The following is a 72,089-nucleotide window of genomic DNA, read 5'->3' as shown; positions in this document are numbered from 1 at the left end:
GCAAAGAAGTAATGTGAAGAGACGAAGCTCGAAGGGAAGATGTAGGATGCCGACACTGCCATGTAGACTGGGCCATTCGTTGTACAAATGACCAAAGCAGAATTTATGCGTGAGTTAGAACAGATGCCACATTGTAGTAGCTGTATATATGATATATAATAGAAAAACTCTAGACTTACATAAGTAGCCATGAAGACGACAGAGAGAGGGAGGATTCACCCATTTGAAAAGAAGGATCATGTGGCTTCAAGCTAAGGTCTCTGTTGTGAAAAGCGGATTGAAGTAAAATTATATCTAAAGAAATATATCATGGACAGAAAAAGGTCAGGATGGTCAGGATTAACTCTGCCACAAACAATGTTTACCGGGGGAAGTGGCCACGACGCACAAAAATATAAAAAAAAATTGAAATAAGGTCAAACATCCTCACGGCGATTCGGGCCTATGCCTCAATGAACAGAGTCCCCGTAACCAGTCATAGCTATGTATTTGCTTAAAGGTGTACACACAGACCCATGTAATATAATCGTAGTACTATATAAATGTCCCCAGTTCAGATAGCATTGGAACTCCGTCAGTAAATTAAATAGTACAATAGCGGGTCATATGGAGTTAACCAATGAAAGCTGTGATCTGAGTGTTGGTTACATCAATAATTATTCTGAAGTAATGTGAGGGAGTCCAGAATAAACGTGTGTCCTAAAACGTACAATCTAGAGAGCCAACTTCTTTCTGTACAGAAGTGTAAGATATAGTCGATTATGGTTACTAAGTATCTAGTAGTAAAGGCTGTACTCGGTTGAGGGTTGACATATTATTAAATTGAAACGGTGCTTTTTTTTTAAAAAAAAGCCGCTTTTTCTAATTTTTTATTTATTTCTGATATACCGTTTGAAATGCTCTTTCTGCTCCATCAGTGCGCTGTAATGGTATTGTGTTTTAAGTGCAGTTTTCAGTTTTTAAAGGAACTCTTTAAAGATGGACCTTCCATTTTTGACACCTTCTGCATTAGGCGTTTTATCGAGGTCCAAACGCTGTCCTCTGTATTGTATCGACGTTAAGCATAGGATTCGAAACCTGGAGGATGTCCTTGCTGCAGCCGATCATCTGAGGTTGTGGAAAGCCGTCTGAAGGCACTTTTAAAGAAAGACGGCCAGCAAAGACAAGACCTTGTCGTGTTGTGTGGCTGCAGCCATATGACTGAAGTTAGCACTTCAGGTCCCTTGACTTTACACAGAAATTTGAAACATGGAAGCCTCACGAATTTTCTGAGTTAACCATGCGATTAAAATTCAGCGTTGCATTGTAACATCTCTTTGGGTATCGAACGGCATGCCACAATATCGATTTGTGCATAAAATCGTCACCGGTGAGGAAAAATGGTGTTTGTACACCAACCTGAACTGAAAATGAATGTGAGCAGTTTTAAGATCCCTGAGTTAAGGCTTAAGGATCACCAGATCTTCATCTAAAAACAGTTCTGCTTTGAGTTCAGCGAAACTATGAGGGCTGAACTCATTGGAAATTGCCTTTTAAGAATTACACAGTTGATTGCCCCTTCTATTTGTCGTAGTTGCATCAAGTCAATCAGTCTATTCAGAAGAAAACCTCCGACCAACAAAGCCAGATCATCCTTCTCCATGACAACATGAGGCTGCACGCGGTGAGTATCGCCAGAACTACCCCCATGATTTTGAGTAGGTTTTCTTGGGATTTGAATATTCTTTAAAGTTTACACCAATGGATTTTCACCGTTTTCATTTACTGAGCAATCACTTTCTTAGTCTTCCCTTGACACAAGTCAACAACTCTTAGAAAACTTAGAAAATTAAATGAAACTCGGCACCTTCTGGTGAGACGATTTACATCATTTCACATCACATCGTCAACATGACGGAAGATGCATAACATAATAATATTATGACGGGAATGGAAAACGTGGTGTTTTCTATGCAGCAAAAGAAGCGCGGTATTTTTTTTCCTTAATCTAACACTGATGCCAGTTTTATTCTTACGCGAATCATATGTTCCTCTCACCTGACAAATTTCCATTCGGTGTAATCAATTTTGCAATTAATCGCATCTTATTCCGGAACCTAATACGCCATATACATATATAACTTTGTATAGTTGGCGCGTTTAGGTTTAAAGCTGTCAAATGCATCATGCAATTTTTAAAGGTTTAGAGAATCTTTGAATTTCATGAAATCTTTGAAATGGTCTATGAAATAATTTGATTAACCAGCTTGGCGGGAAATACGATTGGTATGCAAGTGTTGTCGAAATCTCTATGATATGTTCATTTATCTGGAAATCAAATCGATAATTAATCATTAAATATAACAATGATAATAATAATAATAATACATCAATCTCAAAAACGCCTTTTCATTGTTCATTGTATTCGAGATATCTTTTAGAAAATCTGGATGTGTTATCGTAGTTAATAAAATCCTCCTCAAGTAGCAAGATACACATATAAATATTTGATTTTATTCGTGCAAGACAAATATTGCCGAATTTCATTATTGAGTAACACCTTGACAATAGATGGTGACGGGTGGTAACAGCTAGGGACGTTTCATTTAGGAACTTTTTGTGTTAAGGTTCAGAATGTAAAATATTGGCAATAATAAAAAGCTTAGTGGCTCTAGATTTTGCCGTATCTGACCGTCCACTTCCAGGCCCCTATCTGTGTGTTGAATCTATCAAACCTCTATCCCAATGAAACTGCCACAAGGAAACGCTGCTTAAGCCAATTAAACCAAGAGCTGTGGTCGTGTGCCTCTATAAAATCTTTGCAGAAAAGATATTGCCAATAATCTTGTTGTGAGGTACCAATGAACTTCGCCGACACTCATATAGAAAAATGATCTTATGTAGGGCGCCACGCTACCACGATAACAGTCAGATAGATCAATCCGTTATGGGAACGGACAACGGAACAGATGAGGAAGGCAATGACAGAGCGAATAAATCATAGACGCAGAATTCGTACGTCAGATGCAAATCAAATCGCGGAAACTTCAACATTCCTGCTTGGTTATTTATTAGGCTTTTAGTACATTGCTTGTCCCTAGATGATAACGGGTGTTTTAGCGGTGAGCGAACTGTTAAATAGAGCGAAGATTAATTGCTAACGTTGTGTGTATTACGTGTACAAATTTAACGCTTGATAATATTGTATAAATAAATTTCCATATTAGATGTTATATGACGGTAGTCATTAAGTTCAATTGTCTTTAACTGAACCACATCAATTTTTGTTGTCTTCGGTGTAATAACAATAATAATAATAATATGGATAAAGAGTCGGAAATATTTCCGTACAAATACAAATAACAATATGAAAGTTAAAAAACCTTTTTAATTTCAATATATTATGCGCAACGTGTTGCGTAAATACGTTCAGGAATTTTCTGTATTCCGTATCGATCCTTCTTCGGTTTGACAAACTTGGACGCTTTTCTACGCAATGGTAGAATAACGCATCTGCCTACTAAACTTAGGAAGACATGATAAGGTAGTGTAGGACATAGTAATTTAGGGCGCAAGCACACGGTTCGTTCTGTGTTGGAACGGGCGGCTATCAGCGCTGGCGCATTTTTGTCAAGATGTACTTCACTGTGCAGACCGTTAAAGCGCTGTACTTACCCCACATAACTACAACGGGCACTATTAATCTGATAAAATTCTGTTCTATTGGTAATCAGTTTTTCCTTTCAATTTATAATAATACCTATTGTGGGAAGGGCCCCATTTATTGGAGTTTACCCAAAGACCCACAGGTCGGATCTAATCTGTTGTTTCGGTGCCGGCTTTATTGTTCAGCCCGACCCGACTTTTTCGCTGGCAATTTCCAGTGACCGGGTCGGTGCCACGTCACTCTGATAAATGAGAGTCTAATCTAAATTACACAGAAAAAGGAGAACTGTTACATTATGTACATCATATACAGTCGTGTATAATAATGTTTATCGGATTCAGGGGAGCGGACGAGTGAAAGGAATCGACCAAATTAGCATGGATGGAACGAAGCAAAAAAGACGACGCTAAAAAATGAAATACTTGATTGCAACTAAATAGCACAAAAATGCTACCACAAGATAAATACAACCATAATAAAGAATGAAATAAACAGAAAGACACTATTAAAACAAAACACATCATTAATTATTTTTGCCACTGGTGCGCCCGGATTTTCCCGGGCTACCGATGTTAACGATGAAAGTTATAATTATTGTGTTTTAAATGTGAGGCTGCGATGAGTACTCGATCGACCAATTTACCAGCCACGTGAAGGTTCTTGGGGTAAAAAGTGATTAGGGTTTGGCCTTGTGCTGTCACAGCTTAAGTTCTGTTTACTCTAGTAACTCACGTGTATATACACATATATACGAAAATAAGAACGCTTAGTTCTCATAGTCCATACGGAAGCCATGCATTCTCGTTCGTTCAACTTTCTAATAATGTAACAACGAAGTCAAAGACGTTCCCATACACACAAATATGTTGCTCAAAATAGATAACTTGAAATATAACCCACTCAATAACTATGTTTCGATATCGCCAACTCAGATAAATATTTCAAGTTTGTCAATGTAAATAAGCCATTAATAAATTACGAACACACGTAAAAAATGTTTAATTCATTATAATCTGATAACATAATTGAATTCAATAGTGAGCGATGCTCTACGTAGGAACATTGCTACATTTGCTTCATATACTAAATGTCACGCCTCAGCTAAGCTTATTTGCCCAAAATGATTGCCGGTACCGGCAGGTGCAAGCCCCAACGCAACTTAAATCCGCATCATCGCTAAAGCTCTTTATGCTTGTAATTCAAAAATACCCTTGACACTTTTGAAATGTAGCAACTACCGTGACGTAGACATTTTATGAAATAGGGCAGGTGTCAGTTGGCGTTATTATGGCAGGTAGCCTTTGTACACCTGACCACGGTCGCATGTAGTAACGAAAGGGCTGTGGCGTTTTGCCGTGGGCAAAAGTACAAGATGGCTTACAGCTGAATGAATGCATGGTTACAGGACACATGAACAGGTTCCACGAAATTTAACTCTGCGAAAGAAACTTACAAAAAGTAAGGTGATACCTATAATGGGTATCCGTAAAAACTTCGTAGAACAATACTCCACTTTGTAACCCCTTAAAGATGAAAACTCAAGTCGCCAAATTCAAGCATGTATTTATTACACCCTTGAAAACGGTTTTTTTTTTTGTATTTGCGAACACATCCGTCAAATAGAAAAACCTTCTTCGCAATAATTAAAACAATTGCAGTGCGTGCAGTTATATATTCGGGTTTGCTAGACGATACCAAGGGGTCTCCGTGATAGCTTCGTTTATTAATCTTAGGAACATGAGGCGGTATACGCTCGAAGGCTGACACATTTTGTTTCGTGCTGGCAGCCAGGCAACTGATGGAACTTATGACGGTGGTGCCGTATGCAAAACTTGAAACATTTAGACAGTATCATACAGGCATGCGCCATAAATACTGTTTGTTGGTTTATTATCATAAAGTTTACGACATAAATATGTTTATTCTGCACCAGATGAAAGCGTTTCAAACTAGACCATTTGTGGTTTGCTGATTTTTTACTTTATTCTATGCTTACAACTTTATGGTTTTGTTCAATGTAAAACTGTTGAGCTTTCGCATGATATATCTTTTTTTTGTTTTCGAACTGCCTCTTCACGAACTGCCCCAGTTTTGACGCATCCCTAGCATTGTTCCAGGACTGGGTTGCTCGACTTTCAGCTTCTTTACCAGCTCTTTCAAAACACTACTCTAGAAAAACGCGGTCGGAAAGTGTTCTATATAGCAAATAGTATAAGCCAGCCATCACCAGCTACCTTCCGCTCTATTGCGGCAAACAAAGCTTTCTTCGGCCATTGTTGATTTGAGGAAATCATGGTTGACAGATACAACAAAGCAGGCCGCCAACTACGCATGTTTCAGAATATCTAATTCAAATGTGTCGTCGTAGAAGTTTCCAAAACAGCTTTAAATTTCGTGTGACCTAACAGTTATTCGGATTTGATGATAGTTGTAGCTAGACGGGCCCCTCTCAACTGCGAAAAAAACAGTCTCGATTACTTTTCTAATACAAGCCCGACGAAAATTATTGTCACTGTTCAAAAAAGCGTGATATCAAGCATCATATTTGGGATATATAGATCGTTTTGTTTGCAGTCGTATTAGCACCAAGTCTTAAGTCGTAAGCATTACGTCTATTACCTATACCATACCGTCATGCGTTAGAAGTTATGTTACACTTCATACGTTGCTACCCTGCATGATCGTATGTCTTATTTTTTAACAGTATAACGTAAAGTGTGTATAAATTAAAAAGTTAACGCTTTTCTCAAGTCATTTTTTAGAGAGCGGTGCAGAACAGTTCGTTTGGACAAGCTCCAGTCAATCAATACTAGTACTGATTTTGTTTTCGAGAAGCGCGCCGCCCGCTCTTTGCCTAGTAGATCCTACCCCATACTCTAGTGGATGTTTTAATTCTTTATGGATTATTTCGGTTCTACACTGCTAGATCATTTGTCTCGTCCGCATCTTTTGTGTGTTCAGGCAACCATATGCTTCTATGAATTGATACTGTAAAACAGCTATTTGTAGTATCCTTTGGAACAAGGCAATAGTTTCGTCGACTTTTACAGAAAAGACGTTGTAGAGCCATGACGACAAAAAGAAAACGTAATTTAAGAAACTGCTTGACCCGCCGGTTCAAACTATTTGAAGCTCATTTAATGTAACGGCTTATCCAGTGATCGTTAACCTATTTGTTACGTGCCGCCAAATATGATGTAAGCAAATGTCATAAGGAATTATGTTTTCTCTTGAGGTGAACATTTTGTCCAAATACCCACATAACCACCTCATGATTACACAAGGGGAATATCTCTTGGCAGTTACCTGTCTCGTAACAAAGATAATCAATTATTCTCGTTTGTGTTACAAAACAAAATTATTAGCTACCTTGTTGCTAAAAGAAAAAAAAAGCTGCCGTTCTGTTACTTTCGCATCGAATTCTATATTTCGTTACGTATGAGTAACGCATAATGAATTCGATTCAAAAATTATCCGTAGGACTAATGTAATGTACCGATCGATGATAAGAGGACGTCTTTCTTTTAAATATGTCTGCTATCAAAATATGATGTAGCATAACTATAGTATAACTGGTTCGCGACGCTAATTCAACGATTGTTACTTCATATAATAACAATAGTAAGGATTATAAGGCAAAGTACTTAACTGCGAATACCTATAAAGGCCCATAGATACGCACAAAAACGTACACACAAGTAAACGAGACAAACGACTGCCTTAATTATCTCTGTATCAATAATTGCCGATTAAATCGGTGAGCAATTAATTCCGTCGATGCTGCAACTGCTTGTTAAAGCGCTTCGCTCATTGCCACCACTAAAACTGTCGGTGGAACACGCACGCCAAAAACTGCTCATAATGCATTCTTGAAGCGGCTCTACTTCTGCCCGAGGCAGGGAGAACCCCCTACCAGATATTAAATTCTCTTTTTTTTTTTCACTTTTAATTCCTAATAAAAATCCCGCTCATGCTTACGTCACATTTTGAAATTCTGCACGTGTTTACTCGTGAAATACAATACCCCTTGTTTTTTTGCAGACACCTCACATTAACTGCGCAAGCTTATTCATAAGATTCGAAGGACGAATCGTATGTTAGATCCATCGAACAATGGCAAGAACAACAGCATTAGAAATAATACGTAATTACACCACTGTCAGTCAACGCCAGATAATCTTTTCGGTCTCAATGCTCAGACCAGCGATGGCGCGAAAATTCAAATCTCATAGGTCTATTAGCAGAATAGTGCTAACAGCGATTTCCCCGGTTTACCTCTTCTCGATTTTATCGTAGTAATCATTTGTCATTGTCGATTGATACTGCCAATGTCATCTTCATCACGTCTAGGGCGACTGACTTATCCGTGTGATTGATATGAACAGAATTCACAGATTGGAAAGAATCGAAAATACGGAAAGCAAAATTGGGCCCGACTGAAAAAGTGCCTCTTCATGATGTTCGGCAGACTGGTTGGCTACAGATAATAGGACGCGCTAGATACTTTACAATTGCTGTCGTTTTGTGAAAGTGAGTTGGTCGCATTGCGGAACCATATGGTTGACGATGATTGCGCCAACTGTGGCTGCAGTTAAAGAATGGAATTTTTTGGAAAACTATAGTAATACTGAGACATCAAATAGCGTATTTTTTAACATGGTATTTTTTTCACTTAAAGCGAATATATTGTTGTAGGTGTGCATACGATATGTGAGCTATACTGGCCAATGACGTTAAAAGGGCCACCTACAATTGTAAGCAGGTTGAAGCTAAGGCATTCTCCAGCAAGTAGTCGCAGAAAAAACCCTGCCACTTGTCGAAGTTGTCACTTATTGGTCGAGCTTACCACTGCGTGACGAAAGGGACCACTTATTTGTCAATCCCCAAGCAACTGTCCTGGGTAAACAGATCAGGCTTATGGATAGGGTTACGATTAGCATTTGGGGTACAAACCTGACTGGATGAACGTGAATCGAATTCAAATTCTACACTAATTCGAACGTGTCTTAAAATTTGATTAGGCATCATTGTTAGCTTTGCAATCGTACCGTACCACTTGAACAGTATAAGCGCTTGTTGATGGTTACTAGTCACGGTCGGGACACCGAATAATCAAGCCGATATAAGTAAGGCTAGAAATGACCTCCAAAAAAGAATCCCTCGAGAAGAACAAAATTCCAAGAAGTATGGACATCGGAACACTACACAGTGGTTCATCGAACACGGAATACACTTAATCTAGCGTAGCACGTATTTGATAAAAACCGTACCTAGTTGAGTCTGCTAACCGACCGCAAATTCTAGCGAAACCAGATGTGCAATCATCCCGACATATCTCTACGGCTTATTCCTGCGATCAGCTAATAAAGTGAAGGATCAGACAGGTACATTTGAAAAAATAGTAAAAAAAAAACAAGTAACGTAGTGGTTATACCTGGGCAAATCTAAATTCCTACGAGGACAAAACTGTTATTTGAGAGGTATCAGACAGTTTACCCTCACTGTTCTTCCAAAAATCCACCCCACTGTAACGGACAGACAATTCTAGACCAGTGCGACCCATAGTTATCACCGAGATAGAAGAAGATATAACTTTCTAAATACCAGCCACTATATAATAGGAAAGGTTGAGGGTAATCAATCTCACAAGACGTAACAGATGCTCGTCTCTGTGACTGTAACGCTGCTCCAGCATACATCGCCTTCCAGAACACTGAACTCTTTACTTCTTGACACCGAACTGATGTGTAATAAACAACAATAAACGTATCACGAAATTGGCTGAGGAGTGATGAGGCTCAGAAGCGCCGGTAAAGGCAATTGTTCGGGATGGAGGGCTAAGATACAGTGAGAAGCTAATTTTCTTTCTTTGTGGGCAGTCAATAACAGAAAGGTGTAAAGTGGAATTGAATCGAATTTTATCCTTCTTCGTCTTGTGTAGCTTGATATACAACAGCTCATTCGCTCTAGCCACTCTTCTGATCCCCATGGGCTAACCAAAGCCGAATTTTCCGATGGTTTGAGGAACGAAACGTTGATTAGACAGTATTTTAGTAGTGCGGCTTACGTGAGAGCGATTCTGAGAGTAGGCGGATAAAAACAGACAACGCTTCGGTGGATGCTGCCTATCTGTTCATGAGATGTTAGGCTAAAACACCCGCAGCAGACGTAAATATATTAGGTTAGAATATAAAAACAAACAAGATAGCCACTGTGCTTAATTAGACAACGGTGTTAATATGCAATATGAGAAATTATTTGTAAAGCAATATACCTGTATCTAGCTCTTTATGGGTGCGAGCAGGACGCTTTTTACGCAGATAATAAATAGGTTGTGTTTTAATTAAATACTTTACGTGTTTTGATTAAATGATAATAATAATACAATCAATTTGTATCTACACCTTTGTGAGTTTCTCCAGAACTAGATACGGTCTGGTGATATTGTATTATTCGGCTTCACTGCATGCACGAATAAAGAAAGTTATTTTCCATGGAAATGAAATTCCTCGAACTAAACATCTAATAGTGAATGGTATCACGTATAGGGTATGAACACACGACGGCACATATAAAAAAAAGGCCGCGTCTAACGCACTTTAATACAATTTCTCATTAATTCGTAACAAATTTCTATTTATCAAATATTTCCATAAGGATGACTTTTGAACTGTAACAAAATAAAAACAAATGTCCTTTTTTTCATTCGCCATAGAACCGAAGATGCATGAATAATAACACAAACTGCGTCATACGTAGGACAAAGAGCACTCCCGGCACCGTTCTGTGGACGATTTACAGCTCTGGTTGGATCAGCGTGTTTGACCAGAAGCTGTGCAGATACATGATTTTAAGAAGTATATAGATAACAATGCTATTATGGTCGTGCGTAACGGGTATGCCTGTGATAACGCGGCCAAAGGAAGTGTAGGTTATATCTTCAGTCTTCAATGAAGGTCAGCACTAAACAATGATGAGTAATTTTTTTTTTATAATGCCTTACAAATGTAATAGGGTTCATATCCATTTTATATAAAACTGATAATAACGATCTAACGATCTATGTGAAGCGCTTTATCTAAAGCATGTTTCTCGGAGCACATGCGAGTCAAGGCTATAACCAATAAACAATATAAGACAATAGACGATTTGTGCGAGTAGCCCATGGGGTTTACGACCACTCATTGCGGAATTAGTGACTAAAGTCGACCTGCATAATTGTTAAAAATGTCTCCAGTTTTTTGCATGGCATTGCTGGCTGGGTTGGGCATTGCTTACGACGGCTCTACCCAACAACCACGAGGTGAAGGGTGTGTGTCTTGAATCTGAACTACTTAACCTGCCTTTCAGTTCAGTAACTAAACATGCTACCACTGAAGTATCATAAGGACGCTAAACAATTGTTTCTTGCAAACAAAGCATCTCCGCAACGAAGTTGATTCGGTGCTTAAATTGCCCATGTCATATATGTGTGGTCCGTTTCAATGGATGATGCAAAAAACAGCAGAACATGTAAATCAGTCAACATATCTATTCTATACATGTCATATAAGGCCAGATTTGGCCTTATAGGTTATAGTTCTTTGAATTTGTTTCGTGTGCAGCTGTTCTCGAGTTTGTTTTATTGTAATTTACGTACAGGTATAGTGTTATTGCGCTCAACAATTACGGGTATGCCTAGTCTAGAGGACCAAAACGCCTATTGGAGAAATCAATCAAAGAAAATCATGAGTCACCACTTAAGACAGCCTCCGTCCATTTTTCGCCCAAGTAAGATATTATGTTAATGTTTAACAAGCAGATTGTTATCTATAATGTGCTAGGAATATTAGTCGAAACATTAAATTGCTCAAACGATGGTGTGTGTCACTATTGTAGAGACGACGATCAGGATTGCACCGACTGCGCTGTACATAACCCTAGTCACTCGTTTTCAGCTCATCCGTAATAACGCCATTGCATACTAGATTACGCATTTGTCAGAGATACATTGAACAGAATTCTCTTTAGCCGTTGCAGCAGCAGATAAACAAGGCCAATTTCGTCGGCTATGAACGGTTCATCGTTGAGCAATCAACAACTACCATAACCGGTACTGCTATGGCGACTATCATAACGTCACTATCGTTAACTGTCTCTATCAGCAATCGCCAAGCAGCGCTTTGATGCTGCTGTCGTTCCGTCATGTCGACAAGCACCATAATCGCATTGCAGTTGCAGTCATCACCACTATACTGAACATACACTACTTCTATATGGGCTCACGACCTGGAATAGGAAGAGTTTCGTGTGCGTGCGATGACGAGCGAGATGACGTTGAAGAATGGAGCCAGCATTGCAATGAAGCTAAAAAAAGGCCGAAGACGGCCCGGGGTACCGACCACAGCATAACTCCTCGGCGACCGCAGCGAATCCAAACCCCGACAGAGCCCAAACAGGGCTTGTCCATTTCGTTGCCAGCGTCGTTGTGCTACATCTGCTGTAATTCGGTCTTTTTATTGACTGTTTAGTTCATTGACTCGTTCGTTGTTTAATGCTTCGTTGGCTATAGACATATAAAATGTCTCCGCCCGCTTACGCAACTACTATATACACACGTAGTTATTAGTTGACCGATTGGTTTTGTTCATCGGCTAACGTCGCCGGAGTAGGATAATCGCAGCACTTTTAGCTGATGTCTACCGGCTGTCGTCTGCTAATGGCGTCGAATCTACGCGCTCTATTCAACTGTTTTATCACCGTTAGTAGAATAATAGAATATGGCAATGGCCAATCGGCCGATAACATGCTTTGTTTTCCGAAGAGATCATTTGACATTTTTTTGCTTCTCATTAAAATGTCAGACGTGGGATGCAGTGGCATATAGAGAAGACTAACTGCGCCGTCTCTGGACGGATGCAGCAAAGTTTGGTTTAGGGGCGATTGTTTAGAATTTGCCAGTATTATATAATAAATTTGAGTCCGACATGGCGCTTAACGTAAACCAAGAGCTTCAATAATCCACGATTTTAGATTGCGCAATCGAAATTTGATGACCGATATGACGGCGAAGTCGTACATGTGTTTGATAATGAACGATTGTTGATTCAAAAGCTTACTTTACTTACCACATGTGATGAGCGGTAAGCAAATATTCGCTTGACGTATGAGGTACTATAAAAAGACACTGATTTCGTCCATACATCGAATTTAAGCAGCTTCTTTGGACATGTACCATAATGTAATTGGTTATATACATCGCTGGATGCATTGCGAATAATAGGGGTGATCTAAGGTAGAGTTACGCACAAGTTCTATGGACGCTGAACGTTTATTCGGTTCTGTTAATGAATCCAATTTTACAGCATATCAACCATCGTAGTCTCTCTTCTTCAGGTGAAGTGTTCCCACGTAAGAAACTGCGACATATCATTCGATGCTAAGTTGTTATTTGCCTTACGTACTGTCCCCATGGATTGGTCTGCCGTATCGGATTTGTTTTGAAATCCTCCAATCAACATTGAAACATTTTTAGCCGATATCTGCCGTTCCCGAGAGAACTTTCTGTTTACATACACTGTTTTGGTTCTTTGTTCATAGATACACTTTCTGGTTTATGTGTACACAATATATATATATATATACATATATGCTAAAAAGCATACATTTAACAAGAATGCATAGATAATTACTACAGAAAGCGTTGAACTTTGCCTTGAAAGTAGTTATCGTAGCCGGAACTTAGGTCTATTCCTACAAAGAGACAAATATTGTTTCACCAATTTGGCAAGGTTCTTAAAAGGTTCTCAGCCTTCGTCTTGCAAACAATATGCATGGTCCTTTATAGTGTCTTATTGTAACGTCGCCTAAAACGTGTGCCAGCGATGGATAACAGGTATATAGCAACGTGGCTATATTCGTTCGTCAAAAAGTATGACGGATAATAGGTTAATACACATGAAAGAACTTAATTTCCTGCAGCTCGTAAAGATGTCATCCCTTTATGTTTCAAACGGATAAAAAAATAGATGTGCTAAAGTAAAAGGTGGACGTCTATCAGTCCTCAAATATAGTCACTGCTTTAACTGGAGAAAAGAAAAGCTAGCTAGACTACAAATGTGCCTACTTGAACCATTCTTATCATCAAAAAAAGGATAGAGAAGGGTCAACGCCATTTGACTACATGGTTATATTTGATGAACAGTCTCGCCATCTTACTATTCAGCTAAACGCTTTTATTTTATATTATATATTGAGTTTTACTATTGTTTCCTGTTACTGTTGATTTGTTTAATCTAAGATTATCTTCATGTGTTCAATAACATGGCACCGTCGCGCTTGCTGGTTGTCTGCATCGTTTAGCTTACATAGAGATGACTCATTTTGTTTAAAGGATTTGAGTTCCGATTCAATTTCGAATTATTCGCATTTGTGCGGTTTCCTTCGTCCTTGTCGGATACTTTTTGTAGATGTGGAGTGTAATCGTTTTAAATGCATAGTCATATATTTGCAAAAGGCATCGTAGAGATGCATTGCAGGTCATAATAGGTCCATTGCACTTGTGGTTTATGGAACTGTCCGATATTACGCGCAATTACTGAGTTACTGACAAATTGCTGAAAAAGAAGCTGTAATAAAGGACAAGCGTTTTACTTATTTTTACAAAGCTTCAATCAATGTTCACGTGCCTTGTCAGTATCATCAGGACAACGTCACACGTGCATTTGTCTGACATACGATTGAATGTTGAACTTGAAAAAAAAGGTCTAAGGACTTCGAAGTGGTCTTTATAGGATAATAGGCCTGTACGAATGATAAAGAAGAATCGAGTGTATAATTTACCATATTGATCATTCCCGATCCTTAGCTTTTTCACTTGAAGCCTTTTTTCCCCATAAGCCAACAAAAACGATAGTTTATAAGACACTTCTCCACACATCCAAGTCCAAGCAAAGTACCCTGCGGCATGAAACGGCTATTGATATTCTTTATGCAATCGTTACGACGCTGGCTGTTTTCTGGTGTGTGCCAATATCGATAAGTATCTGGAAACACCTCTTTGTCTCTTCAAACGCAATTGATGTTTCTATCATAGCATTGTTTAAAAATGTACGTACCAGCTAGAATTATATAAACAAGTATTTGATCCATATAGGGATCGTAATGTTGAGCCTATTTTCTGTTACCTATATGCACATTGCAGGTGCATATACTGGTCAATCGGAACAATGGGACAAATACGTCGCCGACATGACCGCGGACAGAATCTCAGACTATTATAGCGTAGTCAATATGATGTTTATATTACATGTGTACCTGCAATCTAATGTCACGTGTCCAATTTTTTGCAAGGAGCTTTGGTTGATACGATCGTACCCTTACCCGCTAAAACCTGGATTTTTCTGCCCTTCTGAACTGATTCAAACCTTAGTTCACGCCAGCTACTTCGGTCTGGATACGATCGATCGATCGACGGTGCAGTAGATTCAGTACGAGCGGAAACGATTGAATTCCTACAAGCTGATGTTTAACGTTGATCATGTATTTTGTTCAAACCTCCCGAAAAACATCGGTTTGTCATCATACTGACACAGATTTTATAGTTTCTTGTTAATGCTGATGTTGCTTCTGAACCACACTGTCCCTTCACCATCAGTCCAACGCGATTCCGATCGTAATCACATGAGTTTCACTTGTTCTACTACCGCATTCCCGTGAACATAATCCAACACAAATAATTTTTCCTGTTATCAATCCCGTTTTCTTGTTCTTTCTCCCGTCAGCTTTCGAAAAAAACTATCTGTAGTTGGTATCTGGTGGCAAAACATTTTCGTCCTTCTGAGAGCGTTCGCATGATGACGCTGCATATGCACAACAGCTTGATGACGAAATGGATATCGTCGTAGTTCTTCGTCCATCTTTGTACACACATATAGATAAAGAACGTCGCGTTCCTTTAGCAAACAACTAACGATTGATGATAACGGCCACGGTGAAGAGTGTGATGTTTGCACGGATGATAGCCATACCAACAGGAAAGTGACAGAGCTTCTGTCATTATCGTTGACTTGAGCCGTTGCCAAAGCCATTATCGTGTCACGGCGTCGAAAGCAACAATACTGCTTAGTTGGGTCATCTGCTTCGGTCTGGGTATCCCTGTCTCGTACGGTCAATCCGCACATTGTGCATATGATTCCGCGTCGTCAATTGGTCCGTTTTGATGCTGGCCAGTTGGCCCGAACGCCTGCTTCCTGCATCTTCCTCAGATGGTGATGCCCGTTACTACGGTGATACCGCTACAGACCTGTCCACCAGTGACTGTTGTTCTGTTCCTATTTAGCCCGTTGTCAACTTCGCAGCGACGGCGGCGGCGTTGAAATGGCTGCCGTTTCGGCAGGTGGAGATGGCGGACGGAACGGCGTACACTGTCTTTGGCGTTTGGAACGATTGCGCAAATACGGCTGTGATCGGCACACATACGTCAAAATAAACGCTCGTTAGCATTCCTTTAATATTTCTTATGTAACTTCTACATTATATCATCTCCGAGTTGCTCGGCGTGGCCAACAGACGCAGAGTCGCTGGCAATAGATATCGGCGGTAGTGCCGTTGTTCCATTGAACGCATCGAAAGGAAGAATCGAAAGAATTAAGAGAAACGTTTTGTTAGCGAGGTCGCCGTTGACTTACAGTAAGCACCGTTGCTGCCACTGCTGAAACTGCTGCGAATGTCCACAGCCGATGAGCTGATGGAGGAAACCTAAAGGCCGGGATAGTCAGCTGCCAGAGCTGCTTCTGCGACGGTCCCGTCAAACTACAAATATCATTGTCACCTGCTAAACGTTAGTTAGCAGAAGGGTAATGTATGAGGTGATTCGAAGTGTTAAAGGAGTTGAAGGGTTGGAATAGCGGAGAGAGGCCAAACGGTCGAACAAAGAAAATTGTGAATGAAGTTTTAACTAAAGCAAAACTCGAAGCCGGTGCGAAGAACTTATCGGATTAAGTTTGAATTCATAAAGTTAATGGCGGTATTTGTTTGACGCACCCCGTTGACGTCAACAACAGAGGCGCCTTCAGAGACGGATCTGTACGGTAAAATTCGACCAGCGCGAACAGTTTGCTTTTACTACCGTTGCGGAGTTAACGTTTTGTATCTATTGTGTTGTCACTTCAACTGCTCGTAGACGGTAAAGGGCAGAGAACGATCTTCCGAGTGAAACAGAATAAGCTACAGGTGCCATACTTTACAGAAATAACCGCTGCATATATCTGGGGCAAACGTGGTCAGTAATCATGGTATTCTTCCAGTTAGATCTAATGGGGTAGAACAACTTGAATGGTGACTAGTACGCTGGAGCGAAGGACCAATGGTATTATATAAATGTATCAAAATACCTATATTGTGTAAAGTATCTATATGAATTGTGAGTGTCAACATACATGTCTTGGCCGTCAGTACGATTTTGACCCCTTCTGTCCCCCTATTCACCGTTAGATTCTACGACAAAACGGACCAGTTCAATGACCATATCAAATAAGTGCAAGACGTTCCGTAGATGTCGATGTAAGGAATATGTTTATTATTGCTAAACATTTTCATTGCTTACTTCTGGTATAAGTAGACGGGCACAGCCTGCACAGTCACCCCCTATAGCTGCAAACACTTACGTAACTGCATATATAGATAGCACGTAGGGGAATTTAAAGCTGTGCCAGCGGTACGGTGCCATGTTGAGAAGAAGAATAGGAAGTTTATAGCACTATCTCATATAACCGGCCTATCTGGTTATACAATATTGGAAAAAAAAACATATGAACAATATACACGTCTTGACGTCGTTACGACGAACTAAGTACTATGTTATGGAAACAAAAGAAAAGTTTCGATACTTTACGATTACAATGATATAATTCTAATTATGTAGGCGGATCGGTAAAATGAAACTACAGAGTTCATAGACCGTTTCGAGGTACCTCCATGTCGCACTGCAAAACCTGTCCCAAAAACCCCTGGCCTATATATATATATATATGTTCTAAGGTATTCATCCACAATACCTCTTTCTTCCGCATTGTACAAAGTCTTTCTTCAGCAACCAAACTGTAAGGTTTATCTGGGCCATTTAGAAAAATTGTTTTCAACCCATACACAGAAATCGTCCATGCGTAACCTACGAAAAAACTGGCATATGCAACCGGCCTCATTACCTGTTATATTTTAGTCCAAGCTGGTTCTGAAGAAGTTTAACACCAGCCTTTTACCCCTCATTTATGAGGGTATATGTTTATGTTTGCGGCCTTTATTGTACATATCTACTGCCATTGCAGCTCATTAAACAGACTTAAGAACGTGCCCACTTGTCTCACGAACGGCGAGAAGTAACTTCGATCGAATGCAATGCGTGCACTGCTTTCCCTATGAATTAATTATGCAGAGCTAAACCGAAGTTATTCAATATAATAGCTACGGCTGTATGGCGTGGTTACTAAAATATTTTATGAATCTGATAAAAAGTCATCAAAACATTTGATTGAGTACACGATGGGATGTTTGCACTGCAACTGATCAAATGGGCTCAACTTTATTTTTAGCTGAGCTGTACACATCCGTATTATAAAGGCAATAACAGCTTACTATCGACATTCATTTCGAACTTTGGGCATTTTCATCCATATTAAAACATTACCTTTATGCATACCCTCATTACCCTGTACATCAATGGCCGATATTTTTGATTATCAAAAATAAGCACACTTTCATATTTAATGGTAAGATTATTTCACCACGTGGCTCACTAAGCACAAAAGGGTAGCAACAAAGTAGAAACGCCCACGAATGCAGCTTATTCACAGAAGCTCGCGCAGCGCAACGATAACGGTACGTCATGTTGCAACCGACTTCGACGTTGAAGGCTCTGTTTAGGTCAAAAACAAGGCTAATTGCTATAGCTGCGTGTGTATATATATATATATATATATATATATAAAGTTCGTTAAATTATCCTTTTTTTACTTTTCTTCAACCGGGCTGAACCCGCGCATTGCTGGGATTCGCAAAAAAGCGGCGCTTCACAAGGCACTATGTATAAATCCTAAAGACGTGCGCGCATCTGCTTAAGGTGTATGCGCGTCTTACGCAACCTCTTGTTGAATACGAGTAGAATTCTGTTACAGTTTCCGTATGGAACAATTTCAAACGATAGTGGAGCGTTGCCCGAACAGAGCAAAGCTTGCGGGTGCGTGTGTTTGAATAGCACCTTTTTTCTCTCATGCTATTTTGTGTTTTCCTCCGTCGCGTCTACTTCTCGGAAAAAAATCGCCCAAGATAGTGCCTACTCGTCTTTGTCCATATTGTGGGCTCGGCGTACACTACTATACAGCAGATGACGGTGTCGAATGTACCGAAACCATGCTTCATCTATAGCTATTTAACAAGGGATAATAATAATAAAATTCAGAGGTGAATTGCCACAAATTGTGAAAGCGACGATCTGATCCGGTTCTATTGCTCGTACCTTGCATCCACGAGCGATAATAGCGAAAGTTTTGTCGATGAAGAGCTACATTGGTACGACCGAATTGTACGAGGTCTGTCTAAACCTCAACGCAGGCATTTCGAAATGTGGCGCCAAACGAACTGACTTTTGGTCAGCTTCCAACATTTCTTGTCGAATGATCTGGCTCGTCTAGTTGTGGTATCATCGTATTCAATGTACGTAAAGTTAATAGAACGGGTATTAACATTAACACCGTGTCGTTAGCGCTATGTGTGATCGTTTTTGAAAAATACAACTAGCTCGAATCATACAACAGTTTGACAGAACAACTACGCACAATCGAAAGGGTTCTCGGAAACGGTATGCGTATGTAAAGCGCAATGAAGTCAAGTTCAACGGAAAGACAAAGATACAAGTTGCGTGTTCGCCCAGTGACTGTTGAGAACGGAGAACGGAGGTAACTGAATATATTCGCTAGTTAAATTAGCGTTTTTTTGTAGACCCACACATCGTATCGTCATTCCACAACTAAATCGTTTCACGTAATCCGCCGGACATCATACATATACACACGTAAAGGCAATCCCTGAGCTTCGACGAGGATGTTTTTTATTTCCATTAAGAAGATTATTAAAGCTTGAAGGTAAAATAAGCAGAGATATGTCACTAGATGAATAGACTATTTATAACACCTTGATGGCGTTCAGCCATGGGGAAAACCAGGGAATGGGCACTTATAGACAAAACGCAAGTGAACACGTAAAGGTCAGGTAGGCTTCTACCTATCTACTGGCCTTAGATACTACAAAACTAGATCAAAAATCAATCAGCTACTGTTTTTTCAGACAGGATCCAGAGATGTGGACGAATCTAAAATCACCTCAGAATGTTATCTAGAGTTCCATGTTTTTCATCTGTTGGTTTATTTTGGGTCTATTTAAAGGCCGATGCGGCTAACGTAGACTAAATTATATGTTCTAGGTAGCCATTTAAATATACAGTTAATGTTTTTGTAAATATATGCAATACGTTCCCTTCATCTTTAGGCGAGCAGATTTGGCATTCGGCGGCCTCCGGCCATGACGTCGCTTCTTGTACGCTTTGTGTTCTTAAGGCGGTGCGGTGATTTAAGGCAAGAGCTCTCACCGCACTACCTGAAACTAGAACTCTTCTCTTTCATTCTTCGAACAGACGAAATACTTAGGCTTTGATTGGTGAAAATTGGCAGGCGACTGGCCGTGGCGTATTGTACCGGTACGAGTACGCATACAATTATGTGCTGTTGTCTCGCAGCAAAGACACAAAGTCTATTGAATATTAAAGGCAGTGTAAATATCAGACGTCCTTCTCGCTAGTCTAGAAGCTGCATATACAGACGCCCTGTTCCAAATGAGGCTTACGCGGATATGTGCGAACTTACAGTTGAACGTGTACGCAACGTAGAACCCTCTGTTGTAGATATACGACGGTGAACTTTTTCATTAACAGTTCAGTGAACGTTACAGGTTATTTTGTGGTAAATAGGACATAATACAAATAAACACGACTTGTATCACAGAATAGATCGTTGTTTCTGTCGAGGATTTGACCCCCTTAGAAAACGAGCGGCCGTCACATGATTGAGAGTTTGTGAACGCAATGGAGGAAATAGAAGTTCTTCGGAATTCGAGTAAAGAAACTGTGTGCATTGAAAGGGGACCAGAATGTGTCGTAGGTCAGTATACTATACGTCATTAGCTCGTCCTTTATAAGTGCATGTTTGTTTCGGTTAATTAGATTATCCTGCCTCGTCAATCAGATCGTCAGTCGAAATCCCTACTACTCGACAATATATACACGATCGCGAGGTGACGCTTTCGCATCGATTTGAATTTAACTATCTATGTTAACTGATTGTGCTGGCCACATTAAGACCAATAGTAGCAATTATTTATAATAACAACTTGATGGATAAGTTTGTAAGTTTAGACTATCCTGTACATATGAGCAGGGAAATCCCATGGTTCTCGATCCCACACACTGCTCTTACGATATCACGCCTAACAGTGTATATATAAAAGCCAAAACGTCAGCATTCGCTTGATATAACCGACAAAATACGACGATTGAAGGATTTTCATGGTAATCATAGATGCCGTTATAAGTATTATTGTTGATATTTTACGAGTGTTATGAGTTACCAAGGTCCTTACAATCAATCTGCATTGATAAACGTCATCTAAAGCTGAATAGATGCCCTTGATAATCGGTCCCACTTAGATTAAAAGAGAGAGAGAGAGAGAGAGAGCCGGCAAACACAACTGTTCTTTGATGTATTTTTTATTATTCAATAACAAATTTTTATCACGTACACAAGCTGTGAGCAGCCTGTGCCAGATTTCCACAAATTTCATTGCCTCCTGGATTACCTCCTCTTCCTCCTGGATTTACACTTGGCTTGTTAGGGTAATCTAAATTTAAGTCATTGGTATTCCAGGTTCCATTTGATTATAATAAGTATACTTATAAATTTAGGGCATTTATCAGACATATAAGCCATTACATAATACTATAGGCTACTTCTATTCACAACAGACTACTTCTGCAGTCTAATCTTACATTAGGTGATTGAAAGTCGTAGCAGCTTTTCAATGCAAGCACCTTTTTGAGAGATATTACTGCAGTAAGAAAGCTCCGCCAATTCCCGAAGTTCTCAAGATTATCTTGCGAGAAGAGCCTGAACGCGATTATAGACAATCTTTATAGCCACAACAGCCATTGCAATCTATATACCGATATAAGCCTTATACAGGGTGCACAGGGTTCTTATTAGGGTAGGCATCGTACACAAGTCGTACGCAAGCGTATTGAACAGAATTCGTACCCTTAACAGAGTTTAAAGCCAGTTAGCTGAAATCAGAAAACATTTTTTTGTCGTCTGGAAGAATTATTAACATCTGTGTTAATTCGGCACTCTAGTTCTATGCTTAGTAAAATAGTACCAACATCCTGCCGCTACTAAAATGAAAATACCGCAATGGTGGGGCACTTCCAAATATCTAAGGTGTTTTGTGAGCTTGATTAGACAAATGCGTTTCTCAATGATTAACTCTGAGCCGTTGGCAAAACTACGCCGTACGCTGTGAAAATAATAATAAAAATAATGTTGTTTAGTTCACGGCCGACTCTTGGATGTACCGAGTGTTTCATAGTTTCTGGCTTTAAAGTTTCTTTGCGCTTTACTACTACAGAGGCCGTAAAGTGATCACGTACGGCCTTGTAGCCTCAGATGTCTCTCCATCTTACGGTATACTGGTTAGCCATAATCATCACAAACATAGTAACTAAAGAGAATAGTAAAATTTCCATGGGAACAACTGAGGTGTGCCTCATTACGTCTATTCAGGAAGCCAAATTGTTTATTTACAAATGCTATAATTCGTATTTTAGTCAAAAACACAAAAGACTGGCCCGGGCAGCGAGTCCTTAAAGGACTGAAAATAACTAAATCGGAATAGGGCCGAAGTGGATGTCAAGCAAAATACCCTTGTACAGTACTGATAAGGTACGTAAGTAAAGAAACGTTATCCAAGAAAAAAGCCCTATTTTTATCACTTATCACAACTAGCCAAAACAACCACAGATATTTTCGGGTGGTATTCTTGCCAAGGAAGTGACACGAATGTCGTGCAACGAGATCTTTTCATCCCTCATTGAGTAGCAGTTCATCTATATATACACCTAGTTTTTACACACCCTAAATAGTTGGTCCTGTATCCTTAGGAAAAGCGTGTTTTAAATGTGGTTTAACACACTGTTTTCGCCAGCCTGGTTCATCACGCCAGCTTTTGTACTGTTCCTCTAGTCGCCTATACTTACGTAGCAATAGGCCCTCGTCAGATTTCTATTCAACGAGCCAAAATAAAGTACCAGGCAGAAATAAAATTTCGACAATCCTATATTAATTGTCACTTTTCAATTAACTTTCAACAATGTAAGCTCAACTTACAGTATTTTACTTGCGACTTTAAAATTAATTAGTCAACAAATGCAGATACCCAAAGTGCCAACTTCAGTAGCTGATAAACCATGTCAGAAGAGAGCTATATATAATCGTATATTATATTCTGATTTAAAGTATAAGAACTAGGAGTCGTCTATGTATTATCGTAAGCCTATGTGAACTTTAGTCCAAAAAAGATGAACTTTTTCGTGGTAATTTCGTTTATCGGCTATGACAAGCCTCTGAGGTTCTTCTATTGTGCAGGTTTCACTTGATTCTGACTTAATGTTTTGATGAAACTTTTCAAAAATGAATAAAACCCACATTGTGGCGATATATATATATATATATATATATATATATATATATATATATATATATATCGTTGATGCAAATATATCGTAAATATATGTAGATGTCACTATCGCGTATTAAAGAACTGTGTGCGTATTGATAACCCAAAGCGACGGGGCACGTGACGATTACTTTAGGTATCATTTTGGGCCGTGATTTGTGGGCTGGTATTTAGTTGAAGTCAGATACTTACCATGTAATACTCGTACGGCAATATGCAGGTACACATGCGATTTGAAAACTTTTAATAGTTTAAACATTTCCGTCCGTCCGTCCGCTTTCTGTCAGCTTCCTCTAATTGACGTTGAGCTCAGACCATCTGCATGGGCTACCAACTATGAACAAATTCTTAACGGATCTTGACATGATGATAAGCCTTGATTACATCCCGGTTTAGTTACTGTCCCATGTCGTCATATTAAAAATTGCTCTGTACGAAAACTTTTCAACAATTGACTTTCTTATACAAAAACCATCAATGTCCACTTAACAGACCTCTACGTCGTTGATAACGAGGTAACATAAGGTGAGCACATATCTGAATACTGTCTTCTTAATCCGGCTCCTATTCAGAATAGAGGGCGTAACGTAAATGATAGTATATATTAGCGAAAATATCTGTCTATATATATGTACGCTGTACATGATCGCTATGGTATAGACATTTTCAGAGCAGGTTAGGGTATACAACTTAGCCCTTTTCCGCTTAGTAAATTAGATGTACATACTCCTGATTGCAACAGCTATTTTTCGCACAATTTGGCCCATATCCGATTTCGGTGATCGTTTTTTTTTTGCTGCATAAAAAAATGTAAACGAGTCAATGCTATAGTATTGAGGTTTTTGTGCAAATTTTCCCATTGGTAAATTATAAATAGGTGGAGCTGGTAGCTAGCCACGAGCTCTATTCCATCAATACGGATGCCTACTATCAAAGCCAAGGATGATATTTTTATCAGCATCCAATAAGCATCTGGGAAAGAATAGACCATGTTTTTTTTTCTGTTTTAGTAAAATTCAATTTTAGATGGTAAACATCAGTGACATAGATGGTTATATGCACTGTTAGTATTCAAATAAGAGTATCGTTATCTGACATTTAGTATTATTTGTAGGATATAATGTTTAATGAGCAACTACACAATTTTATGTTTGACTTGTTTGAAACGAGTAAATTGTTGCGAGATGTTATGGCGAAACTCAGATTACTTAAGTAGTTAGGCGACAGGCGAAAATGTACGTCATGAACGTTCAGCAAAAAGCGTAAATCAGGATTACGCTAACCGAGAACAGATGGTACAACGTCGTAGGCTTGACTTTGCATCAATAGCAGTAGTAATGAATTAGGTTGCCTCAATAGGCCCCGTCACAGCTCAGTAACTACTTGCTAAACTTAGAGACACGTGCTGGTTTCGAGTCCGGGCGTAGACTCGGGACTAGAAGGCGCTGGGAGCCAGCCCTCTAATGGGAGCCCTAAAGGCAGCAAAAACTCGAAACATTTGTCTAGGTATTTTCGACAAACTGTTCCGTGAAGGAGGCCCTGCAAGAACTGGCCTTGACAGTCTATTAATGAAGACTGTGTCTGCAGGGAGCGAATGTACTTGAACTGGTAACCGCAGACAGCCCACGTCATGGTCAGTGAATGGAAAAGCAAGATCTGGGAGCCCGGTTTACCACTGATGGAAACGACATTGTCTTTATAATTGTGTCCATTCAGTATATGGAGCGGGAGTAACGGTTTTGCTCGAGTAGAATAGACGAACCGCAATAATGTAATCGGTGCTTCTACGTATAAAACAAAGGTTTCATTAATTTAACACAGACAGCATTTGGTGCTTTTCATTTATCAGAGGTTGTCCAATAATCTGATGGTTTAACGATCGCTAGTCGAGTCACAGCAGGAAACGTTAAGGAACTTTGTCCACATCCTTAAGGCCAATTATATGCGAACGCTTTTTTTCCTAGAAGTGATGTAGCCGAATCATTATTGGAGTGTTGCGTAGGCCCTAGATAAACGTAATGTTTTCTCGCGAATCGGTTATCGCATCGCTTTCCGCCACGGCCCGCTTGGATAAGCCGGTGATTCGAGCGTCGGCATTGGACATATGCGTCAGTTGCTTCAGTTGTATACGATTCGTATATACTAACAACTATACAACACAATGAGGTGTTCGGCTATAATTAGAGTACTGGAAACGAGCTCGCATCGCACCTACTGAGTCTACTAGCGTTACAAGTCCTATATAAGATTAGCTAACCCAAGTGGTAATTTTGGACCGAGGCTGGTCTGTTCGAAGTAGTGAGTACGATTTCTTCTTTCTGTACGCATTTGTGAACCTTTCACATTTGTATTCTATGTCTTTAAGGCCTGCTCTGCACGCTGAACGTTTCTTATCAGACATTGCATCCAACCGCGTCCGATGCCTTTACTGCGCCACATTAATAATTTGACACTGATTATCGTAAACCATTACTCAAGGGCGACACGGCTTGCCATAATGCAAATCGCATTGGTTCTAGACTAATCGGGAAACTGATCTCATGCAGCGTGGTCAGCGCCTGTATAAAAGTTGCCTGGACGGAGAGCGTTGTTACAAGTAACGTGATTGTAGTACTGTTGCAGCTGAAAAGTTATAGCTGATCCCGCTGTGATAATGGACACGTGGACTTAGGTGTCACTTTGTCGGAAGCGGTCGGCGATGCAGAAAACTTCATCAAGACACTGAACTTCGTCCGGCGATGCGTTGTTCGTTGTACAGATGCAACGTCACGCAAAATTTCGAGACAGACCGCGTGCCTCTCGGCCTGACAGAATGAGCCTGCGGATGACTGGGCTGAATTCAATGTAAACAGAATGCTTGTAGTACATCTAGATTTCTACGAAAAACATTTGAATACTTGTTTGCTGTTTTTCCACCTGTATCATTGTAGCTTCACAATGCGCTCTTATATTATACAAGGTCCAATTTCGTTTAGGAGTAGCCCTGAGACGCGCGTGGCAAAGGCATTTTCTGATTATAGCCACACACAGACGAGGTGCGTGCGAAGGCAGCGGATGCAGGAGTTGTTTGTTGACAACTTTGCTAAGCCCTAAACTACCTGTTTCCCCTGCTAAATGTTCAATGTCTTCCTAGGTTATATTGGAACGGATGATATATATGTGGTTCTGTTAAAAGCGCCAACTGTTACAAACAGGGAGGTCATATAGATAGATAGATGCCTTTTGACTCTAATAATTTTCCTTAAAGCGAATCGTGAATGGAATATTCAGCATAAACCAGAATTCTTCCAAGGAAGCCAGTAACATTGTGCTGGTTCTGTTTATGGCGCCGAAGCGAAGCTTAGCATTATTGATTTGTCAAAAAGAGATGTGAGTTTGGTGCCGTGATATCACTTAATATTTTCATTTTAAGTCAAGGGGTGCGCAAGATGTTTTGTTGATTTTCATCCTGTTATGTTTCAGATGCCCTTGACAGCCATCGTGTCTCAGTAATAGCGATCTTTATCGTATTCGGGATTACTGCTATTATCATCATCCCGTATGCGCTTTTTGCTTCCGATGAGAACGACGTGGTGATTAGGTAAGAAGTTTAACAAGAAAATTTCAAATGGTTCTGTATATGTGTGCATGTATCCTAAGTTGCCTCTTGTTATCAGTGTGCATATTCCCACTTGGCAAGCTAGACTTTACTAAATAACCTGCAAATAAAATAGGCAGGTACGCGTACACGAGAAACTAATTTGCACAATATTTTTTATACGGCTCAATTTGCCTTCTTTAGCGGCAAGACTAACATGAAACTGCTATTACAACAAAACGGTGACATTTACACATAAACAACTTAAAGGCCATACCAATGCCCCGCTCGCTGGGATATTTAAACTTTACTAAAAATAACGACCTGCGTGGCCTTCCCAGACGTACATATATCGCTAGCTGGTACATATTTTATTGTCGGTTTGACGTTTGTTATAAGCCTTTAGAAATTACTTGATTAGGCGTTTGTTTGGTAGAAATAGGCAGAGCTTATGCACAGAGAAAACTCGACGTGCCAAAGAAATCAACAAATATAGACATTTTTTTTTATAATAAATACACAGTAATGATTCTATCGTCAAGGGCCGTCATCTTGTACAGCTCCCCTGAGTAGCGACCAGAAAATACCTCGTCCCGCTACGTATGTTCCGCCCAATTGGGATTACGCCGTAGCGGTAGCCACGGTCACCTCCGACGCAACGTGTTACAAACAAAATATGGTCAAACTGTATGGAAAATTCGTCGTCATATGAATTTCTGTCATTCTTCGTCGTTGCTTTTTGCGCGAAGAAGCGCCATCTTTTTTCACCATTTAGAGCTGAATTCACATAATCAGGCACACGTAGACTAATTCCTCCAAAATCCCCCACCGACATAGCTGCGTGCCCCGTCAGCTGCACACCATAAGTGATTAGAAAGTACTTTGCCGTTAGGCAGGCGATCTACTATTTCAGTTGTTTGTATGTACCTCAGCGCGAACACGAAGTAAGATGTTGAGTGTAATCCCCGAACTGGCTGAGAAGGGAGAATTTCGGAGCTTGGTGAGAGAATGAACCTCGCTTTAAGGCACTCAGGCTCATGTAGTACACCTTACGTATGTTATAACAGAACCTAACCACTATCACGAATAGTAATATTAAGTAAAAGTTTACATAGAATAAGAAAAATTAGAGGTGGTAAATTAGAGATTTTGAAGGGAAAATGAATATTTTACAAAAAGGGCAGAAGCTCGTGCGGTATGCCTTACGTAACTTGTGTCATAACTGCAACTAAGCTGTTTTGCTGGATCTTTATCACGCTGCTTCAGAAATTGTTCTGTCAACGAAAATAGCCCTAAACAACCTGACAATGATTTCGAGGTAAAAAGCGCCTGAGACAGGCGCAACAATCATGTATAGCGGGCAAGTCGAACGAAGTGTGATATGATCTAAACCCATTATTTTTTACAGCCATTTTTTAAACACGTTACTACGTTTGCGTGTTAAGTTATATGAGTAGAAATTGATACAATTTTCACTGTGCTTTATAGTTGACCTATTGATACAGCTGAAGTTATTTTAAAATTCACTTAGAGTTCAAATACTGTTTATTTGGAAGAACTATTTAGAAGTGTTGCTATTGCTTAGACATCTCATATCAATGCCACATCAAAGATTTGTCATTGATGATGCTGTTATTTTTGTTGGATTACACCTATAGTGTGATGTATACGAATAGTGAAGCTTGAATCAGCGACCCGTGGCCAGTGGTTTGAATTAATGACAATGATATATATCCGTGTTGGTTAAACGTGGGCTGCTGACATTAAGAATTCAAATAACTTGATAAATCACTGAACTTTAACTAGATCTAGATCTAGTCCCGGTCGCGGTCTAGTTTGTTGCCTGCCAAAGCTGGTTTTATTGAAATTGTTGACTTGTATTATTTTCTGTTTAATCGCCCTTGACGTTTCGTTGTTTAGGCGCAAAGAGACGTCTCATAGCAGCGGTTCGTTGGACCTCGACTTGGAGGGGGGACCCCACAACACGAGCGTATCGGGCTTCACTCACGCATCGCCCATTTCAGGTTTAACGCACCATTTCCACATGAAAAACTTGGTGCATCTCGACAGTTTCAAGCAGTACGCACGCAGGCTCTCACAGTTTGCTCTGGGGGGTAGCCGTCCATCGAGTCGGCGCGGCTCGGTTTTTAGAGGGCCTTCCCCTGCGAGGCCCCCGACGCTGGTGACAATCTACGACGAAGGCACGAACGAAGTTCACCTAAGTAAGTTAAGTTTCTGCGGACTTTGATTCGAAATGGCAGTCACCGCTTAGCGGGACATAGAACGCCTTAGGCGAGAAATATAATCATGAAAACTGCGAAAAAGGAAATCGAAGGATTTACTGAGAAGTCATAATAAAACTGGAAAACCCCTTATTTAATTGACTATAATCTTTTTATATTGAAGGTAAGCGATATCCTTGCAATCGATCCAATTGCCGCTTCAGGCTCCACGCCGAAAATCATTTAGAAGGTACCGCAGGTATAATTATTTACGGTGAAATTCGCAGGCTACAACCAGGCCATCAGAGCTGAACCAAGCATCAGCAAAATGACTTTCGCCACTACGGTTGACGTGCAATTACGTTTATTCGTTTTCAATATCACTTCTTGTTTTTTTTCTTTGACATGACGCATCGGATATTACATTTAAAAATGCTTGCGATATTTTGATAGAAAAGTAGTAATTCTAATTGTAGAAGTAGGTGGCTTTAATTTAAGACCGTAGCCACTGAATGACCCATAGTGAGCTGCATTAAAAATATTGACATGAAACAGGTGTATATGTGCTTTTCCCCGAGAAACTTAACCGTATGGCTTAAGTCTTATAAGAGATCCATTTTCATACCTACAGTGGCGGGGTTTTATGGTGTAATAGTAATGTTAGTTCAACTGTAATGGAACATACAATATGACAGGGGTAGTTGAAACGTTAGGGCACAGGGGTAGCGAAGCCAGCATTTCCATTTTCTAATGAAGATTGGTTGTTACCACCTATAGGTGGTGATCAAAGCTTTAGGTTTAATGTTTAGAAGAGATCCTTGGAGCTAAACGTATACCAGTTAATGGCACTGCAAAGAAAACTTATCCAGATTGAATAGCGGGTCTTAGCGGGTTGCTTAGGGAAATCTGTTTCGATTGAATGCAATAGTTAACCGCATTACCAGATCTATAATTTTTTTTCTTTTTATTGTTTTTCAGGCGTTCCTAGCACTAGCTATGCCTGAGATTTTTTGCTGTCACTGATCTGCGAAAACCTTTGGTACGTCCGTTGAGTACGTGTCCAGGCAATCATAAGCCGCGTATCAGGCAATACTTGAAGAAGCTTTTCTTTTTTCTGCGGTGTTGTACTGAAGAACGATTCCGCTAAGAAACCGTCTACGATATATAGCACATACCGTATGACTAAAACTCAAAAAGACACGGACTTGACTTGCGATGGCAGGATGGCAGAGGTAGCCATTGCAATTATGGCAAAACGTGACAACAACCTTGGATCTATACAAGTGGGAGGTACGCATATTGAAACTGAGTTGTAAAAAATGATATGAGTATATACGATATCATGAAATATGTCAAATCAATGTCAAATCTAAATGAACTCTTTATTTTACATAGATCATTCATGTAGTGAAGTTATTCTACACAGCCAGTACTAACGCTTAGGAATAGCGAAATCAAAACATGTTTATGGTGTTTGGTAGACATCAAGTTATAGAGTATCTTGCGAAGTTCGGCGCTTTTTCTCAACTTGGGATACAACTTCCTGCTACTACTAACTTGTTACAGAAAGTTCCTATCCAATAGCACTAAACTGTATCGATTGTAAAGTTACTTGAGATCGTATTCTACTTCAATTTGTAACTAGTAGACGTTGTAGGAGATAAAACGATGATGGTATAGCTCCTTAGCTAGTATCATGTCTAGGTAGATAGGTCGCACCGATAGACTTTCACTTCACGACCTAGAACTTATATTTGAGCAATTAAATTGTTCTATCATCAGATACTAAAAAAATCAATCGATCTTATAAAATAATTCATCAGCTGTAGTAGTTCACTGATATAGCATTAGTTGCCTACTACATGAGCTATTTAGCTATCTATACATAGCACCACTGAAGAAGAAAACAACATCTTGAAATGGTAAAGCGCCGTTTACAGAAAAACAACGCGACACACTGGAAGGATCAAGCCGGTATTGGCTTGACGGACATTTCCCTCTAAAAACATGTTACATATTCAAGTGACCAGCCGTTCATTAAGTTCGAAAATCTTATTAGACACAGTGTTAGTTTATAGTTTTTAAACGTAATTTAATAAACATTTCACTTGGTATTTATTGCATTCAACGTTTGGGGGATTTACGAGAGCGGAGCGTCCTGTTGTCAAGCGAGACGTCTGTACGCTGTTTCAGTACACTTTTCCCTAGTAGAACAGAACAATCGACTCTGGTGATGGTGAAATCGTAAGAGCTACCCATGACAACATTCAGTAACCGTCGATATTATGCATGCTTTTTTCATGTCGACGGGTCGCGGCCGCCTATCTTCCTTCGTTATCCAGTCTGTGGTACGTGTATACGCTGGCGTCCGTTAGCCAGCAACACATATGCAAACAGATATGTATATATATATATCACTGTACAGTTTATATATAATCGTATTGGCTGTTCTACGGCCGACGTACCAGCATTGTCATTCTATGTGTACCTTTCCTACTATGTTGTTCAAGGTCTTCAACACCGTTCGCAAACTGGAACGGTATGGGTCGATACGCGCGTCACTTAGACGAAACGAACCTTCAAATGCTTAAACAAACAAAAAACAAAACGACGAAACAGAACTATCGTTGCCTTCAAGATTGAACTCGATTTTATAGTACTAACTATGATTGTTACGGCTAGTATGCTCGATACGGAGTTCCGCTTACTATGAGAATCACTATTAACGACATCAACGTTGCCGGGTCATAGCTGGAGTTATGTACAGATACCTCATAAAATTATGTGCAGTTTAACTAAAAATTTTGTCGCCTTTGCGATGTCATTGCATCGTAAATTAGGGCTCAATTACAAATGGAAACAGTCTTTTCACTCCGTATAGACAGCGCGTGGTGTTTACAATGATTGCGTGGGACAGGGCGCGTGCTGACATCTGACGATCACTCGGGCCACTCATTGTTAGCTGAGCTATGGAGTTCGTACATGTTGAAAAACGGTAATCACAGCTAAAAAAAAACAAATATTCCTATGTCCAGGGCTTTTTGCTGCTCGTCCCGTAGCAGCTATGACGGCATAAGACGCTATTTGGCGCGGCAGTTCCATCAGCGGTAGCATATGAATAAGAAGAAAAGGAACAACGAAAGGTAAGGCACGAACGAGCACACCTTTAGGTGTTAACACCAGATAGATATATAATAGGTAATATCTAGCAGTCGCGTCTAGATAACGGTGATGCACTATAATGTGTGTTGTGGTTTACGCTAATCAAAACAACCTGGCCATGGTATGCTGAATTCGTCACGCTGCTCAAGATGGACGTATTGCAAATTCTGGACGCGAAACGCCGAAAGCCGAACAAACACAGGCCATTCGTGCGAATTTTCTCGTTCACGCTTCTGGAACTATTCTGAAATTTGTCTGCACACGAAATCATTGTTCTAGATAGTTGGCCTCCAAGCGAGAACCGACTTGTGTCAATCGCTAGCTTCAAGTTGACATTTCAACATTCAAGTAGTTGAAGAAGCAGATCGTTCGCTGTTTGCCGTATTCGCTATAGCAAGAACCCAATAAAAACTACCATCTGTTGCAACGGTCATGGTCAAACAAACGTTCTAACTTATCGGGTCTAGAGCAGCTGCTAAGATGTGAAAGGTGACTGAAATGACGAGAATACTTCCTACAAAGGTGTGTCATATGTGTGATATGCCGATGGATTTCACCCTTAACTGACAAGGAGATTTTCCCTTTAAAGGAGTTGAGAGCAGGGCACGTCATGCGACGCAGAGGTGAGCACTTGACGATATCAATCGGAGTTTGGGTCGATTTCCTGTTTTAGGCGTTTCAATTGCAATAGAGAAACAGCGTTGCAGTCTAAAAAGGGCTTATAAGGTGCGTTAGCGCTTCCGGCACGTCAGACTGCGTGTGCTTCATGGAAGCCGCTACCTTTGAAGTTCAAACTAGATTGAAAGAGATACGTGGCTATGTCCATCTACGTGTAAATCGTACTTTGTGACGGCATTATTAGAACATTACCAAAAAAATACTTTCTGAACAAGCAAGTATTTTTTTGGTTATGATAAGTAAGTAGATGCAGTTATTATTCTGCAAAAGATGTAATATTATATACATACGATAGAGGACAGGCACTAAGATCTATTGCGGGAGACTGTGTTAGAAAATTAGCCCATATATATAGATCGTATGAGTTGTCGAAAACATTCTAGTTGGCTTTAAGTCAGCCAACTTAAGTAGTATAAGTCGCGGGTCGGCATTTGTGTTATTTGAAAGTTGATGTTTAACAATGGTAACTATGCTAAATGTTTTTATTCAAACTTAATGTAGGCAGTCTTGAAGATGAGTGAAATTTCTGTAAAAAAATTGATATATTACACAGTTTAATTACGACGAAGAAAAAAAAAACTATCTTTAGGCCTACAAAAAATGTTTACTGTTTATGGTCAAAATGCGCTATCAAGAAAAACGATCTAAGGATGGGTCTGTCTAAAAATTTCGATGCGAATGATGCACCTCGTCAAAACCGACCAATTACAAACGAAGTTGACCGCAAAAGTTATCATCAAGGAGTTACACATTTATTATTGAGCAGTTTTAAGAAAATCGGCTACAAAAAAAAGTTCGATGCTTAGGTGCTGCACGCATTAACGCCAAAAATTCATTTTCATCTCCGAAATTCTACAGAAACGCAACGAAATTGGGTCATTTGTAAAGCGGCTGATCACAGATGATGAGAAGTGGTATAATAATGCACAAATAAAATGAAAGTTGAAAAACATCCCTTAGAACTTGTGACGAAGCCTGAAGCGATGTCCAAGGAAGTGATAGTGTGTTTTTGGTATGATCGGGAAGGAATCGTGCATTATGAGGTTCTGTCGCTTGATAGAACGATTGATTCGGATCTCTACTGTTAACGATTAATTTATTGCATTACGTTTAATGACTGAAAAGATTGGACGGAACTTTTGAATAGAAAAACCGTTGTTTTTCGATAGTACAGTATCAGACCGTTTACACGTTTAGCTATTGAGCAAAACTGAAATCAGAAATTTTAACGGATTCGCCGTATAGCACGTATCTTACACTACCAGTCTATCATCAATTTCTATCTCCGCAGAACTATCTTAATAGAGATCACTTGTCATAATGTTTTGTCCGAAAACCACAAAAATTGTACGGTGATGCGATTATAGGATTACCGAAAAAATTTCGGTTCTTCGATCAAAATGGCTCTTAATTATTTCAGTGATATTATTTTCAAAACGTTTTTGTTTCAATTTTGGTTAAACGGTCAATTGTTTTCGGCGATCCAAAATCGAAAATCCGAATCCCACTCTTTGCCCCTGTTAATATTTAATAACTAAAATATCCATATTTTTCTGCTCCCTATATATAATATACATAGTTGCTAATTTAAATAATGCGGAACTGGTTATGATATTGATTAAATTCATCACCTCATTTTGGAAAATGCGGGTGGAAATGGCTCCAGGTAATAAAAATAATAATTTTATTAGTCGAAGTCACCTTGCGAAGTATCGTCGAAACTCACTGCTAGAGATACTTCACTTACGAATTGGTGATGATGATGATGCCGGTGCCAAGGACAACTCTCAAAATGTACTGGGGTCATACGGAAACAAATTTCGATAATCCTTCAATGAGACGAAAAAAAAAAACATTATCGCGACATTCAAGATCTGCGTAGTGTGTTCTACCGAAGCCACTCAGTAGCTATAGACCTCGATAAACTTGTAGTTGCCAACAAAAAGGAGCAAAGAGAAGCTCGTATATTTTATTTAACGACACTTCATTATGTCTAATGTCGTAAGCTGCATGAGAGAATGCCAGGGCGTTTTTGTGCATTTTGGTAAATGGCTGAAACGATAGTTGTTAGCTATAAGGTTAGAATTACTGAAGTGGCTTTCGTACTTAGCTTTTAGAGTAAATACTTACTTATGTCTAACAAACAAATGTATTAAGATAAATATGCTTTGAATTGGTAAATATGTGTAGACTCTGGGACATGGAACGAAGGCATAGTACTTGATGTATTTAAAAATATGTAGGACCACGTTAGGACGTACTGTACGATATTTTTTATAGCTACACTTAACGACTATTGGGGTTATCTTTTTGGCATTATTACTTTTTTAACAGATTTTTATCGAGAAGTAACTAATTTAGCCTGCAAAACTTTCTTATTAAACTTCCTGTACCACTATATCCTTAGCTTTTACCATTTTGCCGTCAGTAACGAGCCCGCCACCAAAAATTTTGAAAATTAAAAAACCTACTTCTGACAATTTAGAATTTTTGAAATATTGGTTAAAAATGAGGATCACGAGCTCGTATGTTATGACTATAATAACATGAATATTTCGAGAACAGGTGGCAATGCTGTTCCTGGTATTATCAGCTGTCGAAAAAATTCTGTGCCAAATTAAAACTCCTAAATTCGAGTAGCCTAATTTTGCTAATTTTCTATACGTACTACCTGTAATTTACAACGAAAAATTGCGAAAGAAACAAGCGTTTATTGTTTAATTTAATTTAATAGGCTTACACTCAGGAAAACTAATCGTACGGAAAAAAAGTAAACGAACTGAGAAGAGAAACACATTTTACATTATCTCCCTATTCAGTGTCTATAAATTGAATACTTTACAATAGAATAAAAACACAATTACGTTTTTAGGTGAAACAATGTAATATTTGTTGTTATTACTGTCATTTTATTTTACTATTAATACTATTTTTTTAGCATTTCATTTACATTGAGATGATCTGAATCACAGTTGCATCCACTATAACAATCTTTTAGGTTTACTGTGCCACTTGCCTTTCTATGGTTTCGCATCATATTATTAGACCCAATATGCAATCTATAATATGTACGGTTGCTTCTATGGTGTTTTACATGCTTTTGTCGCCAACGTTTGGGTCGCTGTCACCCCTCGACGGAACTAAAAACCCATAACGCTAATAATGATGATCTACACAATACGATATAGAAACACTAATGAAAGTATTCAGATTCAGAAAGAACACAAAAAGTCAAATCATTGGGGGAATGCGCAAGACATAACATATGCGTACGTCTAGCGATCGTGCAGTTATCATGGGGTCGAGGGGGCTATATAAGGAATCGTTAGTTCATCTTGAATGGGGAACCCACTGAGTTATCAATTTTATCTCATCATATCATAGTAACATTCCGGCAGAAATAACAGTGATTAGAATCAACTACGCGTTTGCGTTTAGGGAAGATGCCAACCTTACATCACCGCGATTCTGTAGTGAGATTATTTGTATATATTTATCAGTAGATAAATACACATTTTATTATATATTACACTTTCTCGCTTTTTTTTTCCATGCTTTTCCTAGACAGGCGGAACCACTGACATTTTAGAGTTTTGTAGCGTACTACAACAGCGTATAAAAAAACGAACGCGGCTAAGCTTGTTACTAGTACAACGATAGCAGAAGCATAAACAACAACAACAAAAAAAAAACTAAACAACACCTGAAAGCTGTTGAGTTACACAAATATCGGCTTATATATTTTTATCATTCATGTTTTGTGTATAATACTATTGATAATGGTAGTTGATGCATGATTTCATAGTATGCACCACTTGGCTAAGCCCCTACTATTATAACATCCTAATTGCACTAAGCATTGGGCGCACACGCTATAAACAAGAAGATGTTATATTTTTATCATAGTTATGGTCATCGTCACAATGATCATCACCACCACCGCCGCCGCCGCCGCCGCCGCCGCCGTCGTAATCTTCATGATCTATATCTAAACTAATATTCGTTTAGTGACAAAAATCACGCTTCACAAGCATGTAAGTCTGTTTCGTACGCTTTCATTGAAGACTGGGGTAGAACACGGCCGAAAAGTGTTCAAAGCGTTACGTTCATTCACACATCTTCGTACAGGCTCGCCGTCGTCCCATACCCTTCCAGACGGTTCCGCACATGAAGGAATGAAGCGAGATTACTCAAATATAGAACGTTTTACTCAAGTAGAAATCATCATCATTATCTACAGTAGTACCGAATTGGAGTCGTCACATCAATTTGAATCGTAGAAATTTTACATTACGGTAGACGCTTGGTTTCCGATGAATCGTCAACGTCCCCATCCATCATTGGATACGAACTGTGATCAAACTAGATTGGAAATGGCGGTGGATTTCATTGTTCATATATAACTGTATCCGTTTGTGCTCTTCTTTGACTCGGTAGAAAAATGTGCTTTGGAAGGGACAAACCTTTATTCTCGTTCGGTACGCAACAACTAAATAGAGTCGTACCATTATAGAGATAATATGATGAGATAGTGGAGTACCTACTGAAATATTGTTACACACTGTAACAGCTTTTTTACGTTAGATGACCTTCTACTATGTGAATCTTTTAGAATACAAAGATGAACCCTGCACCGCGACATCTTTGCAGTTAAAAGGGAGAAATCTCGTTCTGTGCACTGTGTACTGGATGGCAATGTGGTATTGATCGCATCGAGTCTTCGGCTAGAAAGCGACAAGGTCTGTGAAACAAGTCGGAATGAAATAGAAAACGGGTCTAACGGTGATATCGTGTAATCATCCGAAAACGCTAATATCGAGTTCGCTAATCTTCATTTTTCTTCATATTGATTCTTCTTCACTCGCAGCGATTCGTAGTGTCTTTCCTATCGCCATTGTGTATGAAGCTAGTTATTCCGTTTCGTGAGTTCTCTGCGGTCTTATCACTTCCAGCACGAGCTTTGTCCGTTCCATTACACTAGTCTACAACTTGGCTTATGTGGTAATTTTTATCATTAATTAGCTTTACATATCTGTACTGTATGTGTATATAATGTATATTTGACGAAAGAACCATTAAAAGGTAGCCACAATAGCCACTGTGTATAAAACTCACTCGTTCAACTCTGCTTTCTGCATGCCACCTTTTTCATAAGAAGCTAGCAGGGCAAGCTTTCTGGGTAGCTCTACGTTTATTTTCTCGCGTTTAGCATTTTGCCGCCCTTCCACCCCTCAAAAAAAGCAGCTATTATATATTTCGGCTATCGTTATCTTATTATTATTATTGTATAACTCTCTTTGTCTTTCGCGGTCATATATTACATATACCGTTGAAATTCATCGGTGTTCCCTTTTCCCAACTAGAGGGGTCAGCTTTGTTTGGGTTTGTCATATTCGCGTAAACTCGATTGTGCTTTTCATTGATGAAATGCCAAGGGCAATGCAAACGGCGGCAAATATTGATTCATACGTCAGTTTCGCATCTCTTAATTTGTGCTTACTTTTAGCTCAGTTTGTAAATTAGAGTGATATGCATAGTCCCGGACATGACCCTTACAAAATTTAACGACTCTTTCCCTTTTGTCTGATTTTGTTCCTATCGTAACGAACCTGTTATTTTCATCTGATTACCAGTTATTTTTTTCGAAACTACATCTCGCGTACCTTCCCTTTCAACGTGTATTGTACATGTTTGTCCCTTGTTTCTTACACTTTCTTTAATATTATTTTTCTCATTTTGTCCAGATTTCAATCTAAAAAAGACTGCTTGATCTGTCCGTCTATCTTTTACCACCTCTTCTAACCGCTATTGGCTTATCTTTCCTTCGTTACGATACGTAATGATTGGGACTGACCACCAGATCGCACCCTTATGCGAGCATATCGATCCTTTTGGGCATTGTATTAATGACTCGACTAATGCCAACCGCTGAGTAACAGCTAGTTCCCTACGTGAGATATTGCAGGGTACATATAGAGACCGGCCAATGTTCTAAAGATCACTTGTTCTACTGGTTCTGCTTTATCTGTTGTATAATCTGTTCTGTACAACACGCTACAACCAGCCAGAATGTTGCTGGTGGGCGGATAGCAAAGCATCTGAGAATCTACGTTGACATACACACACATGCAAAATGTCTTCTCACAGGCAGAGGTTATATGACGTACTGCATTTAGCCGTTATAATTGTACGCCGTTATGTGTGCGTCATATGATAGCAAATGAGAGGGTAGCTGGATCCAGGAAATCAAACAAATTTTTCAAACAGAGCAATTGCCGTGAGCTGCAACTATTACCACAATACATATAGATCATGACGTATGCGGACGGTATTGGAACATACAAACGCTACCCATCTAGTTAAGGCCAGATACCTGTAAAGTATTATTGAAAACAACTGGTTGACGCAAGAGAGAATTTATGGGAATCTAAATATAGAATGGTGCAGTCCGGCCAGTGTTGCATAGAAATGTTGTGTTGCCCAATACATTTTGTTTACTATAACCTAAAGGGTCTGTTCAATTAGCCTTCCGGGGCCAAAAAAAAAGAGTTAATTTACTGGGGGTAACATTGTAGTTAGAAAAAGCTGGCCTAAACTCCACGCTACCGCTGAAAATAGCCGGAAGTGAGAGACCCTGTACCCGTAAACGGGAGTTTGACATTAACCTTTATCTAAAAAGAGATGTCGTCCTAAGTTTCGTTGCTCTGTGCCTCAGCTATTTGTATAATGCATCCCCTGTATCATAGTATACTCCAGCCTAATCTATGAATTATTATATATTCGCAACCGACACAATCCTTCATTATAGAGGATGGGCTGTGAGGTTGACAAAGCGTTTTCTCGCAAGCCAGCAAATATTTGCATCGCATACAATAATAGTGTCTAGGACATCGGAATGGGGCCTAACCTTAGTGGGTAGTAGCATCGACGACTTTATTCGAAAGTTGAAATTTTTTTTCTCACCTAATGATAAACAAAGAGGGAAGACGAGCTGTAAGTGACATGAAAGCCCGAAGTGATGATGAACAAACTTCATTTCTGAAAATCTGAGCAATTCAATGAAGTCTCGATGTAGCTGCTTTACGTATAACTCCTAGTGAAGTTCCCTCTGCTCATGCAGATGAAGTCCAAAATGAGGCTGTTTCATAGAGTGGATCGGTATACCTGTAGATACGCTTGTTTTACTTTTATAGGCAGATGACAATGATAGCGGCTGAGGTTGAATCCAGTTATGGGCATATAAAATAAACGATCATTGAAGGCGTGGATTTGAGAGTTAACAGCATTAGGAGCTGCTAACTGTCGAACACTTTTAGCGGCACGACTTCGCCTGAAGCTTTCGTTTTAAGGTGTGAACTTCATCTGGACGCTTTTGTCCTAGATAGCATGTAGTAATAAATAGATGAATTCGTAGTGAAGTTATCTTTGAACCTATCATGATGGCCAACAAGCAATGTCTTTGCGAGGTGGGCGGGAGTAAACTCCCGAGGTATTTCGTTTCTGCAATAGTTGATGATTACAAAGTCCTGGACCGTTCTGGTTTCCGGATTCATCTGGGTGGCGAATGCTGTTAGTTAGCTTGTTGCATCCGATACGACATCAAACTCTTATTTATACGATCCTTTTGCCAGTACAGTGTCCTTTTGAGGCTCCTTCAAGTTTTGCCTATGCATGTTACTTGTAGCTACTACTGTGTTACGTTTAGTAACTTTTTTTTCGCTCCTACTTTTCGCCATTGATACTGGGAATGACCACATCTGTCTGCTTGTCGATACCTGCTGTGGCGCCTTTCGATAACTCCCACCATCAAACATTTCCTGCAGGTCGTACGCATAAGGCCCAGCATAACAACGAGGAAGAACTCTAAACTGTTCACTGATTTTAGACAGTCTAGCTACACCATACCATGGAGCAAGTGAGAATCACGGAAATTCAAACAGCTATTGGCGTAGAGTAACTTTCTCGCTGACTGAGACAAACTTCCTAACAACTCTTAACGAACCGACTCCGCCTATGAAATTTTCGGAGAAATATAATATTGAAACCGTTTCTGAGTCGGTCAAAGGTGGTGGATTTTATAACTGAGGAAAGAGACGGTGTCGTCAAGTTGTTTCTACAGTCGATTCCACGGAGCAATAAAACGCGACATCTCTAACTTAAAAATTAAACTTTTTTTTTTTTGTCTCTCACGTTCTACTACGCCTCTCGTTCGTTGTTTGCTGTCAATTGGGATATTATTGTCCTTGTAGGATGTCACAGCGATGTCAATGGAAATTGTGCTTTCGACAGCTGATCAACCTGCCTGCTGCCTCAGAGAGCGGCAGGTGGCGGAGGTGGCTTATTCGCAGTGTCATCGGCGTCACCTTGACCCGAAGTGGCACAGGTTGCACAGCGAGCCCCACATTTCCCGCCCAGAATGCAAGGTACTGCCAAAATGAGTAACGGGGAGGCAAGCAGCACCAGGAAACCAAACCCCGCGAAGATACCGAGCACCTGGAAATGCACAATTTAAACGCAGTTAGTTCTCTATCCCTTATTGGACGCGAGGCTGAAAATGCTCGGAAATGATATTGTTGTTCCGTCTTTCAGTAGAACATGTCGGTGGCGGGTTCTTCTGACTTGTTTAGGCAGCTTGAAGAAATTGTGGCTAGACATAACGTGTTCGTTCAAACAAGTTCATTTATTTTGTATAGAAAGTTGCTTCTGTAATTTGGTATCTTGCTAGCTGGCATCATTTTTCAAAGTCAAGAGAAAGTTGATTGGTATGACAAATCCGTTGGTGGCCAGTAACGGATATAGACATTATTCTCAAAACTACTTCCACATGCAATAAATCCAGTACCAAAACTAAGTAAAGCCTCAACAGCTGACCGACATCACGATTAATAACGACACTCCCCTCTAGCGAAGACATTTGGTACAGACTGTATACTGAATAGATAAGACAGTGCAATGCCTTCCGTTCCCGAGTCCTACCTGAGTCCTGTGCCACATAACGGAGGCTCTCGAATGTCCAAGTTTGTGGCGGCACGGTCCATGGTCGTAATGACGTAGTAGAAAATCGTCGTCGAGTGAAGCGAGACAAAACCAGCAAAAAACATGACGACAGTTTTTGCACAGCATTTGCGCACATCCATCCTCGCGTTCAATTAATACGCTACAGTGTGGGCATCGCTTGATACCTGAAATCGACGTAAAGTAATAAGTGAGCGTTAGATAAACTCTTAACTAGCCTTACTACCTCACCTGCTCAGAAACACTGCTAGAGGCGCAGGTTACTTTTATTATTATTATAATAACTTAATTTTTGTTTGCCTGTGCTGGATTGCTTACGTTTTCCTTTGCGCTTCTATGTACAGTTATTTAAAAAACCTTTAAAAACAACGAAAATGTCGTGCAGGCGGACGTACGGCCATATCTTTACTTTGTTGGCTTCGTCATTCCCTGTCAGCATTCACTGTTAGACATTCAAAGGAACTAGTTAACGGCATGAGGTTTCAACCTCTCTGAGTCGAAACTCAGATAACGTAATCTGTCAGGATTGATAGGACTGAGTACGAGCGAGATAGTGCGCGAGCTGCACTGTTGGATTCACTGGGGGAGCTCACGTCCGCTGGTCCAGCTTGGCAGGTCCGGATGACTGCATCGTATCGGGATGAGCGACTTTTCGCTTTCACCAAAAAAACCCAATTTACCACTCGCGTGCATCCAGGACCTGCGTAAAACAAGCACCCACAAAGTTCTGGCATAGTTCGTCATCGCAGGTCGCTAGGGCGTAGCCAGAAGAACTGACTTGCCAATTTGAAACTGGTCGTTGCTCGGACCGATAAACAAGTGTCGATCTACCTTCTGGCTTGCCAGAGCCCCGGGGGAACTTGGCTTTCCTAGATTGTCTCCAGTCTGGAATCGCACTCTCTCGAAATAGTTATAGCTTTATGTGAATATGGCGTATACCGTTGGTGCAAGTTTATAGACCTTTAGGTGGTTTGACAAAGGGCAGCCTACAAGACTCAACCTAGCCACTCGGAGCATTATTCAGCAACAAGCACCCACATAAGCTCGCTTCTTATTCGCTACTAATTATGTCGATCCATACAACTTATAACATAGATGAGGGAACGATTAGGTCATTTCCATAATAAATGCTGCCATGAGACCATTGAAAAGAAACAGACATGAAGCTGAAAGAATATAGTGGACTGTGTCTGTTGAATAGCAGAAATGACGAATGTCGCTAGTAAAAAGTTCCTCCATGTGGCCGAACGTGTTGGATAGCTCAATAATCACCGAAACGTTTTGGTTTATTAACTCACGTCAGATTTGTCCTAACACTTCACTAAATTACCACTATGATACTAGGAACGTTCACAAGAAAACATAATCAAATTCTTGCACGAACTACGAGATAACGGCGACTTTGAAAATAACATTTCTGACATTACTTTTTTTAATGGTGATTTTATCCAAATATTACTTTGCTCCTTTGTTTCTACGCTGTTCGTCTACTTCTATCTCATTTAAAGGTCCTTCTTTCATCTATAAGAACATTGCAATATTTTGTGCAACGATCGGAACTTTATCTTCTTTTCAAGCTTCAAAAATTAATATCCGTTTTTTCATTGAGAGATAAAACAATGTCGTGAAGAGTGACGCTGAAATAACCGTCTGATTTGCTATACGAATCCGAGTAGAACGCTATGTTTTCAAAACGCCAAAAATCGCTCTTACTTATATTTCTAGCAGATTGTGGAGAGACAATTCACGGAACCTTTAATTTAAGTTTACAAATGTCGAAAACTTTAACTAATTAGCCTAACAATGAACTTGTTCAATCGACTATTCGGGAACGTATGCGTACGTAATACGTACATCGTCGCGTAATCGAACGCCTTTCGAGATGAGATTCGCACCGTTCGATCATAGGTTCATTGTGATTTTTTTTATTGCTTACCAAAACGCATACGACTGTAATACAGAGAACTGGGCATGTAACAACAGGTCGTTAAATGAAAACCCTTCACTAAGTGGCGCACACATTCATTCTGTAGAGTATTTAATTAAAAATAATAACGTAATAATGTTCAGTATACTTGGTTCGCTGGTCATTTTCTATTACGGTTGAATTGTTTTGAAATAGATCACTTCGATAATCTTACAACCAAAACAGTTTATCATAAAATAACAAGCTGTTATCACAGATTTAAGCTTAGCAGTGAAAATAAATTGACCTTCTGTCGAGAAGTTTCGAAACAATCTCTTAGGGCGCTTACAGAGAGGACTCTGGGTAATTATTTTGTGCTCCCGCAGAGGGACTAGTTACTATTTGTTATCGTAAGCACAAGCTTATGTTTCCTGCGTTTGTATCGAAGCTATTATTAGTTGCCAACAATGGCTGCAGAATGTCTGTGTATGGGCCGTATCGCAAAAGAACTCGATTCCGATATTAATCAACCGATATACATATTCTCTGTTTTAAGACAGTTGCGCTTGTTCAGGGGTGCTTTGTATATTTTGCTTATCTATCTAAGCGACTAGCGATCGCTTAAGTTAAGCGTCTGATGATACTTTATCGATGCAATGACTTTTCGTCAGTGTGATGACTGCAAGAGCTTTTTGAAGCCACTTAGAAAAAATTATTCGTGTCCGCAATTTATCTGAGAGAGAGAGAGATATTTTCCCTCTCTCGAATGAGAAAGCTGTGATACAGGTCCTGTACACGTCGATCTCCGCCGCTTATCAAACGAATGACAGAATTCTATTTATGTCAGCTTGTTAAGGCTCGATGGGTTTCAACACTCTATGGGGTATCGCAGATCATCTTCAACGCATACGTGGTGAATCGGTTTGATGCTTTTGTTGGCCTCACAAGAACCAACCACCATTCACTTCTTTCAACCGAATGGCGCTCATTTCTAGTAGTTAGAGAAGACTGAATTTACGGAAGAGTAGATCAACTGGGAGACATCTCGATGCGTCCTTGAGTAGCGCTCCGTTCAGTATCGACTAACTGCAACAATTTTTGACGCAAGCCTTCGATTGCGCGAGATTTTTCATTTCACTTTCTACTCGTTCTCAATAGCGTCAGCTACGGAGATATCTATTTAGCGGCCTGGACACACCATGAATAAATTCGTTCTCTCGTTTGATTCGGGACTATAATTGTTCAATCTGTATCGAACAGCCAATCGCAATGTATCTATTACGTCTTGAAAAACATCATGTTGATGTATAATAAATGGACCAATATTAAAAACTGCACACATAGAGGACACACAGTCAAATACACAGATAGATAGATAGACCTTAGCTAAATCTGCCGGTGCTAAATTTTACCCCGACGACACGTCTCACTCACGGATAGAGTCTTGTGGTTCAGTGACCGCGTCACACGCTATAGCCCAAACAGACCCGCTGTTGTCAAAGGTGTCCAATTCGCGGCAGTGATAATGGTGGCGTCTTATTGTCTGAAGAAAACTGTAAATTTTCGGTCGAATTGGCAGACGACTACACGGCAGGGCGGTCACCCTCGTGCCAGCGATGATACCTCCGTGTGCTTGAGCGTAAAACTAGAACAAAGTACTCGTTTCTGACTTTCCCCTATGGCAATCACGGTGATAACGATGTCGAGACGTGTTTTTCAGCATGCGTTAATATACGGCGCGGACCGATTTTCTTAGCTAAACAGATATCTGTATAGCTAATAATTAAAGCCGATTATTAAATATGGCCATTTTCTAAATGTCTGCGTTAAATATTGGTAACACTATTGCGCGCGTATATATGTATGTATATATATATATAGTAAAATCGCTACGAACTGCAGGTAGCAGTCACAACGCTAGAAAATAATAGCTTATGTCAGCTTTGAATGCACATTTGTCTTTGTAAGAGAAACATCTGTCGGAGTTGAAATCGGTGCGTATTGCACTCGTCATTATTACTACATTTGGTGCAGGTAAAGCTGATACAAACCTACATACACCCCAATTATATTTTGCCCATTCCACAAGACGTATTACCTAAGATCCATTTCTGGACGTATTTCTTCTATCGCTATGTTCATCTATTCGGCGCTGTCGTTTCATGTCATGCATTATATCCGTTCTACACAACGTACCTCCCACGATCCTCTATGGCTGGTCTCAACAAATGATGGTGTCCATCTATGTATGATGGTTAACCCGCTAGACGGGGTTTCCCGTACCCCCTTTTCAGATGCTATGTTTGAATAGTCATGGGGGAACAGTAGCAAACCAGCCGACGCCTAGCTTGGTTGTCAACGAGTTCTCCTGTGTTCACGACGGAAATGATGTATGTGTGTGTGTGTGTGTGTGTGTGTGTATGTGCATTTCTGATAAAGAAAATATGCGGGCTAGTTAGAAAGTATTGGCTGAGATAACGAGCATGCGCTTATGTTGAAACCGGCGACGACAGACCAATGTTAAACTAATTTCTAGTTGATTCCAATCGCCTTTGCTAGTCAGCAGGCAGATAAGGAGACTGGCTTTACTAGCAAGCTAGACTGAAGCTTTGGTTGGCGTTTTGGTCGTCTTCGCAACTTTCTGCTAACTTCGATTATTGGCGATTTTGTCCGATAACGATGTTCCTGTTTCGCTGCTTCTAGCTGTCACGGGGCCAGGCCATATCGGCCGACGTCGATGTAGACTCTGGTGGAGTTGCCACCACCGCCTTCCCCATCACCCATGCGAGTCGGCAATCGTGGCTAACCTATCTGAGCGACCTATTCTTTTTTTATCCACATCAAATCGTTTTATAGGTATCTGACTTCTGTCACAGGAGACCTACTTACAGGCACATTGTCTTGCCAGTGGTAATGCCGGCGTTTCACCACCAAATTTTCTTCAGGCTACACGAAACGAGTGATGCTTGAGCTTAGACTGAAAGACAACAACAGAGACAGCGGCTCCAATGCTGACAAAAGCAACAACAACAACAACAACAACAACTACCACTTACGAACTCTCTTGTGATAAAAACTTTGGAAAACTTATGGATAAGTTGTTCGCTTCGCCAGTCCAAATACTGACTAATATTTGTGCGAAATGACTCTCCTATATATATATATAAAAAAAAAAAAATTATGCGCCTATTACAGTCTTTTTGTCTATGCAAAATGTAGTCTTGGCATCCACCCTCAACGTTTTTATTAATAGCAGGTTCATGCTTTTCGCACAGGCACTCTAGTTAAAGCAGTGCGCCATCCGCCTGCGTCGTTACCACTGGGTCGCTAAGTGGTCTGGCCACGGCCCAGAGCCCCGCTGTTATAATCTGAAAGGACATTGTGCTTTTACCCATTGTTGGTCATTGAGTCAAAAAGTGCGCCCGTCGCGCATAACGAATAAACTAGCTGGAAAAAGCTGTATGGCGCAAGGGGCCAGAAGCCGGAAACGGGCATTTCCATCTTAGTTAATTGGGCTGATGTCGGCTATTACTACGGTCGGCATAAATCGGAACTTGTTGACCTATAACTCATCTGACAGTGGTACCGTTGAATCTGGAAGGATGGCTATGGGCAACGCGGACTTTCAGACGTGGAATATTTAAGTGTTTTTATAATATGTATACATACAATAGATTATCAAAATCGACTAAATGGTCAGCACATAGGCCTGTGGATGCGAAGAAAAGGGGGCAAGCCATTGCCATCGGAAAAAAACTATACGACACGGGTGTGAATGATTTGTTTAGATCGGGGGACGAATGTAGTAGCAGTAGGTTATTATAGAAATAAGTAGCGTTACGATAAATTTGGCAGGTAAAGCAAGAGGAACTCAAAAAAGCTCAATTTATTGCCATGTCAAACCCAAAATTTTACCGCGAAAAGATAAGCGTACAGCCCGAGGCGTAATTGGTGCTTTTCCTCGGTAGAGCGACTCCGTCAAGCTGTCGCAAAGAAGAACTGGAGACGGCTTGACAGTAATAGAAAAAATAAAATACTTTGCACTTCGTTCCCATACAAATGTTTGCCGATTCTAGGGTAGCAAGTTGTCACTCTTCTCGAGAAGCCGTGCGAATAGATGTTATGGCTGTCCTATTCATTTTTCTATTCTTAAACGTATCCTGAAAATCACCTACTTACGTTCCTCGGTCGGCCTGATTCATCTCTTCTTAGTTACTAATTAATTGAAGCTCTAACGTTATCAAGATAGGGTTTAGTTAGATCTTCTATAGCAAATAACCAGATACTGCTTTTCAGCCTAAAATACTGTTTTGTTGCTGCTAGACGAAACACCGTATTGAAGATGCAGGGCCGACACCATCCTGTACAATGCAGTCGTAAAGGTAGTGAACATTTTGGAATCGATTGCACACCCTCGTTCGATCAGAACATTATACATTTTTTTGCTTTGTTACTTTATTTTCGTTGGATAGCATTATCAATATGCAGCTGTATAAAAGAAATCAAATAGTCAACGGCTGTTCATAGGGTGTATAGGGTAATTTTAGCCTGGCTAAATATATTAGGGGAATGGAAATTGAATACCACTCACAATTATCGACCATTTTCCAATGCAAATAAAAGGTCATGATTGATTTTGACCTTTACTCTTCTGAAGCAGCAGCAATAACAACAAAGTTCGGTAAATCTCCCAGCCCTAATCCAACGACGACGTACGATGCGCCTACGCTGCCAATTGTTTATACAAATATTATGCACCAAATCATTTAAAAAACTATTCTAGTTAAGACGATACACCAGTATGGAAGAATTTTTTTTCACTGCCCCTAGTCAAAAGCGAGGGAAGGCGAACCCGATAAAAACTAGGCAAGGCATGGATACGTCTTTTTTGCAGCTTTCCTTTTCACTCGCAAAGGGCTTTGTCCTACCGTGAGCCAACATATGAGTTGGTGACGCCCAAATAATTTCTAGATAGGTATTAATGGTACCGCTACCGATTTCCTCTTCAGCACAAAAGGGGATAGATGCCGAAAGTGTCTATTCGCTCTTGGTAACACTAGTCGTCCGCTTAGCGCACTAGCTGAATACGCTATAAATAGACTATTCGGCAAAGGACAAACACGTTAAAAAATAGGTGCACTTGAAGTAACTATCGGCCGAAAGGTTTTCAGCAAGTACCGTTGAAACCCTAGTCATTTGACATCAGCTCCTCATAATGGACCAGCAAATTAGAGAAACACAAATGAGATTTCACTGGCGAGTAACTATAACAAATGCTGGTATCACTGCCTAACGCAGTTTCAGCAAGGGCTCTTCGAAGACAGGTATCGCGTTCTACTTGATCGTCATTCATCGACATCTAGTCCGTATGACATATATCCTTGCGGCGTACTGAGAAGCTCGGCAACGTTCGAGGTGCAAAATGGAGATATTGTTATTATCATATATTAGTATTCCGCATCGATAGTTTAGCAGCGGTAGAAATTCTCAAAGCTTTTGGCCAGCGAATGGAGCTCTATAATGGTGTGCAGATCTGCGACGAACGCTAAATGATCACTGTGAATCTATATAGCAACGGCAAGAATTTCTGTAGCGTGCGTTCGTGTTACGCTACGATGATAAGAACAGTGGCGTTTGTTGGCCGTTCGTACGGCTAGTACGTACGGTATCTTGGACGAACTAGTTGGCAGAATATGTTTGTTCGCGCAGCAAAACCTACTGACATCCACTTGCCGTTTCCGGTTCGACACGTCAGTTAAATAGTTCAGCTGAAAAATCAGGAGATAACACTGTAACAAACAAGCAGAAGTACTGCACTAGCGAAACGTGCTGGATTTTTGGCAATGATACCCTTGGGGGGTAGGTAAATTTTCATCTGGTCCGTTGTTGTTGCGAGGGACAAAACGATACCAAACAGACGATATTTTGAGCCAGGTTTTTGTGATGTCGACAAGACGACACTGCTCGTTTGTTATTCATTGTAGAGAAAAGTAATAGACATGCATTTAACAAGACTGTTATATTATGATTGTCTCGGCAATGGCCGATACGTGCTTAAAAAGGTCCTATGTAGGACGTTGCAATGGCAGCTTGGAAACGAAACGCAATAGAACAGAGCACAAACCCCCTGGCCGTTTCGGCGATTTTTTACTTGTCGTTTGTCTCATACTTGTCTATCATTTCATTGACCTTGAAGGAATAACCCTTTGTACAATGTCGCGCCAGTACTATAACAGATTAATGTAGGCAAAATGTCTTCGTTATTTAGTAGGACAGGGCAATAGTCGACAGGCCTTTCTCCGAGAGTTAAAGTCGTTTAAATGGCATCCATCTGCTAAATGTTTCAGCTAACCTCGATATTTATGTACATTGAACTTTGACGTTCTTTTCCACTTTAATATATAGTACCGGTGACTTTTTAAGGAAATTCTACACCATAAAGATGTCTCTCCTTCCCTTCTACCCCTTTGTCCCTACCTATTTTTGATTTCTATCTACATGCTCTCTCTCTAATATATGTACTAGATAATTCCACATTTGAATGTCCGCGTTGACTTCGCATATGCCCTCTTTTAATTTCATTAAAGTAGCGGAGGATAGCTAGCAAGCAGTTGTCACAACAGCGGAGAAAGTCGATTCAAAAAGGCAATATTTCCCAGCTTAGTGTTGTACTCTTCATCAAATCCGCCCTATTCTTTCATCGTGTTAATCATCATCACGATCTGCCGCGGCAGCAGTCGTACCAAAGGCTCCATCACAGCATGTAGTTTTATAGACCTAAGTAATATCGGCATTAAACATTACCGCATGACCGATAACATCTTGGTCCTCGTGGTGATAGCAGCGCTTCGTCCGAGTCTATCCTGCAAAATGCAAATCCTGCCATCGCCGCCGCTGGCGCTACTGCTATTGGCGCTCCGAGCGTCACCAACAGCGCTGCAAGGCATGTGAGGCATCAGTGGAAACCACTACCCCAGTCCGCGCCAAGAACGCAAGAATTGTCTCATTATTCCATTGTCAGCTCAACGGTGCAAACGATGACGCCAAACGAAGGGTGATGCGGTGCTTTTTGACGCTAGCGTTGTCTCAAGTCGCTAGCGAAGGCCATACGAAAAGAACTGCGGAAGACACGACGACGGCAACTGCGCGGGCGAAGGAGGGACGATTATGGCAACGATGGCGATATGGTGACCATTATAACAACAGGGATAGCATTCATTGACCGCTGTTACAACCACCGCCGCTATCGACCACAATGAGCGATTTCTATAGTGACTTCACTGGTAGCTTAGAAGATAGCTGCGGTATTTCTGTCGCTGATGTTAGATTACTGAATCAGCTTTGAACTTCTTCTATACCAAAAACTAGCTTACGGCTTAATCTAGCGAAAAGTTTTGGCCATGATCGTTTGCCGCCGTGGTGAACTATGGGATACAGCGAAGTGCAGCGGGTGAATTATTGCAGAGGCAGCTTTTGCAAAAGAACGCTGAAAGTTGAAGAAACGCTGGGAGACAGGAAGTTGTGGCAAGTGACCCGATCAGCTGGCAATGCCATGCTAACTGACTGGGTCACTCTCGGCCTTGTCGTTTCTAAGAATAAAGATGATAGATGGATATCAACCGGGTGTAGTAGTCCAGCCAGAAGCGGAGCGTAAGCATTAGTAATGCTATTCTGCAGTTTCGTAAAAGATATAGGTACAATATTGATTGGTGCTGTGATATTTTCTAGGCACATACCAACCACCTTCAAGTCTCATGTGTTCTGTCGACGAGCTGGACGACACGTTAGGAAAGGTGAACGTTAATTCGGAGGGCCTTCTACCCCTGCATGGCTCTTCAGGCTCCATTGTAACTAATACATTGGTAAAACGATGCAAATGATACCTGACTAATTTTGCCTTTTTTACAATGAAGCTGTTCTTAAAAGCATCGATTCTGTTCGGATATACCCGAAACTCATGTTATGTATATTCTATATTACTAAGGTTTATAGAAGCCTCGTTGAACTCATTTTCGGCTTGCCAGCCACTAGTTCGCTTAATGTATCCCTTAAAGTTATTATCGGTAGATGCAGCTTGATATAGTAGTACGAGATTCGAACGACCACTCCACTTGCGCTGTGTAGTAATTAAAAAAATGTTGTACCCTTTTTTCTGATCTGTGTCTATGTTTGTGCGTGTACATATGTAATTTCACGAGAATCCTGATTAAGTTACATGTCTATTGTAATATACGTGCTCGGGAAGTTCACTGGTGGTCACGCTTTTGTGTCCTAGCGATTTGATAGCACCAAATCATCACTTTTCCAGTTTCTTTTTGTCGTGTCGCAAAGAACTAAATTTCTTCTGGTTGATTTCGATTCTTCGATAGTTAGACCGTACCTTATTATATGCAAGCAGATATCGTTCGATTTTAGTCTGCCGTAGAGCCTAACGGAGGCCTTCAAGATACACTCAAATATTGTGTCAATATTCTATTTTTCTCCTGTTTACACGAAGCTTTTTTATCGTGTTTCCCAACCAAACACGTAGTTTTTTTTTTTTTTCTAAAACAAATGTCTACGGCATCAACGCTCAAAGACGACAGAACCTTAGTCGTGCACTAAAATTGCGCTATTCTTTGTCATAATAACCTGTCCTTAGTACTTTGGGATTTTTAACGTTTTATAGTGTGTCTTTTTACGATGTCACAGACCCCATCGTTCTGCAAGTTGCCTGGGTTAAGTGGCTGTGACCGGAAGTGGATTTGTGCTTATTATAATTCTGACGTAACTTTTAAATATGTTTCTCACTCAGCAATTATGACGTTACTTCGGTTAGCCATTGTTGTTGTCAACGGATACTAAACTTTTCTCCGAAAACCGTCTACGTGCTCAACTGGGACTACAAACAGTTTATATACGACATTGATTTCTGTTACGAAGACTTTTTAAATTAGCTCATTAGTCTATTCCGCTTGGTCAGCCTGCTTAGGCGGATAACTGCCGCGTTATCCGGACAAAACGTTAATACGCAGGTGCTCGACTATTGCTCTACTAGTGAGAAGGAGACAATATTGGGCGCCTGAACCACAAGCAAAACGCAAAAAGGAAAACCTTGTATATATCTGAGTGGGGCCTGCAAATCATTTGGATTGTTTAATTATGACTGACTCCGTAAATCTGTACTGCAGAGTACAGCCACACGTGTGCTGATACCTATACCGATTACGGCATCTGAATTGGGACATTTTCGTACGCTGAATCTCAAAGACTACATGTAAATACAAACAGATATTTCAACATAAAAAATATGACATGCTTTCAAAGCGTCATTCTTGACAATCATGTTCGTGAGAGGTAATCAGCCTCAATTCAGAACTTAAGCGATTCCCCACCGGTCGCTTCCAAAATAATTCTGTCTAATTCTGCAAATAGTTTTATAAAAGTAACCATGCGTCGAGTCATATTGGCAGGTCTGACCCCGCTATAGTGCCGCCTAAATACGGTACATACAAAAGAAGTAAGTGGAATTGAATTCTGTGCCGATAGCAGGCCACAGATCCTGAAAATGTAAGCATTTAAAAAAACAGCCTAAAAACCTCATAGGGATTGACCGTTGGAACTCTGGACGATTCATTTGAAAATTGCTAATTTTCGTCTCGATATAGTCGCTAATTTCTCTATTCGTACTCTAGATGTGTCAAAATTCATTTTTTGAGCTATTTTTGTCAATTTTTAGACCTTTTAAATCGAAAATCTACTGAAGATCCTTCGGCTTGCCTCGTAAAAATCTTCCTCGATCTTTTCAAAAGCCGTGTGAAAACGGGCAATGACGTAGACCGTCGACTGGGGAAGTAAAGGGAGTTTCAGATTTAGGTAGGGGTGTGTCTTTTGGTTTGGAGAGATTGGATGGCTCACTTCTGCTCGAGATAAACTCGCAGATGAACGCATGTTTATTACAACAAGAGTCCGCAAAAATTTATCATATATTAGGCGCCGTCTCCTGTTTATGCATTGTTCGTATGGGTCCTCACTCAGCTTTTTACTGAATATATGGTTTAGTTGGATATAAATAGACTACAATGCCACCTATGGACTTCATCCCGCGCCTTTATTACATTGCATTTTACCGCTGTGGAGGTAAAAGGCTAATTATATTTTCATTACATTAGTGGCCAGCTGTTATCTAATATATTTTTCTACAAAGTTAAAATGAAGCTTTTCATACGGTACAAGTTATAGCACAAAAATAAGTTCAGCCCGCGCTCTCTGAGAGATTGTTTTGGGTCAGATAAAAGCGTGGATTTTGGCGCTTAGTAATATAGAATAACAGAATCTGCACACATGTTAAAGACGAGTGCTTTAAGTTTACTATAGTATTATATTGAATAGCTAGTTTCTAGTTTTCATTCACACAAAGGTCCTTCGCATATACTTGCAACCTAACGAACCTTACATAACTAGCTGTATGTCGAGATTAAAGTCCCTTTTTAGTGACAAGAGATGCAGCTCTTTGGATAGTTGAAAGATCACTAAAAGGATAAGATCTTATGTAGTTGCGAAACATTTGAGATCAATTTGAAAGCGGTGTGTAATCGTTAATACCAAAAGGGTACCACAGGGTCGATATCGATACTGTGCTATCAACCACCACAAACGTCTGTAGCCACCGATTGAGTAAGACTCAAGAAACCGCTACTAAGAGTGGTCTTGAACTTGGACAAAAAAACAGTACGTCAAAAACTAGCTGGCTGCTATCTCCAAAAAAAAAAAAGGGGCGAAAACAGTGTTATTTCTCTGGCTGGCAATTGATCATATCTTATTATACACGTTGGAACATTAACTGAAGCGGCTAGGGTGACAATAGTGCAGCGCTTGGCATTAATAGATGAGCAAGGAGGCCGCGAGTAACCTTTCTACTTGCAGCGTTATAGTTCTTAGTACATGGTTTAGGTATGGCAATAACGTTATCGTACGAATAATAGTGATCAGAGTCAAATTAACAGAGAGGTTTACGCTTTCGACGAAAAATCATTCATTTGGCATGACCTAAGGTAATCCTGACCTTGCATGAAGCAGCATTCCAAAAGGATTCACAAGCCACTCACGAGAAGTAGGAAAGTTCAATCATTGGAAAGCCAGGATGTAATAAGGACAAAGCCTTTTTATTGAAAACCGATAGCTTGGCAACATTACTGAGTGCTTTTACTTTAGGTCCAATGGATGTGCAGTACTTCCAAGGACTGCACCAAATACAGGATGTAGTACATTCATATAAGGCTTTTACAATAAGCTTATATTTAGCGTACGAAATATTGTATACACATACATATACATATATATATATATGAAAATCTGGTAAGCATTCTAGTAATCTTTACTCAACTTTTTTTTTTCACCTTCATTTTGATTGCATTTTACTCGTTTGCTACTTTTATACAATAAAGATTCTTAAACTGTCCAGAAACTTTCTAACTGTAGCAAAAGCTGTCTCTTTTTGTGTAAATTCTCACGTTCTATAAGAAAGATGGATAGAAATACTTGAGATATTAGTCCGTCTTTTGGTAAGAGCTTATACACTGGATGATGCAAAACTTGATGGGGATATGTTTATTGCTTCTCGTTTTGGGATTAGGGCTCTTGTTTTTTTAGTCAATGCATATAGACAGATGCAAAATATAAACTTAGTTTGGAGATTGATATTGATTTTTGTGGCTTCTTCTACAACAGGGTGTGCCGACGAGTCAGATCTCTAGGCAGTTTCCATTAGGACGAAAATTTATTACCTAGGACACATCGGAAACGTTGGCTTAAATTAATAACGCTACAATACAAATTTTAATAATAATAAGAGTAGTGGGACAGAGAGTCCTATTGCTATTGGGATCCTGGCTACGATTTGAGCTCAAGACGATACTGGATACAGGACAAAGGGAATACATGTATGGCCGATTCATCAAACGGTAAATCGCCAGACTAAGCATAGACTAATCTACCACTGAAAAACATTGTACCTTACAGACGGTCAAAGTTGAAGTATACGGAAGGCATCATAGAAGTATCCTGTTCGTTCGGAGGCCACCCATTGACGTTTATCGACCTCACAACTTATACCTCAAAAGTGGCATATTTTACAGAATGCGATCATTCCAGAACAGCCCTTCTCGAACCAAGCGGTTCATATAGAAGTACCCGAATTAAAACATCGACACGATAAGCAATGCTGTGATAAGACAAGAGTCCTAGTACGGGTTTATAGATCTGCTGCTTACAGAACACAACGGGGCATTCGTTTATCGCTTCCTTCCTTCCTTAAACCATTGTCCGCCCGCCTTTGTAACCCACATCCCGTATCTGTATGGAAATTGGTTTTGTACGTCATTAATCGCCGATGTACGACTCTACCTACACCGTGTTAACCCCCATGAACCACTGGAAATACCAAGACCTCGGGTGATCATGCACTACTGGGCGTAATCCCCTAAAACCGGTTCGATACAGGGTCCTGGCGTACCGTAGAATCACACGTTCGAACCTCTTAGTGCTATCATAATTGCCGCGTGATACGCCGGATTGTTCGAGGCTGACAACTGCTACTTTGCCATGCTCGTTTTCATTTTGGCAGCAGTAAATGATGTTGCGACTTCTATGGAAAAGCCTAATAGACCTATCGGTCTTTGGAGCGGCAATGAGGCTTTTTTGACGTACGACGTTAAACTCGATGCTCGGTCACTCGTAGAAACCTCGCAGACCTTCAAACGTCAACCAAACTGTCATAAATTCAAGTTTGACTTTCGGTTCACCCGGTGTCGGCCGTTCACCGCGTACAAACTGTTGGAATAGCTCTTTTGACAAGCTTTGTGGCGCCTGAAGAGAGTCTTAGTAACGACGATATTGTCTTTTTTTCGATTCTTTTAAAAGCAGTTGCTTTCTTCGACGCGAATCGAGTTGTGCTCAGGACGTTGCTCACAGGCGGTTTGGCGTTTTCGATATTATCTAGTGAGGCGACTGTCCACGATCATTAGCCGGGCGTTCAGACTTCTCCATCCATTTCTTTTGCAAAATGATGAATAGTACGGTTTCGTCTGATCGCAAGCTTTCAGGCTCATCGTCACGGTTATATTGTATGCCGCCTTTATGTTGTTACCAATACGATGCAAACTGGCTTGGCGCTATCAACAGCTGACCGGACCGAGTGGTTCACGAGCACTCAAATCGGGTTTATATTGCGGCAAATTTTACTATATATAATCTTCACACAATTAGGATTTTTCTAGGATAGGTAAAAAGCCTCATGGATGCATTTCTTTGGACAAGTCGTCGTTTGACTGTCAGCGAAACCATCATCTTCAGAGTGACAAGTTCAAGTTCAAGGGCAAGTTCTGAAGCATCTATAAGATTCAAACGTAACACATAACACTCAACTGTTTATTTTTAGCGTGAGGCTGGCATTAAATTTGTCGCTATCCTTCTCGCCTCTGGCTAGTCCTCATGTACTTCAAACCGTGCCGTCTTTCGTACCGTGTTCCTTCACAGTTTTCCCATGCCAGGATTGCTTATACAGAGGCGATCTGAGCTGTAATTCTGCTGCTGCTGCTGCTGCTGCTGCATCGATTGGCTATTACAGGGATCCTACAGAGCCGGAACTGCCGCTGTTATTGTCATCTAAAAGTTCGGGGACCAACGATTTGGTCAAGTCAAAACGATACGAACCGGGATTTTCTCTTTCAGTTAGTGCTGATGACGCTCACAATGCATTGTGCTCAGACTCTGCCGCTACTTCGGCGGCAGTGACTGCTTATTATCCTTGTAGATCCATTTATCCAGCCGTTGTTGTCATTGTCGTCCAGCAAGTGTGCACGTAGTCGGCAGGTCTGCCACAGCCTTGCTTATTCTGCTTCCGTTTGTCGCTCATCCAGTAGATATCTTCCGGAGACATACGGCCACGCCATAGAGAAACACGCAGATGAATTTATGCACATGCATACACACCCGTATAAACACATTCAAAAGGATAGGTGAAACAGGAAGGATACCTGCCAGACAGACCGATCAACGGACGGAGAGGTTGACCGAACGCCTCGACAAACGTTAACGGGTTGTCCACTAGAAGCTGCCCCTACTCCTGCAAGTTTCTATGATACTGGCAATGTAACACGCTATGACTGAAATACCTAACGTAGTAGCGATGGCACTAGGTAAACCAGTGCAAGTAAATCCTCGTCCTCTAGTTTATAATGACAACAGTAATAATAATCATACCAGACGTAGTTGAGGTAACGCTGCTTCTGAAGCAGTCTAACTAAAACGGTAAAATCCGAAACATGGTAGCATGAGCAGTCCTATACTTCTGCTAGAGACATTGTGGAGCGGCATCAGTCAGTCACAGGCGACTGGCGATTTAGAACGGGGACGTGCCGTGAAGAAAAGGTGCGGACTAAGCGACGCCAGTATCTGTAAAGGCCTATTTATCAGGGTGCCACTGTCCTGTAAGAAGTTGTTCGGGTCCAGGGATTCTGTGTGCGTGCATTGCCTGTGCTCTTCGGCTCTGTCCGAAGATCGACTGTGCATTTAGGTCAGCTGCCGCGTTACGGCACCTTCGGGAGTGCTTGCGTCAGCCTATCTACCTTGGTTCGTTATTGTTGTCGCCGCTTGTGGCGTTGCTGCCATCTGTCATTGCTGCTAACTGACGGACATGTCTACGAGATCCAACATGGGAGCCTATGAGGGGTCCCGCGCGTACATGCATAAAGGTTATATATTATGGAAATAAAAGAAACAGGTGGGTAAATTGGCACATGCAAGAAAAAGAGGCAACATAGAAAAAAAAAGACAAAAAAAGAAGCGATCTAAAGAATCTCGTACATAAAGCGTGAACGACTACACTAACGGGTATATACTAAGTATAAAGATATCTTTTACCGAATTAACGACAATAATAACAATGATGGTGACTATAAACCGTGCACATCGCGTCGAAGGCAATGTTATTTTTCTAATAGAGAATTAACTAGCTGTGTTAACATGCATGCACGTAGCTAAGAACGATGACAGGCTGGCGATAAGTGCGGCGGTAATCGCTTCACACGCCTCCGGCGTCAGAAGTAAAAATCTTATTTATATCACAGCAATCTAAGAGGCGCTATCCATCTATGAGCTGCCAAAATGTTACCACATCTGGTCGGCATATCGAAACTACCCGCACCATTGAACCAGTTCACCGCATACGGAAAACTGGCAACCACTACATGGTAATACATTGTCCAATAGGCTCTTGTTTACCAACCGACATTTATAGTTGTCGACGATCTAGGACAATCTAGACGAAAGCTATTATCGGTATGACAAATCCTACGCATCTTATAAGTTTTCATGAATTTAAACCTGTTTGTCCCTAGCGGTAAATGGCGTGATGATCAACTACCTAGTTCGACGTCTAGTGAGTCACAGTGGTCTGTTTATATACTGTAAATATAAGTCGTTATTTTAAGCGTACGCTCCAACGGAGACGATGGTAAAAACTATCACGCATAAACATCGATCAGCGCCGTTGACTTCTTAGATTATATGTTCTCTCCCATCAGCCCATTTTGAGCATATTCCTAATTGTTATTAATATCTACCGGACAAAAGCTTCACCTAGATCTATAAACGAACGTATATTTTCGACTTCACCTTCCTATGAAGCTCACACCTTTTTGAGGTGGATTTTGCATAGTCATTCACAGAACGACCGTACCCAATCAAACTAACATTCGTTTTAATAGAAATAATCCGTTTGTCGTTCGTCAGCGGTATTTTGTTACTTATACAATGCTTTTCAGCCCATTTGTTACTCACTTATATAGCTGATAGCATAAACTTCTTTTTCTCTGTTAATAAAAGTCGTCCCAAGAAGCTTGTCAGATAGTAGTTTTGATCAAGACTAGGCCGATAATTTTATCGAAGAAGGTCGAAAATAACACTAAGCGTTCATCTGTATGGTTAGCCAGAAATAGGACTAGGATGGCTAGTACTGGCCTTCCGTTCTACTTCCTGTACACGATCGCGTCCCTGTACTGTGAGAATGCATTTATTGAACGACACACCGGTGAGAACGGCAACATCGTCCTCGAGCAGCTATTCGTAAAATACTTCCTTGTTTACTCTGTTCTTCATTGACAGCCGGGAGTATCATATGTAGTATCGTCTCTATATAACGCGTTGAGACCCTGGCTGGGCGAATGATTCAGGCGCTTAATTGAAACCGCCGTCGACCCCGAATCAGCTGGGCCATTGCCCGGCTTTAATCACAAGGAGATGAGGGACCGTCAAGGCGGAGACGACAGCCCACAGACGTGTCGCCGTGTGTCCAGTCACGACAGAGACGTCGGAGCTCAGATGAGTTGTGGGATAGCAGAGGTACAAATTCAAACAATTAGTATGGTTACATTCGATAGGTTACTGTATCAGTTTCAAGTAATTTGTTTAGCTCATCTTCTAAGAGGGCAACAATGGCGGCCATAACAACGGTGCGCGCCGAAATAATTCAGCTCGTCGTTTTCTTGACTTTACTGCCAAATCGGGAGTAACATTAACTGCAATGAACAAACCATCGACTCGTACGGGCAGTATCAGATACCTAGTACGATCCGCTTTGACAAATTGATAGATGAACATATCGAGGGTGTCGCAGTACGAACGCTAGCAGCGACTGATGGCAAGCATCTGGTTCCATTGGCGATGGTGGATCAGCGATGGAGCCGAAATAGGTAGACGCATTTGCCCTGTAAAAAGCTGACAAAAGCAGTAGAACGAACAGAAGCCAACCCCTTTTAGCGTTTTGGAAGGACAACGTAAGTTGGACGATGATTTTGGGGAAACGAGGTCAATCGAAACAAAGTGAAGCCGCTATAGGAGGTAGTAACAATTGTAGGCCCGCATTTTTATGGGAAAAGTGTCCGTCGTACGCAGAGATGATATTCATAGAGAAGAGTGTCGAAATATAAAAATAGGTCGAATGGGCCACGATGCGGTGGAAGGGCTTTGGTAGTCCCAGGGCTATTGTATAATACAATTACAGTATATTTATTGTTGGATCAACGATTCACAGATCGGCTGGTGAAATGTCACTAAGCAATAGTTTCTTGTGTGGTTATTATTGTTATGGTATTATTGGAAGATAAGTATATATTCGCGGACATCTATGTAAAAGCATAAATATACACGGATACGAGATGCGAGAGTGCTAAAAGATGATAGGATCAAGCGCGGGTCAAAAATCATCTATGCCAAATTTTAAATATACATACGCCAAATGCTTCATTGGTACTCGAACATCGAGATAGCCGTTTCTATACCGTGTGTACTCTCAACCTTTCAAGTACTACGGTAATTGTATGTCAAAAAGCAATCGCTTCTTGACCCCCCTGTAAATCAACGCAATAGTCTAATTGTCAGGTTTACTCATGTAACACCTATTTAACATATTTAATGTGCTTCTAATGTATAGATAGTATTCTGCTCTCGATGAAACCACATAACATTAGCTGCCTATCAGCTTTATTGGTATCTTTGATCAGACAACCCTAGCCTCCTTGCCCGTACCATCCATCTTTTGGAGGCAGATTGTCAATCTTCATCGTATAGGTTATCTGAATCTTTTTCTTATTTGGACAGGCAGGATCGTAAACGTACTAGTCAACTCTTGGGGGCTTATTCATATAAATGGTGCCCGTATTACTTGCGATTTAGCCTTAGGCGGTCCGCAACGAATCTCCATTTATAGGAGCCTTTATACGTTGACAATTGGATTTCATCGGAGAACAACTAAAAGACGTTTTCTGGTAGTTCGCTGTTTCTGTCTCGTCAGCCACCCATCTACATAGAACAGCTTGTATTTATTGTACAGATGAATGAGTAGGCAACCTGTTGGATCTCTAACCATGTGAAATTCTCCTTTTGAATCCTGCAGTCGTAGCACAACATCTTATATTTTGCAAATATCATTAAAAGCTAATAAATGTCTCCGGTTTTGCGTCCGGTATTGGGCTACAGATTCGTTTAGACGGCTGGCCGCCAGCTCAAAACAAAATTTCAGGTTTAACCTAGCCAACCTTGCCTGCCCTTATATTTGACAGGTAAACGCCGACTAGTTACGTCACCATCATGGGCATAGCATGAAATACAATCCTAAAGGTGAACCTTAACAACCCTTGAACCGCTAACTAAGGACAAAGCTAAGCACATTTGGTTTTGGCCTTTTGAAACTCTGTCTATGTTTTTGCCCACATAAATTGATCTATGCACGTTTTGAGTCTAGCCTCTCTAACGGGTCGTCATTAATTTTTTTTTCGTACCTTATGAAAGATCTACATCCGAAAATATTTGGCTGATTTTAAACACATACATTATGGAGAATGTGAGTGAGCGCGACGTGTCTAAAACAAATATGAAGTTCTGATAAAATGTGCCAATTATCAAACGGTATAACAGTCTGATAAGAATTAATGGAAATTACAATAAATTATGTCAAAGCCACCTCCGTCTGTTACCTAGTCACAATGATTCGGTGCTGGAGAATCCGCATCTTGAAGACAGAATCTTCAAGTCTGGCTATGACATTTTCGGACGACATTCATTGCACCCCCAAATCTGTTCGATGGGTTGCCGACCGTGATACACAGATCCGATTGTTACAAGACAACAGCAATGTCTGTGAGCTAAAAAAGCGATACATTGACAATGCATGAGGTGACAGCATAATTATATAGCACAACGAGCGAACCAATTTCATCCAGCGTTGGAGGAATCGTGTGGCGGCATCTTACCAGTTGACAAAACGATGGGCGTCGGCGTCATCGCACGCGGTAGATAGGAATGACAACATCTTTAACATAGCCGTTATCAGTTATCTAACAACTAGAAAGCAATGGTGTTAAGAGTTTAATTTGGACGGATACTAGCTTCTATGACGTATTGCTAAAAGCAGGCACTAATATTTGATGATCAGGGGTATCAGGAACAACCCAACGCCGTTCTGGATGCTAACACCGCATATTTCTCAGAGTCGGTAAATACAAACCACGAGGATTATATTATCATTCGTTAACATTACGTCGTGTACCAGGCAGCATTTTTTTGAGTAGACATTTACGAGCTACCTATTCATCTTATCAACCTTAATCACCTTAGGTATGCTTAGATTGCATCAAAAATCCTATATATATCTTTTATCCCATCTTTTTGCCTTTTCATATTTTTCCGTACCTACCTTGTATATCCTGTAGGAGGTTATGCAGGATTGTAGCCTGATCACAATCCTTTAGCGGGTGCCACGCATCCTGACACACGACACAGAACGTGTATCGACACTTTGAACATTGTAGACCATACGGGTCTACGGTGGGTTTGGGCAGATCGCAGACGTTTTCACAAGACGGACCTGGACAGAACATTCGTAGGGGGTCACGCGTGATCTGTTCATTAAGAAGAAGTGTTTGCCAGCGTTCGAGAAGCCTCGGCTGATTTTTTAGTAAGAGACGGGCCTGTGGCTCTCTCAGGTCCATGTCACAGTTGGTATGCGGACATGGTACCGATGCCCGGCCATTTTGTACGCACACGACAGCGTGCTGCTCAAGGCATTCGACACAAAACGAGTGGGCGCACGGTTCAAGTCTCATACAGCGCTTCAAGCTGACGACACACAAGCACAGCTGGCATAGATTGGCGACAGCCGCGTCCGAGGTAGGCACGTCGTTTGCCGACAGTGATCGCGCAACGGGTTCGTGCAGTCGCACCTCCTTGCGGGCTACCGAAACGAAGGTCTGACTTTTCGGTAGGACTCGGGCTAACTTCTGCTTCCCTGAGGGACTCTGGAAAAGCCAGCTGAAAGGCAGACAATTCCAGCCCGATTTCGTATCTTCATCAGCCCACTGATGGGCCACGGGCCCGCTCTGCGACATCGCAAGTGACCGTACGACGCCGAAACAACGTAACGGCGTAGATGTTCACTGCATAGGCCGTGAACGCTAATGACTCGGGCTCATTAATGTCAGACGCACATTGATCCCGTTTCTTTGTGCCGCCTTATATGGAATGTTACGTAAATTGACGAGTATGCACAGATAATAGCGGCATTCTATCAATCATTAAGTACACTATTTTTTTGCAGTCTCGTAGTTAGCACTGGAAACGATAATTTACTATGTACTGATATTTGCTATAAACACCACCACCTCACAATATCCTAGACGTGTCACACTGTTGTACGGACGGCGTTGATCCTTCCGAAATGGATTCTGTCGTTGTGGCGGAGGTAGTTGTAGAGTAAATGCCTTGTAGATACTGGGAATAAATTTTAACCTCGTTTAATTTTTACCCGCCATTCGTAGTCCACTTGTTTGGGTTTTTCGAAGTTCGTCCTTTTTTCCTTCTGAGCCTTCATTGACGACGATTCTCACCTGTAACACGACAAAGCGCGATAGCAAGCACGCAAACACAATTCACAAATTACGAATATGGTAATGACGATTGATCAATCTATTAGTGTACTTTTTCGCAACGGCGGAAACAAGAGAGATGGCAGTTCTCAGCTGTGCATGCATACGAAGTGATCTAGTGATTCTGTTCTAGCGATCGAGTGACTACACGAGCGACGGGTGACGATGACGCGTCGTAAGCACCGTTAACTGAAAGGGAGGTTAGGCGGTAAGGGCTCTGCGCCCTCTCCTCATTGACACAGTGACGGACTGATCAGCGTTACCAGAAGCTACAATCACAACCGTTGAGACTATGGCACTTATTGGCTGGTAAACCGGTTTACTTTACCTCTGAGCTTCCACCAGATCATCTGAGACTTTAGCCAGACAGAGTTATTCTGGACTGAATGGCGACGAAAGCGTTAGGCTCGATTTAACTGGAAGAGTCATATCCTTGACTTAATATGTACAGTTAAGGGGAACGAAGTCCAGGGTAGGCCGCGCACGCACGACTTACGAACAAGCAAATCAGCGATCGAACAATTAGAAGCTCGAGGCCTGTCCACTATACTATTGCAGGCCGTAACTTCGAATCTCTAAGCGTGTCAGCGGTATGTCGGTAAATAAGATGAATATCAGATGGTACAATATCGAACAGTGCCCACTATATCTCTAGTAGCATAGTCCACCTGAGTGTTCGCTTGATAAAATGACGGGGCGCCTATTTGACTTTAAGGATCCAGACACCCACTAGCGCTCTGTATAGAGCTAATTAAAGACAAAACAAATCACAAATAGATATGATATCTTTTATGGCTTCGTCAATGAAAGCAGAATTATTTAAACCGCTTTGAGAGAGGGAAGGGAAACGTAGCATTCGGTCAGTTGCTCTACAGCTCGTCCCGATAGATCAGATATAACGACATATTATTCTGATTGTCCGGACAGACTTCAACTGCTTTGAATTCCCGAACGTCATATTAAGCTGGAAAAATTTCAAACAGGTGCACCTTCCGAAATGCGACTACGTACTGCTTTCACAGAATAATAAACAATATTTTCGATATTATGATGCGAAGTAAAGCTACTATTTTTTCCAGGGATTCTTCGAAATATGTGCAATACTGTCAATGCAAAAACGAACGATGGAAACAAGACAGCAGAGTATCTTGGCAGGTACAGTTAATAATTCTACTATGACTAGTCAACAAGCGGTATGGCGAAACTTACGCTTATTTCAAATCCTTAAAATTTGTCTTTATTTGCCCAGTGAGGTTTTCAGGAAGTATATATACATATACTTTCTTCTTTTCGGTGGGGCTCCGCACCCACCAAAGAAGGACTCATGGGATTGGTTCAAAGGGAATTCTTTCGCACCTCCATTCAGTTACCTCGCATCCAACTAATCTAATCGGATTATCCGCTGGCCCATTACGATTAACCGCTAACTAACTATAGAACTCCATTTGCCAGTGCAGATATGAAAACAGCTCTACTAGAGGTGCGCCGCAGGCCCTCATCTCTTGAAAGACAGCAGCCTAAAACCGTTCGATAATACGCCCACTCCGATTTACCCTTACGCATTAGAAAGGGTGAGCAATGTTCATTCGATAACAGTAGATAAATGCTCTATATAACATCCAAAATATCATCGTATCATGTTGTCAACTAGAAAGCGTTTCATGATACAAAGTTTCATCAAGTAGACTTTGCTTGATTTTTCTGTTTACTTAATAGTAAATTCGATGAAACCGCTTAGTTGAAGAACAACTTTTTTTTCTCATTCTGGTTCCGTCTGACGACAGCTATTTCGGACTGCTTCTATCTAGGCACGATAAATCTATGGCGGATGACTGAGCCATGGTCGACTGCATTTTTGTCAAGGAGTCCGCCTATACCATCCCACATCATCTTTGTCAGCCATAGAGGTCAAGACCGAAACTTAAATCGACAACAAACTCGTCCGAAGGCATGATGATGGCTAACCAACGATCTAACAACATTGGCAGGACACACATCTCGAGGCCTGTCCTAAAACATTGTCGAGTCAAAAAGAATGCTCTAATCGCCCAATACAATATTCAGTATATCTGTAGGTATATCTGTTCAGTATATCTGTATATCTGTATTCAGCGATCTGAGCCAGTTCTATGATGAATCTCAGGGTCTACTCCTTCCCGTATATAAGTAATCATAACAATGGCTACTATAAACACATGGTTTCCAGTCAAATCTCGAAATTTCTTATCTGTCTGCCTAACTTTCAGCGTTTTAGTTCTCAGCAGTCGACGTACACCAGAATACCGGCGACCGCAACGCGATCGGACCCAACAACATCGGCATGCCGGTAGACCCGCTCTTAGAAACACACACTCTTTCATAATCGTGACTGTGGTCAGCTACCACTTCTACTACTACGATACAACTGGTTAGTGGCACCAGCAGCGTCGTTTGATTCAGCGCAGCGTCGATATAGGTCAAAAGCGCGCCATCAACGACGGCGCCAGCAAAACGCACGGCAGTCGCAGTACGCGACCAAGCCACGGCGACATCTGCGCCTTCCCTTTCTTCTCGACCGCCACTGGCCGGGATATGATCAACAACAAAAACAACAGCATCAACAACAGCCATGGCAGTAGCCGCCATTTGACAGCATTACCGGACGAGGAAGCTGAACGCGACTGCGGACGGGTAAACGGTCAGACAGTCCGCGTCTATTATTTCACAGGAATCATCGTCATCATAGAGGTAGTGGCCGCTGTTCCTGTTTGACCTAGGTAAATGGTAGTACATATGCTGATGGTGGTATCGACTCGAGTCTACCAGTGGCCTGGGTGTAGGCCTGGTCGAAGTGCTCTTGTCAAAAATAACCGTCACGGCGTAACAGCGTGTACAATATATGTAGGAGATGGACATATAATAATTTCCAGTTGATGACTGTATGTCGATATGTCGCGTATATGGATACGTAGATGCTTTCGTAATTATAACATCAACTAGCAGCTGCGTATTGGACCTGTCTAGTGACGAAATAAGAATGGTTATGATAACATGGATCGGCGTAAATGAAGCGACCACAGTTACATCGGCCTCTTTGCGCGTGTAGTATTAAAAGTGAATTTCGTATTGGTCGTCTTCGATAGGACGAAGGAAACGATTTGATGCTGGGTCTAATTTTATTATATTATACATCGCTCGATCTAAAAAAGACGCAGTTCTGTCGTAGTACGATAGGGAAACACTTTTTAATTAATGGAGAGGCAAACGACTGAAGCAAACGATGACGGAACAAACAAAGATAAATACACGTTAAAGAGTGCGGAAAAGTAAGTTCGCAACGTTCGAGCGACGTGTAAGTTAATTGCTAGCGCGAGAAATATGCTGTTATCTAGGGAAAAAGAAAACGATATCATTGAACGACATTTTAGCTGTAGGCTTGTTTTTACCAAATTATAAAGGCACTGTCCTTCTTATTAAGGCCTCGCGTTTTATCCAATAGTTGCAAAGTTTGTGAATAAAAAGAAAATTCCTGATCTTCGTCTGTTAAAAAACATTACAAAGTGAGTCTTACATATATTGAACACATCCTGCAAAATATGACTCACGAGGCTTGGACTACATACGGCTTCAGACGTAATCGCCTTCCCATGTTTTACGCCGGCTCAATGTAATGAAGCATTATGTCACGTTAATGAGGCTAGCTTTCGTGTTCGAATATCGATTTCAAGCCAGAGCAGTTACTCTCATGTACACCTATAGGGACACATATTTATCAAGAGACCGCTCACTTCTTAATATCTCCTAGGAATCTATTAAAAAAAAAAGCTAAATGCAACTATGTCACGGTTACGGTTAGTCGACCTAGTTAGAATCCAGTTGCACAATAACGCCGGTTTCGGAAGTAGAAATATCTATATTTCTCAAATAACCTTAATTGAATTTAAACCAAAAGCCTAGGTGGGTATTTGGGGAACCCGGAGATCAGTGTCGAGCACTTATCTCGCTCAGAAAGAGTTACCCGGTGGTACGGCCTGTGGAGTAAAGGTGTTGCTGGGCCCCTTTTCTTTATGAAAATGCTGATGGAACGGCGGCAAAGGTTAATGTCATCTGTTTTCCTTCTGAGCTTGAGGGTCACGTAATGGTCTGGGTTCGAATCCAAGCGTAGACACGCTTTGTTCCGTGCTGAGAGTCAATTGTCTGATACGATGCCTAACGGCGGTACCCGACGTTAAACTCGAAATATTTAGCAGTAATCAATGGCCAGCTCTACCAAAACGTGTTGCAAGCGTTATGAAATGAGAATATCATGCGCAAGCAACATTTTTTTTTGCAAAAAAATGGGAATCCTGCCATACAGCGCGGGAGACAATCAATCCGCTTGAACCGTGTTCCGAGGCCGGCTGATCTTTGCGCGCGGCGGTGACATCGAATAGCCGCCCAGATCCGCTGATTTGACTCTTCTCGATATTTTTCGTGTGTGTGAAAGGCAGAATCTATAAAACAATACCAAAAACAATCCGCAATCGGGATCAATCTATTTGTAGAGGGAAGTTCGTTAATGAAGTTGACGCTGAACTATGCGGCGCCGTTAGTCAAAGTTATCCCAAATGTTCCTGGGAAAACATTTGGTAGACATGATTTTATGTGTAGTGCAGACTGACCCTCCTGAGTTAGGCTAACTTAACAATGAAAAGACGCACACAGGCTGGCTTTCTATTTCCTGCAACTTGTGGAACATCGTATATCTACTTGGCAAGATTGGCTAGGTCCCTATCTAGGGTATCAATCAGGTCATGGAATAAAAAACCCACAACTTGTTCTGTAGGAACAGTATCGATTGCTTTTATCCGGTAAAAAATATTCGTCATGAACTCTGATTGGACGCTCCATCAAAATAACTTCGAACTAAAGCAAGACCGCCGTTCCTTTCAGAATGCATAGATTTCCTGTGTTCGATTCTAAATCATAGCTAATCTCGCAACGCATCTATACGATCGTTGAGTGTTTTTGTCAGCTTTTAGTTAGACATATTGAAACGTCTAACGTGTCCAGTTTATTTAATATTTGCCAAATAGTCGTACACTTTGCTCTGCTCTGATCTGCATAGAATTGCATTGAATTCGGTGCAATGTTAAGCAGCATGCTGTACAGCATTATAGATATCCCGTAATATGCAAGATCATTTAATTAGCAGTAATACACAGGTGTTCGTAACGTTCAACTTCCGCGTTCTTAGCCCCATAGGTTGGCAGGAAGATCTCGCCGATCCGATTATCTGATCATAGCCATTTCTTGTTGAAGCTATGCAACTGGCTGGCCAGCATTCGTGCCTGCAGCGCAGGAAAGCTCCGTCGGTGCTTTTCTGGTGCTTATCTAGGCACGAATTCACTATGGTCGTTGACTAACAAAAACGAGGGCAGAAAAAAACAACTAGAAGGGTCATAACAACGCGCTTAACCAAGGTCTGGCGGAGCTAGATCCTCTTTGGCGTTGTACACTGTTATAGGTGACATTCCGTGACTTACATGTTGGGCTGGTGACGTTGTGCGAGGAGAGCGCCTGCCGCACCGGTGGACTTAACGTGACCCTACACGCTGGAATTGTTTACTGCCCAATGAGGCAACAGCAGCGGCAGCAGAATAGCCATTAGCAGGTAGTGTTTCTTTGCGGTCATGATAGCATACGTCGACGATTCCTTACCTCATTGCTTTCAGAAATCTCGAGCTAGCGCCCGATTGATTGGCAGACACGTTCATGAACCGCTACTGACTGAAGAACGATGAAAACGAAAAAAAAAAACAGTCGCTTTCTTTACCCCAGGGTGGGAATAGTATAACACTTCGGAGAATTTTCTCAGGTTAGCGTTGTTGAAGCTTAAACAAATTGCGACAAACAAATTTGTCTACTAGCGCTCGAAATGACATCAATTCTAGGTCTAGATGTTCCGCTTTCATGCAGCCACTTTTATCTATTCTTCTTCGGCAAGACATAGATGACAGAAAATCGTCTGTATTGAGTTAATCCTCGACAATGATGATAAGCAGACATCAGAGAAACACTGTCATTGACACCGACCAAACCTCTGTCTGAAATAGCTGAGCATTAGCATCAAGCAGGAACTTCCCATCTACATCACTAACTTTTATCCAATGGACAGGAATGTCAAGAGACAATGACAAACTGTTTAACTGTGGTGGTCAAAAGTAGGATACAGGAAATCAGGACAACCCAAGATTGCCTGTGACATGTGCCATTCACTAACCGCTCTAGAAATGGAGGAGGGGCCCGTACATTTGTGACTGGACTCTATGATACTGAAGGTGTCATGTATATAGCCCTTTGCAGCTAACAAAGCTGGCAAGTTGAGTAGAGTTGCCTGGATGCCTAATCGATTTGTGGCATCACGGCAATGACGCTTCGGACGAAAAACAACTACAGCGGCAACGATGAAACGACCCTGGGTGTTAGGGGAAGGATCTCGTAAAAAGTGGAATTCGTCTGGGAAACCAGGTAAATTGTTGGCACACAAAGGACAATAAATCGAGCTCCCCAAAGCGGAAGCGGCGACATTTACTAGATAGAAGCTTTTTTTCTTCTCCCAGCGTTTCAAACGGCTAATTACGAAATGAAAATACTCGTGTCCAGTTTTGGTTCGTTAAGCTACTCAGATAGTGTATGACTTAGGATAAACGAATGAATCCGTGCGTAGTTTATTGTTTAAAAGTATCTAAGACATATAAGTAATTCGATTCAAATACTGCGTGCTTAGAGCAAGAAGCTAGTTTCAGCCATCAATAGATATTGCTTGTATAATATGATATTAATCTACCCAACGCCATCCCACCTAGGTCACCTCTGTAGACATAGGTAGCATCAAGGACTGAGCCTGGTGTCGTTGATAGATCACAAGGTCCCTATGGGATAGGATTGGATTGGAAGCTGAGAGAACAACAGGCCAGTGAGAGCGGATGGACAACCAATTTCGCTTTACCTAGACAAAGAATATTGCCTGGTCATAGCTGTCTATTATATAGACCACTACAGCGTGACGTGTTAAAGCTAGACGACGAAAAGAAAACGTTTCATGGAAAAGTGTTCTTGTCAGTTCCAGCCAGCTCACTTCTAGGAAGAGGTATCTACGGAAACGAAGATGGCTATGTGGCGAGCGGCCAAGCTGTTTTATTAGCTGAAATCTGAGGTCCAATTAAAATAGCGATGTCTCTTTCCTGTTGGTAGATTTGTTCGTTTACGTATTTGTGAAGAAAATAAAGACGTGATCATAGGCAAGAATTTAGATGAACATTCTATAAACATATAAATAATCTATAAGGGCTATAGTTACTATAAATACGTGTTTCGATGTAAAGGCACATCACAATTTCACGCAATGGGGCTTCAGGCGGTCGATGTGCTATTTGTTTACCTGTGGCTACAATGCCTACATTTATAAAAGCTCACCGGTTAATTAAATGGTTCTGTATGGATTACCATCTGCATTGGCAGAGGTTCTGTATTCAGGTAAAAATTGTTGAACATTGCCAGAATGTAGATATCATCTAGTGTTGAAAACAAAAATGAGCCCCTTTTTACAAGACTTAGCATCATTGCTACTAGCTCACTGACAACGCCTACA

At 40.8% G+C, this 72,089-nt stretch overlaps 3 protein-coding genes across 3 annotated transcripts in view; 2 read left to right on the top strand and 1 right to left on the bottom strand.

The window, feature by feature from the left end:
• The window catches only part of LOC111266550 (uncharacterized), a 13,294-nt gene extending 12,443 nt beyond the window's left edge, over nt 1-851 (top strand). The window contains exon 12 of the mRNA XM_022844120.2: nt 1-851. This exon is cut by the window's left edge and continues 550 nt beyond it. The gene's annotated coding sequence lies outside the window, so the exon portion shown is untranslated.
• A 19,425-nt stretch (nt 852-20,276) lies between these two features.
• LOC111266549 (uncharacterized) lies at nt 20,277-30,631 on the top strand. The gene is made up of 4 exons (XM_022844119.2): nt 20,277-20,835; nt 26,921-27,038; nt 28,956-29,257; nt 30,236-30,631. The coding sequence occupies exons 1-4, from the start codon at nt 20,760-20,762 to the stop codon at nt 30,259-30,261; spliced, it is 522 nt and encodes a 173-aa protein (XP_022699854.1). The 5' UTR covers nt 20,277-20,759; the 3' UTR covers nt 30,262-30,631.
• A 5,331-nt stretch (nt 30,632-35,962) lies between these two features.
• On the bottom strand, nt 35,963-64,613 carry LOC111266547 (putative E3 ubiquitin-protein ligase RNF144A-A). The gene is made up of 3 exons (XM_022844118.2): nt 63,250-64,613; nt 42,074-42,279; nt 35,963-41,590 (listed from the first exon to the last, which is right to left on the bottom strand). Exons 1-3 carry the CDS (start codon nt 63,938-63,940, stop codon nt 41,408-41,410), a joined length of 1,080 nt encoding a protein of 359 aa, XP_022699853.1. The 5' UTR covers nt 63,941-64,613; the 3' UTR covers nt 35,963-41,407.
• Nucleotides 64,614-72,089: the final 7,476 nt, after the last annotated feature.

This window comes from Varroa jacobsoni, unplaced genomic scaffold (assembly GCF_002532875.2).
Source record: "Varroa jacobsoni isolate VJ856 unplaced genomic scaffold, vjacob_1.0 scaffold_1096, whole genome shotgun sequence".
In the NCBI taxonomy this organism is placed as follows: domain Eukaryota; kingdom Metazoa; phylum Arthropoda; class Arachnida; order Mesostigmata; family Varroidae; genus Varroa; species Varroa jacobsoni.
This window is presented reverse-complemented; position numbering and strand designations above follow the sequence as displayed.

Bases quoted from the DNA above. Each gene is read 5' to 3' on its own strand.
- LOC111266549 (XM_022844119.2), top strand. From the start codon at position 20,760: ATGGAGGAAATAGAAGTTCTTCGGAATTCGAGTAAAGAAACTGTGTGC. The intron at 20,836-26,920 runs GTCAGTATACTA...GTTATGTTTCAG, and splicing joins GGGACCAGAATGTGTCGTAG to ATGCCCTTGACAGCCATCGT. The intron at 29,258-30,235 runs GTAAGTTAAGTT...ATTGTTTTTCAG, and splicing joins CACGAACGAAGTTCACCTAA to GCGTTCCTAGCACTAGCTAT.
- LOC111266547 (XM_022844118.2), bottom strand. From the start codon at position 63,940: ATGTCGCAGAGCGGGCCCGTGGCCCATCAGTGGGCTGATGAAGATACG. The intron at 42,280-63,249 runs GTAGGTACGGAA...CGTCGATTTCAG, and splicing joins CCTCCTACAGGATATACAAG to GTATCAAGCGATGCCCACAC. The intron at 41,591-42,073 runs GTAGGACTCGGG...GTGCATTTCCAG, and splicing joins TTATGTGGCACAGGACTCAG to GTGCTCGGTATCTTCGCGGG.